The sequence below is a fragment of the Pinus tabuliformis genome, chromosome 9 (genome assembly GCF_031772625.1).
Source record: "Pinus tabuliformis cultivar Carrire ecotype Pingquan chromosome 9, CPIR1, whole genome shotgun sequence".
NCBI lineage: Eukaryota > Viridiplantae > Streptophyta > Pinopsida > Pinales > Pinaceae > Pinus > Pinus tabuliformis.
Window position 1 is genome coordinate 1,972,048,188 of NC_142307.1, and position 72,089 is coordinate 1,972,120,276.

The window sequence follows — 72,089 nt, forward strand, 5'->3', positions numbered from 1 at the left end:
TGAAGATCTCGAAAGGCATTTTTTGGAGACTGCCTCTGCATTCGAAGTGGCATCCCTGTTGAGTGGTGTTGCACCGTAAGCTGCAATGAATATCGGTTGAGGTTGCCAATTCGGTGGCTTTCAGCTTGTATGGGCTTCTGGAAAGTCGATCTGCAAGCTGGAGGATGTTTGCTGCCCAATATTGAGATCTGCGAGCTAGAAGGTGTAGTTTCCGTAGAAATTAACATCCTGTGTCAGCAAAGCCAGGAAGTTATGAAAGACCTATGTGCTTGTGTGGCTAATGCGTGTTAGCAAGGTCACCTGGAGAAAGAGAGTGCTAGCTTTGAAATTTGTTTGATTTCAGGGAGGCGGAATCTACATTTGAGCGTTTCTATGCTCAGCTTCGAGAGTTCGAGGCAGAATTTTTCAAACAAGCATGGTTTGGAGAATACTTCTGCGTTGTAGACACCAAGTCATTAGTTTTTAGCAACAGACTGTCTTGTCTCCATCCCACTAAAGTTGTTGTTCAATACTTCGTGATATCGCCAGGGAACACATCAAGAACTTCCACAACAGCGACCTTCATTGGGGTGAATCCACAGAACCTATCGGAATTCAACGCGCTGGGAATAACGTTGGCCACAATTATGGAAAAAATCATATAACTTATCGGAATTCAACGCGCTGGGAATAACGTTGGCCACAATTATGGAAAAAATCATATTCGATCAATCAACATCAATATTGTTGATTCATTTATAATTCTGGTTGTTTCATCCCTCATGAGTTTGAAAAACGACCCCTTGCTTTGAACCTTCCTCTCAATTGGAAGGCCTATAAATCTACCTGGGCAATCAGAGTTCTCAATCATTTAAAAGGGATGGCAACTTCGCTAAACTAAATCTGGATCGAAGGATGTATTGCATATCAAAGAAAAAGGCAAATATGATTCTGGCCATTGTTTTCCTTTCTATATTTGTGATTGTATATGTAGCGTTGTGAACGCTCTGCCAAGTCCCATGGGAGGTCTTTCGTGGGAATTCTACAACATGAGTTGCTAAGGCCCTAGTTGATGTCACGAAATATTCTTCTTCATGGAGAGAAAATTCATATAGCTCTGCTGAAGAGAGATTATATAGAACAACAGTACTTTTGAGGTCAACATCGTCTGGAAGAGTAGAAGGAACTTCAACGTGCTTGGAAGCGTGATCAATAGCAATGGATTTGAACCTTTGAACTCCCTTTACGAGGTCCTTGGTTCAATATTATGCCCATTTCTTCCTAAAAAGGGGGCTAATGTCGAACTTATGGAGATTAATTTATGGTTTTTGCTAGCAACGCGTAGAGAGACTTGAAGTACTTCCTCTGTAAAGGGAAAAGCTCATCAATTGACTTAGTCGATAGAGGCGTAGCAGAATCATCATGGTAGATGTTGGGAGATTTGTTTAGTGCAAAACCATTGACCATGCCCATCATTTCTGCTATTGCAGAAACCGAAAACATACGCAACTCTGTACTAGGAATTTCTAAAATTCAATTCAAGGACGAGAGAATTTTTTTCTAAATCGGCTTTTGCAACTGAAAGCATGCTTACTTTCTCGCAATATTTTTTCTAAATAGACTTTTTAAACTGAAAGTATGCTTGCTCGCTTTGTAGTAGAAAATGAGTGGAGTACTCAGCAATCGCCAGAAGGAGTGAAAGACCGAAATGCCTTTAGCTGCTAAATGAGCCTGGCATTTGCAGCTCTGCACCTTCTGAAAACTGCATGGAGGAGGACTGGATTAAAGGTGTGCGTTATTTTTTTTTAAAGGGACCGAGCATGAAATTTTAATTTTTGAAATCATTTCACTTGTATAAATGACTTCATACACTTTATTTCACTTTTTAAAGTTACATCGTAAAGTAATTTTTTTATATAAAGTGATATCAAGCCTTTGGAGGAATAAGGACTTGTTGTAATATTTTTGGAGCGATAAGTGTTTTTGAAGTGAGAAGTAAGAAGTGATTTTTGTAATTTTGGAGAGAAAAGGAGTATTTGTAATTTTTTATGTAATGGAGTCATAAGTGCTTTTGTGAAGTCATAAGTGAATTTTTTGTTTTTGGAGTGATAAGGTGAAATTCTTTTTGTAAATTTGGAGCGATAAGTGAATTTGTTTGAGTGAAAGTCATTATTGTAGTCCAAAGTAATATTTTACTTTGAGAGCAATTGAGTCACTATAGGTAGTTTTTGAAGACAATTTGCAGGTGTGACATTCTCATTGAGAAGTTTCCACGGAAAAGTTGTGACATTTCAGAATGATGTACTCCAACAATTAATAAAATCATAATTTTTGTGGTGCTTGTGTCTTAGATCCGCCCGAAATTGAATAAGGGGATCCTAACTACACCGTGTGTGCATGATTTGTGTTCATATTATCAAAAATCTCTCTTTGTATTATGCTTAAACAATTACATGTACATAAGCAAGCTTATGTATAAGAACACTTAATCAAGCTCGTGTTACAATCAAGCTTAAGTACACAAGCACAAAGCATCACAACATCAACTTGATAAGATGACCTTCCAAGCAAGCACATTTCACATCATGTAATCAAAGCAATCAAGTTAAAGATGCTACAATATCAAGCATTTAAAGCCAAGAAGACATCAACATCATCAACATTTTTTGTATCACTTGCAGATAAACATTTTTTAACTAAATTGTACAGGTGCATTCTTGGTTGTAACCGACACCCTAATTTGAATTGTTAAGGTGAATACATTAAGTCAAGTAAGTCTTCAATTGAGTCCTCAAGATTGAACTTGTCATTTGTCTCTTGGGTGCATTTTCGACAGTATTCGACACCCTTTATTTTTTTTTAAATCAGCACATTCAGTGAGTACATTCAAGAAAGCACAAAGTGTCAGTAATCAATCAAGCAAGTTCAAGCAAGCAATCATCATCAAACGAGTGTGAATTCTAGTATTCTATTCTTCAAGTGAACAATAAGCAATAAATCAAGCGAGCGTGTCATTCAAACAACCAACCAACCAGGCGTGTCATTTAAACAATAAAGCAAGTGAGCATGTCAAAATCAAGTGTGAAAGTTCACAGCACGACATCTACAACAAACGAGCCAGTGTGAAGTTGATTCAGGCATTCGCAAGGTGTGAGTGAAGCATTCAAGCAAAGCGATCATCATCAAGCGAGCGTGAAATCAAGAGTTAAAGCAACCAAGATATAAAACTCTAGAAAGTGTTTAAAGCATCAACAATAAACAACAATACAAGCGAGCCTGAATTCAAAGTGAGCAAGATAACATGGAGACACACATTCAACTGTCCCAAATTCTTAACAATTTGATTTTATCATCAGCTGGCGACATAGTGAACATCAGCAAAACAACTCTTGCTGATATTCAAGTGCATCTTCAACATGCACATGAAATGATTGAGTTTCTTAAACTGGGGTCGCAACTTCAAAGAGATGAGTTGCAACAGAAGAGTGATGTTTACAAGTCTTTCATCCATACAGATGCAGATAAATATGTTGATTCCAAGTCACTGTTCCAACCAACTTCAATTGTCGAAGTGGTCCCTAATCTAGTTCAACTTTCTTCCAAACTGATCATCAAGCCATGGGAAGAAATCCAAACTAACAGAAATCGACGAGGTTTAGGATATGTCAAATATGACGCCAAATTGCATATCCTAGATTACTCAAAGCCCATTAAGCTTTTCAGTGCAGGGTTTCTTGCACAAATCACATTGGCTAGTTCTGAGAAAGTTGTAGACAAACAAACATGCACACAAACTGAATTTGCAGTCAAACCAAAATGCCTTCATTGTCAAAGAACTAGTCATTTGGAAGATCAGTGCTTTGATCTCCATCCTTGTCACCATTGTGGCAAGTCAAATCATTCATCATCACATTGCAGCAAACAACAACAATCAGGAAGTTTGAAGATCGATTATTCATGGATTGATCCCTCGGAATGGTCATCCACAGTCAGAAGATTGTATAAGTTTTACAATCAAATTCACTCACACATATTGCAGCCAACAATAAAAATGAATATGGTACTCTCGTGCAGTTGAACGGGGGAGTACACCAGTGAAACACTCCTACACCTAAAGGGGTGGATTTCAGAAATAATTTGGAGAAGATTGTCTCCCCTTTCAGTTGACAAAGGGGGGAAATGTCAATGAAATTGACAGTGGTTGTCAGACTGAAAGTATTGACAACATCAGCGAAGCATCTAGTGGGCATTTTCATCAACGAGTGAGCATCAACAAAATTTTCCAGTGGGCGATCAACAATAAAGTTAACATTGAGCAGTTTTCAAACACAGCAAAAGCAACAATGAGTTGTTTTTCTTTAAATCAACTAGTGGGCATTAAAAGTTGCAGTGAGTAGTTTTCGACATCAACAAATTTGCTAGTGGGCGGTCAACATCAACGTAGCCAGTAGGTGTTCTATATATTTCATCTGTGGACAACAGATGTTGATTGCAAGCAAAGGATAAATGGATCCTTTTGCAGCTTGGCACGTGATGGAGTTGTCAAGCGACATTCAGAGATGAATCAGACATGCATATGACTCATGGTCTCTTCATATTGCAGTTTCTTCATGTCGGAAATAATACTGAGAGGGGGGGTGAATCAGTATTATCTAGTTATTTTAATAAATATTCCTTATTTATACTTTGAATTATTTTTGCATGTCAGTACCATAAAATAATGATCATGAACAAAGAAAACAGAGAGTCACACCAAAGAACACCAGATGTAAGGTGGAAACCCAATGTGGGTGAAAACCACCTGCTGCAATATGTCTCTATCTTCTTTCAAATTAGAAACTCCTTTTACAATGGTTTTGTACTGGTGCAGTCCTTTACCAGTACGTAGGCTGCAACCTGCAGAGAGCTACAACTCTCTCTCGTTTTCCAGTCTCTCCTGGAAGGGAGCTACAACCCCCTACTTCTTTTCAAGGACCACTTTTCATAAATTTTCAAACTGGATCCATAAACATCAAGAGATCAACAAGTACAAGTAAATCACCCAGTCAACTGTAGTAACCAGATCCACAATAACAGTAAACTAAACCCAGAACACCTTATCAACAGAAAAATTCAGTCAACAAAAGATCTTAAGATAGATACGCAGTTTTTCTTTCTCTGGCCTGCGTGGCTACGCACTTCACCTTCTGCTCCCCTGCGTATACCCGCAGAGAGCCTTCTGCTGCACTGCATATCCACACACTGTTTCTTCAATTGCGCTGCGTACTGTTACTGTAGGCACGCACCCACAGATACTATCGCGCCGCGTACTGCTACTGTATCCACGCACCCTCAGATGTTATCGCGCCGCGTAGCTACGCACCTGCGGCTTCTGAAGCGCCGCGTACTTTCCCTATGCCTACGCACTTGAACCTCTGTCGCGCTGCGTACTCATGCACTGGGCCTTCTTCTGCTCTGCGTACCCACGCACTTGCACCGTTAATCACCTACTACCTCTGATTAGGGCTAAATTGGCAGTCCCCCAGTGTGCCACAGATAGTCATATGCTCAGATCTGTTCATGCGCTCGAGAGATCACCCTTCACAGATTCGCTTTCAACTTTACTTTTATATAGATCAAGCTTTTAAAACAATAACCCAATATTTCAGATCTTAAGATATTCAATTTGCAAAAGATGCTTAGCCAAGTGATCTCCTTTGCTTTATATAGGCAAGCTCTTCCTAAAATCATGGATCAATACCATAGATAACCAATACAAGGGGCCCAAAAACATGGGGCTCAATAATAATAATAATATAAAACAATACCACAGGCCAAAACCATAGAATCAAGAACGGCGGGCTAAATACCACGGGCCAAACATCGGAAACCCCACGTGAATGCGCTTCTCTGCCTTGAAGTAAGTGAACTGGGGGTACGCACCTTTTGAACGGGTGACCTGCGTGTGTGGCCGCAGTCCCTTCACGGTGTACCTGCGTGTACGCACCTTTTGAACTATGCTCCTACGTACCTCTTAATTTTCAACATTTTGAGAGCCTGATCAGAGCATTGCCACTTGAGGGTGTTTCCATCAAGTACAACATCTGTAACATAGAGCCATACCAGAATCATAATGCCAACAATCTCCCCCTTTGGACTTGATGGCAACCTCAAAATCTTCAAAGTCATTCTCCCCCTTTGACATCAAGGGTAAAGGGTTATGCTCCCCCTAAGAACATGCTCCCCCTAAATATGAACCAGATCTGCAAAGAAGAACCATAATCCACCAAACACCATAAATGACCATGAAAGAGATAGAGACATATTGCAGCAATAGTCAGACTAGCATCCATGATCTCCTTCTGTACGTCCTCCATAATGCCAATAATACATTATATGCTCCCCCTGAACCTGTGCCATTCGATCTTCAACCAATCCGCAACCCAGCACATGTACGCATATGCCCCAGATGAGCCTTCCAATCAGAAGAGATTCAACAAGATGATGCATCAACAACCCCCAGCTTTTGCCTGAGGTATTCAAAGGTCTCCATGGGCAATGGTTTGGTGAGTATATCAGCAACTTGTTCCTTAGAAGGAACATACTCCAACTTGACCTTTTGTTCAAGTACTTGTTCCCGGAGAAAATGATACTTGATCGGTATGTGCTTGGTCTTTGAATGCATGACTGGGTTCTTTGAAATGTTGATTGCACTTGTGTTATCACATAAGATGGAGATAGGTGGAGTACAAGTGATTTGAAAGTCCTGCAAGGTCTGCATCATCCAAAGGAGTTGAGTGCAGCAAGATGCAGCAGCAACATATTCTGCTTCAGCTGTAGACAAGGAAATCAAACTCTGTTTCTTGCTGAACCAAGATACTAATCTGGAACCCATAAAGAACGCACCACCACTTGTGCTCTTCCTGTCATCCACGCTTCCTGCCCAATCTGCATCTGTATAAGCATGAAGTGTGAGATCTATATCTCTAGGATACCATAAGCCATAATTTTGATTCCCTTGAAGATATTTAAGGATTCTCTTCACTACCTAAAGATGAGTTTCCTTCGGATTTGCTTGAAATCTTCCAACTATTCCCACTGCATGCATGATGTCTGGTCGGGTACCTGTCAAATAAAGTAGACTTCCAATCATAGATCTATAGGTTGGTTGATGCACTGCTGCTGATTCATCATTTGCACTGAGGCTACATCCTGTGACCATGGGTGTACATACTGGTTTTGCATCTTCCATGCCATATTTCTTCAAAATCTGCTTGAGATACTTGGTTTGAGACAAAAAGATCCCTCCTTCTTTTTGTTGGATTTGCAAACCAAGAAAATATGTCAGTTCTCCCAGCAAGGACATTTCGAATTCTTTCTGCATCACCAAGGCAAAGCTTTGACTCATAGCTTCTTCATTGCTGCCAAAGATAATGTCATCTACATACACAACAAGTATTCGTAATTTCTCATTTTCAACTTTTATATAAAGATTGTTGTCTGCTGATCCTTTTGAAAAACCTTGTTGATGAAGATATTTGTCCAAACGATAGTACCACGCCCTTGGAGCTTGTTTGAGACCATAGAGAGCCTTTTTCAATCTGCATACAAGATTTGGATCATTTCCAAGAATGAAACCATCTAGCTGCTCAATGTATACTTCTTCTTCCAAGTCTCCATTCAGAAAGGCTGATTTCACATCCATTTGAAATACTTTGAAGTTTTGAAAGCTTGAGAGAGCAAGGAACATTCGGATGGCCTCAAGTCTTGCAATAAGAGCAAAGGTTTCTTCAAAATCTATTCCTTCTTGCTGCGCATACCCTTTACAAACAAGTCTGGCCTTGTTTCTAATTACTTCTCCATTTTCATTCAATTTATTTTTGAAGACCCATTTTGTCCCTATAACATTCTTATCCTTTGGTCTAGGAACCAGCTCCCAAGTGTTGTTCTTTTCGATCTGCTCAAGTTCTTCATCCATTTCTTTCACCCAACATTCATCTTTGCATGCCTCTTTCACATTTTTTGGTTCAGTGGAAGAGAGTAATGCCAAATAGTTTGAAGCTTCTGCAATTGTTCTTCTTGTTTGTACACCTTCTTCTTTCTGCCCCAAAATTTGAGATTCTGGATGATTCTTCTGAACATATCTGGATGGAGTCTTTTCTTCTATCCTTATCTGCTCCTCTGGTTCTTCTTGAGGTTCTTCTTCTTCATCATTCTGTCTTTGAGGGTAGTTTTCATCTTCTTCGATATCTTCATGATTTACTTGCCTAGGAATGTATCCCTTCTCATCAACCACTACATCAATGCTGTCAACAATTCTTCCAATTCTTTTATTGTAGCACTTGTATGCTTTGCTGTGTGGAGAATAACCAAGAAGAATGCCTTCATCTGCTCTAGGTTCAAGTTTACCAAGTTGCTCATCAGTATTCGTAATATAGCATTTGCTCCCAAAGATTTTGAAGTGCTTTACCGAAGGATTCTCACCATACCAGAGCTCATAAGGAGTTTGAGTGCTGTTCACCCGGACATTTGTTTTGTTGAGAATAACAACCGCAGCATATGCAGCTTCACCACAGAAAGTTGCGGGAGTTCCAGACTCATCAAGCATAGCACGAGCCATTTTTTGGACTGTTATGTTCATTCTTTCCACTACTCCATTTTGCTGAGGAGTTCTAGCTGTAGAGAATTCTCTTCTTATCCCATGTTCTTCACAGAAATCGAAAAATTCATTTGAGGTAAACTCCCCACCTTTGTCGGATCTGAGGTACTTAATTTTGTATCCTAATTCATTTTCAACCAAGGCTTTAAAGGATTTGAATTTTTCGAATGCTTCATCTTTGTGCTTCATAAGTCCTAACCAGACAAACCTGGATAAATTGTCAATAAATAATATCAAGTATTCTTCTCCTCGAGGTGTCCTTTTCCTGAATGGTCCACATACATCTGTATGTACAAGCTCAAGAGGCATGCTAGCTGATCCTTCCTTCTATGGAAAGTTAGTTCTGGTTTGCTTTCCAAACTGACATGATTTGCATATGGTGTTGTCTGGAATTTTGATATCTGGAAGACCACGAACTGCCTGATATTTGCATGCTTTCCTTATTTGTGAAAAGCTTAGATGCCCCAACCTCTAGTGCCATAACCAGTGTTCATCATCCTTTCTTATATAGCATTGTTGTTGTCCTTCTTCAAATATGTATAGATTATTTGGAGTTCTTTTACCTTTGATCACCGTTTTACCTGTATCAAGATCACAAACAAGACATCCATTTGTTCTAAATATCACCTCGGTTCCTTGATCACACATCTGGCTGACACTTAGAAGATTATGTTTCAATCCATCAACATACAAAACATTTCCAGCTTTGACCTTTTCTTTTAACTGAGCAGTGCCTTTTCCTTTTATAGCTGCAGGAGTATCATTTCCAAAAGAAACTTTCTTTCCCTTTTCTAGAGCAGAATATGATTCAAGTTTTTATTTATCACCTGTCATATGCTTCGAACATCCACTGTCAATGTACCATAGATTTTCTCGTCCCTCTGCATAAAATTCTATCCCACATCTTTCGATTTGTGGTTCCTTTATTCTCCATGTTTTGGTGCTTGAGGCTTGCTCCTTTGTCTGTTGAAACCTGCTCCTGCATTCAGAATCTTCATGACCAAAATTATTGCAAATAGAACATTCAACTTCATTTTCAAGAACCGAAAAGTTGTTATAGGTTCTTTTTGTAATCCCGGTCATACTTCTTTGTTTTTGAGCTTCTCTAGTCATGATCGTTTTATGTGCAACACATTGAGCTGCTTTGTGACCAAAGTTATGGCAAGAGAAGCATTGTCCATTGAAGAAACTTCTGCGGTTATCAAATCTTCCGGCCAAACGATTGTAATTTCTATTGTCATTCATTCTTGAAGCAAATTGAGAGGATTTTACCTGTGGCTGGTTGTAGCTTTTGTTCATCCTTAAGACGGATTGCCCCTGGTTTGCCTGATAATCTTTGTTTGTAATTGGTCCCTGCTTTACCTGGTGATCTCCATTGTGCTTTCGCTCATTCCTTCTTGCTGCATCAAGATAACTCTTTGAGGTGGATGCTTGAGAAGTTTCTCCATTATAGCCCAGACCTGTCTTGTTTAGAGGAGAACGTTGTACATTGATGATCTCATCCAGAGTTTCATATCCTTTGACAAACTTAAGATTAATAGCCTTTGTTTTCGAAATCTCTTTTCTAAGACCAACAATTTCACCTTCTAACTTTTCAAGATATTTTTCTTTTTCATCAATTTGAAGTTGTAGAGTATCAATGATCCTATTCTTTTCTTCTATACATGTCTTGAGTCTAGAAATTTCTTCACAAAAGTTATCCACATCTATAGCATCCATGTAATCATCATCTTCAAATGCCATTAAAAGCTTATAGTCATTACCTCGTTCATCTTCATCACTATTTGATAGACCATCACTATCTTCATGAGTGTAGTAGCTTTTCTTATTTGCAATCCGTTTCTTGTTCCATCTAGCAGGTTCCTTTCCTTTATCCTTATGAGGACATTTCGCAGCATAGTGACCGACTCTTCCACAAGCAAAGCATTTAAAAGGTAACTTACCTCTGAACCTTCCAGTACCCCTTTGAAGATTTCTGACAAAATTTGATTCTTCTTCTGGTACGTGACTTGCTTCATAATAGTCTCCTTTGCCTGAAGCGTTGAAAGCAGCTTCTCTTCTGTCTGATGGACCTCCCTTTCTCATTTCATAAGCAGTTAGAATTCCGTGTAGCTGAGACATAGTAAGAATTCGTAGATTTTATTTTTCTTCTATTGCAGACACTTTAGATTCAAACTTGGGGGACAATGATCTTAGAACTTTTTCAACCACAATAGCTTCTTTTATTTCTTCACCCAAGTTTTTCATGCAATTAACAATCTCATCTACCCGAAGGAAATAGTTAGCCACACTTTCATCATTATACATTCTGAGATTCTCATACTGAATTCTGAGGGTTTGAAGTTTAGCACGTTTTACCTGTCCATCTCCTTCGTAGCTCAAGACAATCTTGTCCCATATTTCTTTTGCGGATTTATATTACATAACCTTCACAAATTCTGTTTGAGATAAGCATCCCAGCAGAGTATTGACTGCTTTAGCATTTGTTTCATATTTCTTCTTTTCGGTCGTATCTGTAGGAGTAGCTGAAGGAAAGGTGTAGCCTGTATCTATGATATCCCAAACTTCTGTACCAGGAGATTGAAGATAGACAGTAACTCTTACCTTCCAATAATTGATGTTTGTCCCATCAAAAATTGGTGGCCTAATTGATGCTTCCCTCTCGTAGTTGCTCATGATGAATGATCTTCCTTCAAGCGATCAAGCTTCTCTAAAGGACCTGCTCCGATACCAATTGTTGGAAATAATACTGAGGGGGGGTGAATCAGTATTATCTAGTTCTTTTAATAAATCTTCCTTATTTATACTTTGAACTATTTTTGCATGTCAGTACCATAAAATAATGAGCATGAACAAAGAAAATAAAGAGTCACACCAAAGAACATCAGATGTAAGGTGGAAACCCAATGTGGGTGAAAACCACCTACTGCAATATGTCTCTATCTTCTTTCAAATTAGAAACTCCTTTTACAATGGTTTTGTACTGGTGCAGTCCTTTACCAGTACGCAAACTGCAACCTGCAGAGAGCTACAACTCTCTCTCGTTTTCCAGTCTCTCCTGGAAGGGAGCTACAACCCCCTACTTCTTTTCAAGGACCACTTTTCATAAATTTTCAAGCTGGATCCATAAACATCAAGAGATCAACAAGTACAAGTAAATCACCCAGTCAACTGTAGTAAACAGATCCACAATAATAGTAAACTAAACCCAGAACACCTTATCAACAGAAAAATTCAGTCAACAAAAGATCTTAAGATAGATACGCAGTTTTTCTTTCTCTGGCCTGCATGGCTACGCACTTCACCTTCTGCTCCCCTGCGTATACCCGCAGAGAGCCTTCTGCTGCACTGCGTATCCACACACTGTTTCTTCAATCGCGCTGCGTACTGTTACTGTAGGCATGCACCCACAGATACTATCACGCCGCGTACTGCTGCTGTAGCCAAGCACCCTCAGATGCTATCGCGCCGCGTACCTACGCACCTGCGGCTTCTGAAGCGCCGCGTACTTTCCCTGTGCCTGCGCACCTGAAACTCTGTCGCGCTGCGTACCCATGCACTGGGCCTTCTTCTGCTCTGCGTACCCACGCACTTGCACTGTTAATCACCCGCGTACCTCTGATTAGGGCTGAATTGGCAGTCCCCCAGTGTTCCACAGATAGTCAGATGCTCAGATCTGTTCATGCGCTCGAGAGATCACCCTTCACAGATTCGCTTTCAACTTTACTTTTATATAGATCAAGCTTTTAAAACAATAACCCAATATTTCAGATCTTAAGATATTCGATTTGCAAAAGATGCTTAGCTAAGTGTTCTCCTTTGCTTTATATAGGCAAGCTCTTCCTAAAATCATGGATCAATACCATAGATAACCAATACAAGGGGCCCAAAAACATGGGGCTCAATAATAATAATAATATAAAACAATACCACGGGCCAAAACCATAGAATCAAGAACAGCGGGCTAAATACCATGGGCCAAACATTGGAAACCCCACGTGAACGCGCTTCTCTGCCTTGAAGTAAGTGAATTGGGGGTACGTACCTTCTGAATGGGTGACCTGCGTGTGTGGCCACAGTCCCTTCACGGTGTACCTGCGTGTATGCACCTTTTGAACTATTCTCCTGCGTACCTCTTAATTTTCAACATTTTGAGAGCCTGATCAGAGCATTGCCACTTGAGGGTGTTGCCATCAAGTACAACATCTGTAACATAGATCCATACCAGGATCATAATGCCAACACTTCAGCATCTAGCTTTGGCGGTTTTTCAGGAAAATGTTTTTTGAGGATCAACTTGAGAACTTGGAAGAGGGTTCCTTGTTCTTATTTTGGATTTATCATTGAGGGGGGGAATGTTAGCCTCACTCTCATAATAAAGCAATTATAAATCCAAAAATCATAATTAAATAAATCAAATCTTAATAATTTAGAGTTAGTTCCTCAAACTAGGGAGTTTAGTTAGGATGATAGATTCTCTCCAACTAGTTCTCCTAGATTAGTGTTTTGTTGAGAAAATATCTCAACCAAGTTTGTCTAAGATAGACGTGCTATCTTGAGACCAACTTCCTCATGTATTTATTTGTACTATTACTAGCATTTGCACCTGATGTTGCAAAGGAAACGCCGTAAGGCATAAAGTGTGGAAAAATAGGAACATGTGAATGGGCATTGTTGAAAGCAAGAGTGGATGATAAAGAGTTGCAATTGAGATTGTTAGTTATGTGTACGCTGAATATAAATATTTTATAAATAATAGTGTGTAGAAAAATAGTGAGATGTGAATGGACATTGTTGAACGCAAAGGTGGATGATATTGAGTTACACTTGAAACTATTAGTTATGTGTGTTTTGAATATGGATAAGTAATAGTAGTGTGTGGAAGAATAGAAACATGTGAATGGACATTCTCGAAAGCAAGGGTGGATGATAATGAGTTATAGTTAATGTTATATAGAGGTTATCCATTATTCATGTAACAGTTGTTGTTTATGTGAACATATTTTTGTACATTATTTTAAGTTTCTTTTTGTATTTGGAGATTTTGTTTTTCCATATGTTACATATTTAAGAACGAATTGTCACTTTTAAAGAGGGCACACAAGGTTGCTAGCTGTCACAAACCATCATGAAAGTAAAAATTAAATGTCCTTTTCCTACTACATGGTTCTGTCAACTAGGTGTTTCGAAAAATACAAGTGAAAGCCATCAAACTCCTTGCTGAAATCAAACTCTCTGGTGAAATTTTCGTAAATATAGGGATGCACAAATTCCTTAACTTGCCAAAACTCTATTAAAATGACATTTTTCACTACTAACTTCATATGAGATGTCATGAACTTTCTTTTGGATAAAACCTCGAATGTGTTTTTAATATCCCAATTCAACTCTCGGTGACATTTTCGTAGATATAGGGATGCACAAATTCCTTAACTTGCCATAACTCTATTAAAATGACATTTTTCACTACTAAGTTCATATGAGATGTCAATTAAACTGTTTTATTATTATTATTTTAGTTTAATGTTTCATTATGCATACTAAATCTTTTTTCATATAAAACTAAATTTGAATGTTTACTCATTTACAAATACTACAACACATACTCCTTTTTTGGATTGATGTTTATGAGTAGTAGGTCAAAAGTTGCCAAATGCTTAAATTTCTTTTCCAAAATTTTAGAGATGCCCATTTGAAAACCATGGATATATTAGTGTCTGATATGAACAAGTTTCGAGCTTACTAGTTGTTGGGGTACAGAGTTTTCTGTAAATTGCTACCAAGCAAGGAAGAAGTCAAAAGTGGATTGGTATTAAAACCATGGCCGCAGCTCAAGGACCTGTGTTCTTGTCCCCAAATAAGGATGCATGCCAAGTGTTTGACACAATCCCTGAATGAGATGTTTGTTCATGGACTATGGTTCTTACAGGCTATGAAAAATGTGGGTATGTGGAAAATGCACGATGTCTGTTTGACAAAATGCATGAACGTAGCATAGTTTCCTGGAATGCAATGATTGCGGCATATGCCCGATGTGGTGATCAGGTTGAAGCCATGGATTTATATGGCCAGCTGCAATGGATGGGCACAAAACCTGATGAGTTCACCTTAGCCAGCGTTGTAAGTGCATGTGCAAGCATGGTGGATTTGGGATATGGGAGGAAAATTCATGGATAGGTTGTTAAGCTCGGATTTGAGTCAAATGTATTTGTTGGGACTGCTCTTGTTGATATGTATGCCAAAAGTCGGAGAGTAGATGGTGCACGCCAAATGTTTTATTTAATGCCGGTTCGAAACAATGTTTCTTGGACTACCATGGTTGTAGGATATGCCCAAAATGGGCAAGCGGACGAGGCCACAAGGTTTTTTAATGAAATTAACCAAACCGGTATGAAGCCAAATGAGTTGACATTTGTTAGTGTCGTCAATGTGTGTGCTATTCTCATTGATTTGAGGTTTGGCAGATAGGTCCATGCGTACATTATCAAAAGTGGATTCCAGTCCCTAGTTTCCGTGTGCAATGTTATTGTTACAATGTATGCCAAAACTCAAACCATAGAAGATGCACTATGTGTGTTTGATAAAATGCAGGAGACTTAATCTCATGGAATGCAATTATTGCAAGATATGCACATAATGACCATTATCAAGAGGCCTTAAAGGGTTTCCAAATGAAACAGATAGGTGTGAAACTGAATCAATTCACTTATGCAAGCATTTTCAATGTAAGTTGTAGCTTACCTACTTTTGAAGAAGGTAAACAACTTCACGGCCACATTATCCAGACTGGTTTTGACTCAAATATGTTTGTTGGAAGTGCTCTTGTAGACATGTATGCTAAATCTAGCAGCCTACAATATGCCCGTCAAGTGTTAGACAAAATTCTTGAACAAGATGTGATCTCTTGCAATGCAATGATTGCAAGGTATGTGCAGCATGGGCATAGTGAAGAGGCTCTAAAACTCTTTTGTCAAATGCAACACACTGGTTTGAAGCCAAATGAGGCAACTTTTGCTAGCATTGTTAGTGTGTGTACCAACCTAGCAGTGCTTGAGCATGGAAGACACATACATGCCCACATTGTCTGTATGGGGTTTGAGTTGCCCATGTCTAGATGTCTATGGTCAACGCCCTAGTTACTATGTATGCCAAATGTGGAGGCATAAAATATGCACGGAAAGTTTTCAAGAAGATGATTGAGTGTGATGTTGTCTCATGGAATGAAATGATTGTTGGTCATGCTCAGCATGGGGATGGGGTGGAAACCTTGAAACTTTTTGAGAAAAATGCTACTGATAGGCATTAGTCCAGATGCCATAACCTTCCTTGGTTTCTCTCTACTTGCAGCCATATAGGTCTAGTAGATTGAGGACATTATTACTTTCATTCCATGAGGCATGAACATAACATCACACCAAGAATGGATCATCATGCTTGCATGATTGACCTTCTTAGTCGTGCTGGTCGTCTAGACGAGGCAGAAGATTTCATCAATAAGATGCCATTTGAACCTTATGTCAGTATCTGGGTGGTACTACTCAGTGCTTGCAGAGTTCACGGCAATATGGAAATAGGAAGCGTGTCGCACAATTTCTTTTCGATTTGGAGCCGAAAAATACTTCGAAATATGTGTTGCTTTCAAATATCTATTCTGCAGCTGGCAGGTGGGATGATGCAGCCAAGGTTAGAAAAATGATGAAAGACAGAGACGCTAAAAAGAAGCCAGGGTTCAGCGGGATTGAGGTCAAGAATAGAGTACATGCATTCATGTCAGCAGATAGATCACACCCACAAATAGAGGAAGTTCGTGCAATGTTGAATACATTGGCCGGGCCAATGGACGAGGCGGGTTATGTACCGAACAAAAACTTTGTCCTCCATCACAGTGAGAAGCTAGCCATTGCATTTGGGCTTATGAGCACACCTCCGGGGGCCCCTATTCGAATAATAAAGAACCTTCGTGTATGTGGTGACTGTCATAATGCTGTCAAGTTTATTTCTAAGATTGTTGGACGTGAAATTGTAGCAAGGGACACTATACGTTTTCACCATTTTAGGAATGGAACGTGCTCTTGTCAGGATTATTGGTAATACAAGACGAAGTTTGAGCACTATTTGGGAGTGGGTTGAATGCTTCTCTATACTATCCTCTATTGGTCTAGAAGTTGCTTCTTGTGACACGTGGAAATAAGGAGAAACGTGCTGAGAATATGTCGATTGTCTCGTAGATTCTTCATGTGGAGCAAGCTCACCTCTGGTAAGTTTCATACAAGATTCTGCATTACTTTGATAGCATGAATGGATGCGTTAAAAATTTAGAATGTTAAGCTTGATTATTGACAAGACGATTCTGATCTTGTTGCATGACACATAAGACACTTTCTTTTATAGTACTCATTTCTAACATTTTTGGTTGTCTTTATAGCTGCACCAGTTTGGAAAATTGACAAAATTTCCCTTTGGATAAATGTTAGGAACATCACTTTCTAAAGAGAACAAAAGCATGGGTGAGAAGCAACATTACAAAACATATGTTTTTTCACAATTCTGCTTTTTATATGTTGAATTGTTAATTCAGTCATTTATCATTATTGAGTTGCTAAGAAGGAGGGATGCAATCGATATTTCTTGATCAGGAAACCAAGTTGAACTTTTAAATGGAAGGGAACAAATGGCATTAATGTCAAACATTGATAAATCCCAAATTTGGAACGGCGCGACATTGTTTATGTAAGCCCCCATCATTGTAAGTCAGGTTTATACTAATTTTATATTATTTCAGAATCAAGTTTTGATTTAATTTAATTATAATTTTAAGCTAGTAAAATATCAAGTACCCTAGAAGAATGAGACCTTTAAATTATGGTCCAATTAAATGTTTAAAAATTATTATTATTTTTAATAATATTGAAATATAAATATTTGTTTTTCAAAGTTAAACATTATAAATTACATTGGTCAATAAATCAATAAACAAAAAAAATACTATAATCTTATCTCAGTAAAAACTAATAATAATTATTTGTTTTTCAATATTAAACATTGCATAATTACATTGTTCAATAAGTCAATAAGCTTTTTATATTGTAAAGTCACTTTTTATATTGCAAAGTCTTACCTCAGTAAAAACTAATAATAATCCAATTACTATAAGAAAATAGATCCTTCTATCATAAACAAATTATCTTTATACTAATTCAATATTTAACTTCACCATAATATTATATATAAACTTAACATATGTTCTTTCTCAATAAAGAAAGAAAAAATTACTTGTTTTATATGGAAACTCATTTAGAATTGAAGTCACAGAGGCTTAGAAACAAAAATGGGATATTGCCTAAAACAGCCTGCATATCTTGACAATTGTGAGTTATATTTGCCTAAAACAGCCTGCATATCTTGACAATTGTGAGTTATATAATCCGTGGTATTATCTTGTTCTAAGAAGACAGAAGGCTCGGAAAAAAAAATGGGATATTGCCTTAAACAGCCTGCATATCTCGACTTATTGCGAGTTATATAATCCGTGGTATTATCTTGTTTTAAGAAGACAGAAGGTGCACTGGAGCAACAATATCATATAATGGATTGAAAATAGAATGTGTTGTAATCGGATCGAACAACGGATTGAAAATATCAAAATTAGTAGACTCAAAATAGATTCTGTATCCAGTAACAAATTTGGCATCAAAATAGTAAGGATGCCAGATTAAGCGACATAAAAAAATTGACAGAAAACAGATAGAAAATATCAAAAAATTGAAAATAAATACTGTGCACAGGAGCTCCACAATATTTCAGAACTGTGAATAATGGATAACTTTGTGTGATCATGCCTCGCATGCATAAAAGGCAAAGAAATAAGTTATTTAACCTGAATTTTAAAACCCTTCAACTCAGTATACTCTCATAATATAGAGGATCCTTTATTTTTTAAAAGCAAAGGAATATCAATGCATGTATGGTATCTGCAACTTTGAATAAAAGGCATGGTTTGATCACTGAAAAAACCTTGTGTTCTTCAAAATATTATTCATACAGTTTTTGTCTCCATGGACAAAAATAGTGCTTTCAACAAGTCAGCCAACCAGCTACCCTTGCAAAGGACAGAGGAGGTCAGCCAACCAGCTACCCTTGCAAAGGACAGAGGAGGTTCAAACATATCTAGAAAGAGCAGATCTAATTTTCTCAACCAATCTCTCATGCAATCCAAATTGACATGATTTGCCAAGAAGACAAGGCTCCCAAGGAATCAATCATGCAGCTTGTTGGACTTATTTATATACTAGATCTTTATTACACAACACCTTACATGTACTATTTTCCACAATAATAATTTGAAAATTTTAAGTAGGGAGTCCAGATGGCTTTACAAATATGGCACTGTTTAGGCCTGACACCTGGTTAAATTAAAATATATACCCTTTAACGAGGAATATGAACGGCACACAGATAAGGCACGCAGCAGCAATGGTGGGGACAACAACTCCCTGATCAAAAGCCTTTTTAATACCCCCTGTCCTGGTGACATGTTGATAGATCAAGTATGCAGAAGCCGCTATGGAAATGACCATTCCAGCTTGAGTTCCTCTGCAAACCAACAACATCCCATAAACTACCATCCACATTTCCAAACACCAATCCAATCATTTGTTAAGGAAAACAACAACTTGCCTCAGGTTCATGGCTTGATAAGGAACAATAATCACCAGTAACACAAATAAAAATGGTAGTTCCAATTCCCCTGTTCCCAACAAATTAATTTTGTCAAAAACTATAGTTATGTCATGCAATTCAACTCAATATACTGTGCAGGAAAGAACGACCAAGTAAGTAAAATAGGATGGCATTTGAGTTCTTGTGACTCACCAAGAATGTAGTAAAATAGTCTAACAAGGAAGACCAAAAAGGCAGTCCACAAACCATAATCACCTCTGTAATAATGTAGACAAACAAATCCAAATGTGGGGTGAAGTTTAAACTCTCAGTTCACTTCAATGGAATTTGTCTAATTTTACAACTGGGAAATACCTGGTCACCTGATCCAAGAAATGACATCTCCAGGTGCCTCTAGGGCCAACAGTGGAGCAAGGAAAGATTTGTCGATGGCTGTGTGCTTTGATAACATCAAAACCCTGCAACACCATAATTGAATCAATTTTTTGCCTCAACAACTACTTGAGTCCCAAAAATAAAAGTTGAATTATGACTCAAAAAAGCCTAATGCCTTTTTTAGAGTACTGACCTTTGGATACATTCTTGGATATGTGGGCACATTGTAATATTTTCCTACTGCTATTTGGATTTGAATCCATGAATACATTCTAGGATATGTTGGAATTTTTGTACACCCTACAACTGTTAAGAATGTTTTTTCTTGTCCCATTTAATGACAACAAGGAACCCACCTGTTTTTGAGGAATTAAGTAAGCTAATGTGGGTGTCCTAGCAAATAAAAATGTATAGCTTGTTATAGTTAAGTGTTTCTTGTAATGGATTTTGTTAATCTCAAGGTAATGGACTGAATGTTTATATGATGTGCATAGTTGACTATTTCCAAATAAAGGTATGCAAAGAGTGAACAATGCAGAAATATTTTTAAATGAAAACTATCAACTGATTTCTGATGGACATGAGCAAAGTCAACTGTTTGACTTTAATCATATCAATCATATCGGGTATTCCACTATAATAAGATAGCTTGCCATCACATATATGACAACTACAAGTTAAATTGTCTAAGAGGATTTGAAATCTTTTGCATCCCTGTTGATGAAAATTGTTTCACCATTGATTGCCTTTAGGTTCAAGGATTATATTAGAGGACACGCCGATAACATTTGTGGATTATATCTTCTACTTGCTGCATGTTGTAATCTATGTACTGAAGGAATTTTTCATAAGCTAATGGTTCATCTGAGGATCTAAATGTGTAGATTACAGAGGACTTGTTTAGGCTTGCCTCTGAGGGAAGTCTGAGGATCTCTGATGATACTTGGAGAAAAGACCTACAATTGACACAAAGTCAAACGCTTGTTCAGTATCTATGCAACAAATTCCATGTGATCAATGAGAGGTTTGAAATGATATGATGGCATCCAATATTGACTACAGCAGGATAAATTTGCACATGTCAAGTTTGATGAAATTTTGGGCTTCGGGTTTGTAAGCCCTAGAAGATCTGAAGCAAATCTTGAGTTAATTCTAAATTCTGTGGCATTATTGAAGTCGTGGCATAAAATCGGATACTTTGAAACAAAACCTGAGCCCCATTATAAGTTGATCTTTAGAATTTTGTTGTAGCGAGTTTGTGCTTGTTGCTATTCAAGGGTTCATTAATAAACTGATGTTTAACTTTCCATGGCTATGTTGAGCTCATAATGATGCCATTGACTATAGTAAGATTGTTGGTTGTGTCATGATTAATGTATTTAAGTATGCTGAGTGAAAGGCTGTCTGAGCTAAGATGGAAATTGTTGCCATGATGACCAGGAAGAGGTTTTATACTGCGATGTGTATTGCTCTATCCAAGAATCTTTTTTACTAAAGCCTGCTACTGCCAGTTTTGTTGAAACAGGAAGGGTCTATGGAAGAATCATTTATAGCAGGAGTGCTAACAGGAGAGTGGTGATACAAGTTAAATTTTCTAAGAGGATTTGAAATCTTTTGCATCCCTGTTGATGAAAATTGTTTCACCATTGATTGCCTTTAGCTTCAAGGATTATATCAGAGGACACGCAGATAACATTTGTGGATTATATCTTCTACTTGCTGCATGTTGTAATCTATGTACTGAAGGAATTTTTCATAAGCTAATGGTTCATCTGAGGATCTAAATGTGTAGATTATAGAGGGCTTGTTTAGGCCTGCCTCTGAGGGAAGTCTGAGGATCTCTTATGATACTTGGAGAAAAGGCCTACAATTGACACAAAGTCAAACTCTTGTTCACTATCTATGCAACAAATTCCAGGTGATTAATGAGAGGTTTGAAATGATATGATGGCATCCAATATTGACTACAGTAGGATAAATTTGCACATGTCAAGTCTGATGAAATTTTGGGCTTCGGGTTTGTAAGCCCTAGAAGACCTGTAGCAAATCCTGAGTTAATTCTAAATTCCGTGGCATTATTGAAGCTGTGGCATAAAATCGAATATTTTGAAACAAAACCTGAACCCCATTCTAAATTGATCTTTAGACTTTTGTTTTAGCGAGTTTGTGCTCGTTGCTGTTCAAGGGTTCATTAATAAACTCATGTTTAACTTGCCATGGCTATGTTGAGCTCATAATGATGCCATTGACTATAGTGAGACTGTTGGTTGTGTCATGATTAATGTACTTAAGTATGCTGAGTGAAAAAAACCTTGTGTTCTTTAAAATATTATTCATACAGTTTTTGTCTCCATGGACAAAAATAGTGCTTTCAACAAGTCAGCCAACTAGCTACCCTTGCAAAGGACAGAGGAGGTTGAAACATATCCATAAAGAGTAGATCTAATTTTCTCAACCAATCTCTCATGCAATCCAAATTGACATGATTTGCCAAGAAGACAAGGCTCCCAAGGAGTCAATCATGCAGCTTGTTGGACTTATTTATATACTCGATCTTTATTACACACCACCTTACATGTACTAGTTTCCACAATAATAATTTGAAAATTTTAAGTAGGGAGTCCAGATGGCTTTACAAATATGGCACTTTTTAGGCCTGACACCTGGTTAAATTAAAATATATACCCTTTAATGAGGAATATGAACGGCACACAGATAAGGGACGCAACAACAATGGTGGGTACAACAACTCCCTGATAAAAAGCCTTTTTAATACCCCCTGTCCTGGTAACGTGTTGATAGATCAAGTATGCAGAAGCCGCTATGGAAAAGACCATTCCAGCTTGGGTTCCTTTGCAAACCAAAAACATCCCATAAACTACCATCCACATTTCCAAACACCAATTTAATCATTTGTTAAGGAAAACAACAACTTGCCTTAGGTTCATGGATTGATAAGGAGCAATATTCACTAGTAACACAAATAAAAATGGCAGTTCCAATTCCCCTGTTACCAACAAATTGAGTTTGTCAAACACTACAGTTATGTCATGCAATTCAACTCAATATACTGTGCAAGAAAGAATGAGCAAGTAAGTAAAATAGGATGGCATTTGAGTTCTTGTGACTCACCAAGAATGTAGTAAAATAGTCTAACAAGGAAGACCAAAAAGGCAGTCCACAAACCATAATCACCCCTGTAATAATGTAGACAAACAAGTCCAAATGTGGGGTGAAGTTTAAACTCTCAGTTCAATTCACTGAATTTGTCCAATTTTGCAACTGGGAAGAACCTGGTCACCTGATCCAAGAAATGACATCTCCAGGTGCCTTTAGGGCCAACAATGGAGCAAGGAAAGATTTGTCGATGGCTGTGTGCTTTGATAACATCAAAACCCTGCAACACCATAATTGAATAATCTTTTGCCTCAACAACTACTTGAGTCCCAAAAATGAAAGTTGAATTATGACTCAAAAAAGCCTAATGCCTTTTTTAGAGTACTGACCTTTGGATACATTCTTGGATATGTGGGTACATTGTAATATTTTCCTAATGCTATTTGGATTCAAATCCATGAATACATTCTAGGATATGTTGGAATTTCTGTACACCCTACAATTGTTAAGAATGTTTTTTCTTGTCCCATTTAATGACAACAAGAAACCCACCTGTTTTTGAGGAATAAAGTAAGCTAATGTGGGTGTCCTAGCAAATAAAAATGTATAGCTTGTTATAGTTAAGTGTTTCTTGTAATGGATTTTGTTAATCTCAAGGTAATGGACTGAATGTTTATATGATGTGCATAGTTGACTATTTCCAAATAAAGGCATGCAAAGAGTGAACAATGCAGAAATATTTTTAAATGAAAACTATCAACTGATTTTTGATGGACATGAGCAAAGTCAACTGTTTGACTTTGATCATATCAATCATATCATGTATTCCACTATAATAAGATAGCTTGCCATCACATATATAACAACTACAAGTTAAATTGTCTAAGAGGATTTGAAATCTTTTGCATCTCTGTTGATGAAAATTGTTTCACCATTGATTGCCTTTAGCTTCAAGGATTATATCAGAGGACACGCAGATAACATTTGTGGATTATATCTTCTACTTGCTGCATGTTGTAATCTATGTACTGCAGGAATTTTTCATAAGCTAATGGTTCATCTGAGGATCTAAATGTGTCGATTACAGAGGGCTTGTTTAGGCCCGCCTCTAAGGGAGGTTTGAGGATCTCTTATGATACGTGGAGAAAAGACCTACAATTGACACAAAGTCAAACTCTTGTTCACTATCTATGCAACAAATTCCAGGTGATCAATGAGAGGTTTGAAATGATATGATGGCATCCAATATTGACTACAGCAGGATAAATTTGCACATGTCAAGTCTAATGAAATTTTGGGCTTCGGGTTTGTAAGCCCTAGAAGACCTGAAGCAAATCCTGAGTTAATTCTAAATTCTATGGCATTATTGAAGCCGTGGCATAAAATCAAATATTTTAAAACAAAACCCGAGCCCCATTCTAAATTGATCTTTAGACTTGTGTTGTAGCGAGTTTGTGCTTGTTGCTGTTCAAGGGTTCATTAATAAACTTATGTTTAACTTGCCATGGCTATGTTGAGCTCATAATGATGCCATTGACTATAGTAAGATTGTTGGTTGTGTCATGATTAATGTATTTAAGTATGCTGAGTGAAAGGCTACCTTAGCTAAGATGGCAATTGTTGCCTTGATGACCAGGAAGAGGTTTTATACTGCGATGTGTATTGCTCTATCCAAGAATCTTTTTCACTAAAGCCTGCTACTGCCAGTTTTGTTCAAGGGTTCATTAATAAACTTATGTTTAACTTGCCATGGCTATGTTGAGCTCATAATGATGCCATTGACTATAGTAAGATTGTTGGTTGTGTCATGATTAATGTATTTAAGTATGCTGAGTGAAAGGCTACCTTAGCTAAGATGGCAATTGTTGCCTTGATGACCAGGAAGAGGTTTTATACTGCGATGTGTATTGCTCTATCCAAGAATCTTTTTCACTAAAGCCTGCTACTGCCAGTTTTGTTAAAACAGGAAGGGTATATGGAAGAATCATTTATAGCAAGAGTGCTAACAGGAATGTGGTGATACAAGTTAAATTTTCTAAGAGGATTTGAAATCTTTTGCATCCCTATTGATGAAAATTGTTTCACCATTGATTGCCTTTAGCTTCAAGGATTATATCAGAGGACACGCAGATAACATTTGTGGATTATATCTTCTACTTGCTGCATGTTGTAATCTATGTACTGAAGGAATTTTTCATAAGCTAATGGTTCATCTGAGGATCTAAATGTGTAGATTACAGAGGGCTTGTTTAGGCCTGCCTCTGAGGGAAGTCTGAGGATCTCTTATGATACTTGGAGAAAAGACCTACAATTGACACAAAGTCAAACTCTTGTTCACTATCTATGCAACAAATTCCACGTGATCAATGAGAGGTTTGAAATGATATGATGGCATCCAATATTGACTACAGCAGGATAAATTTTCACATGTCAAGTCTGATGAAATTTTGGGCTTTGAGTTAATTCTAAATTCTGTGGCATTATTGAAGCCGTGGCATAAAATCGAATATTTTGAACCAAAACCTGAGCCCCATTCTAAATTGATCTTTAGACTTTTGTTGTAGCGAGTTTGTGCTCATTGTTGTTCAAGGGTTCATTAACAAACTCATGTTTAACTTGCCATGGCTATGTTGAGCTCATAATGATGCCATTGACTATAGTAAGATTTTTGGTTGTGTCATGATTAATGCACTTAAGTATGCTGAGTGAAAAAAACCTTGTGTTCTTTAAAATATTATTCATACAGTTTTTGTCTCCATGGACAAAAATAGTGCTTTCAACAAGTCAGCCAACCAGCTACCCTTGCAAAGGACAGAGGAGGTTCAAACATATCCAGAAAGAGCAGATCTAATTTTCTCAACCAATCTCTCATGCAGTCCAAATTGACATGATTGTCCAAGAATACAAGGCTCCCAAGAGAGCCTTTGAGGTATTCCAAGAGAGCCTTTGAGGTATTCCATTTTCTGAGAGGAATATATTGACAATTGGAAATAGCCAGAAAGCAAAAGCTAAAAATCTCAACAGATTGCGGTAGTAGAAAAATCTAGTAAATTGAGGTTGCCTATCCCAAATTAGTTAGCATTCTGAAGGAGCCCCTTGTCTCAACAGTCGGCTTGAGAGAGATTGTCCTTAACAAAGTTATCCTTAGGAGAGTTTTGAACTTGAGAGAGATTGTCCTTAACAAAGTTATCCTTAGCAGAGTTTTGAGCTGATCTTTAGAGGGGGGGATTGTATAGCTGGAAAACCAATCCGAGATGCTCTAAGAGAGATTGTCATTAACAAATTTATCCTTAGCAGAGTTTTGAGCTGATCTTTAGAGAGGGGATTGTATAGCTGTAAAACCAATCCAGGATGCTCTAAGAAAGGCTTATCTAATCATTGTTTTACACAAATTCTGCACAAAACGAAAGATGACCGAGAAAGCAATCATACTCACTTAATTGATCAACCACTAAGTTAGTAGGAGACACCACTTCATTGAAAACACCACTCTGTTATCCATATCATTGGGTTAGTAAGAAACACCACTTCATTATAACTAAACTTTAAACTGTATCCGACCAATCCTCACAACCATTGTGTGACCAACCCTCACAACCAATGTGGATCAAAAAGATTTATGCAACTACAATACAACACAACATGAATGGAATCATACTCACACGGCCGCAACGCCAAACAGCCAACGGAAAGCTTTGGTTGAGAGCGCAACTGAGCATTCAGTGGAGAGCGCACCGCCACAGCTGCTTCTTGGTATACTGTGAATGAACTTATCCACTTCCGATCTCAACAAACCCGAGTTCATGAAGGACGAGGAAGTGGATCTGTCGATAAAACCCCCCATTGCTTCTTAATTCCACATTGCCCACACATCATTTCAATTCAAGCAGCTCAAAATGAATTAAATTTGTTCAAGCAGACCAGCATGGAAGAATCTTAAGGAAAAAACAAGAAAGCATGAATAAGTGAGTTTTATATGATAGAAAATTAAAAAAGGTAGGAGGGGTTGTAAAACGGGCATTATTGATCATCTTCTGCTGCTGCTTTGGAGTCCTAATGGGATTAAGGGCAGAATTAACCTTGCAGAGCGAAGGCCCCAGTCACATACAAAAAGTGAAAGTTCAACACATTATAAATTAATATTATCAATGTAAAAAATAAAGGTATGAAAAACCCACGTATGTGTTCCTATAAAGACAAAATGGATTAAGTTAATGAGAAAACAAGCTTTTACAAAATTGTTTCATGTTTCTGATGCATGCCTGAAAGGAAGAGAGAAAAAATGCAAAACAGTTCAACACTCAAATTACAAAAGAATTATACCACTTACTTATCCTAGATCACCCATAAGTTTCAAATGCCTGGGTGAATCCTCCTAACCTCTAAAGGGAAGCAGAACTTGAGAACCCGTTTTAGCTGCACATTGATAAAAACAGTGAGCAACAGTGCCTAAAGCCAAAGTATTTGTCTAATGCAAAAAAAAACAAAAAACACAAACTGTGTACAAACAGAGACATTATTGACACTACAACAAATGATGCGATATACCAAGTTGCTGCACAACATATCGACCGAGGAAGCCCGTGGCTCCAAAGACGGTTGCAATGATACCACTGACACAATGAATCACAGATGATCATTAGTTAGGGTATCTACTTCAAGATCTCCCCAATCATTGAAATTGTTTTTATTACAAAGGAAATCCAACTGCCATTTCCATGCCTGGTTTTCACTGTTTGACCATCAACATATATTGAATTGATGTCTCCATATCATAGACGCTCTATGGTTACAACCTAGTGGGGTTAGACGAAAACCTGACAGATGATCTCCCTCCGGTTCCCTTGCGAATAAGGTGCCCAATGCCCAGATTCATATCGCCATTTTCGTCTCTCCGACTTCCGGTGATATGAAGCCATTTTCGTCTCTCCGACTTCCGGTGATATGAACCCCGGCTATGGCAGAAATCGACCGCGCTAATCAACGGCTCAACCTCTCTCCATCGTATAACATATAATCTGACAGTATTTGAGGGTGACAGATAGACAATAAGGGGAGTTCATTTCAAAGGGGAACGCCTTACGACGTAATCATTCTTTGTACATTGGATTGATTAATAATGAAAATGTGAGGAATGTTGTAAGGCTGAGGCCTTTTCGGCCATGTCTAGTTTCTATATTTCTGAGTGTTTATTTAATTTAGTTTATGTTATGTGTGTTAGTTTTCTTCATAAATATATTTTCTCCTATTCCAAGCTAAAGAATACAAGGTGAAAAGTCCTTTTCTTGAGATATGAGGGTGTTTATATAACAAATGAGGTGAATCTCCACATCCCTTGTGCCTCTTGACCTTCCCTCGTGACTCTTGAGATCCCATGTGACTTTTTGAATTAATATGCGACCTTTGAGCTTCTACTTGACTCTATAACTTTCTAGTGACTTTTTACATTCCATGTGGGACCCTTGGGCTTCCACAAATTTTACATTTTCTCATTTTTTGGAAATTACATAATTACATTCCACCAAAATGTGGCAAAATACATGGGACCAAACAATGCTCTTGTGTTGACTTTTTGAATAATCGTAGTTCAGGGTGACTGTGACATCAGACTTGATAGCAATATATTGATGTAAGGTTCATTTCTCTACTTTTATGTCTTCAACCCTTGATGATTTATCCGGGATTTTCTTTATCTTCATCCTCCAAAGGACCTAATTATATTACTAGAGACTTTTATGTCATCTCAACCTCCATCCTCTGTCATGGTATAAGGTTTCTCTATACTTGTATGCTAGTATCTTTGTGATTTGTTTCCACATTTTTCCTTCTTGTAACCTCTCTTTCTAATCTCCTTTATCATCATCATGCCATGATAGGGTGTTGTACCCACAAATGAAATTCACTCATGATAAGACAACATCAATCCCAAAATCACCTATTCTGTTTGTGTTTTCTAATGTAACATGATGACTATGATGGGGAAATATTCAAGGGATTATAGTGAAATAGGCTAAGAATGGAACAATTAAGCATTGTAGGGATTGAGGGATGACCACACTATCTTCTAAAACTACACAATGCACAATTAGAAAATCCTTATCAAGGTCCTGCGCAGTGGGAAAGTCTAGGAGACAAGGGTGATGACCTTGTTGACTAAGGATGTGCAGACCTTAGTGAAGAGGAAGCAGGGATTGTGAAATTGATATATGTATGGATTAAGGCATGACTCCATTGTCTACTAGGACTGCACAATGAGTAGTTGAGGCATGTCAAGACAAGGAAACTGCGCAGTGAGGGGTTTCAGCCAGCAGGCATGAAAAGATTAGGCATTGTAACTACGCAATGCGCAGTGATTGAGGAAAAAAATCCAAAAATTGCACAGATTATCTCAACAATGACTTATATATGGACCTACTATCCACTAGAACTATGTAATTCACAATAGGAGGCACACTTGGTGAAATAATTACGCAAAGGACTGAGGTATGAAGCAGAAGGCTAAGTCACTTTTCTTAGGAGATGCTCACTGCACCATGAAGGAAGGGAAACTTTATATTATGCAGTTTTTCATTGCAAGGATATGAAGAAGTGCTCAATTCACAATACAAGGTAGGAGCGATCAAGGATTTGTGCAGTGAGGCAGTACAAGAAGTAAGGTTTTAGTGACTATGCTCTAAAGGTGCTCATTGTGCAATAAAGGTAGTTGTTAAAAAGAAAGGATCAATGCACATATCCAGGAGGTAAGGGTTTCATCACTAAGGCTTTTGAATGTGTAGTGCTCATCACCTGGTGGAGGATTAGTGCTTTTATAACTTGCACGTGATGGAAGGATCAAGAGGAGCTCCAAAATGGCTAAGTGTGGGATCAGTGGAACAAGAGAGATAAGGACATCCAAACAAGTCCCAAAAAAATATCACACACATGTATACCATCAAATACAAGGTAAGCAAATATGAAATAGAAAATACTAACATGTATACCTTGAAATGATAACAAAGTGACACTTGTTTCTGAGTGCAAAAGTTAAAACATAAGATTGTGACACTTGAAATACAAGTGACAACACAAGTGTTGATTGCAACCAAAAGGTGAATTATGCCATAGGAAAGTGTCCAACACATATTATAATGATGAATACCATTAACTTATTGTGAGAGAATGTGTTGGGGATGCCTCTAGGAGATGTTCCATGGTTCTCTTAATATGTGTGAAAATAAGTGAAAGCAACACATGCAAGGGTGAAAATGACACTTGCAAACATAAAGAAAATGCTAATGACAAATCCAAGAATAAAAATGGGCAAAAAAGACACAAGTAATAGATAGAACAAGAAAAAATGATGCATGTAAGAGAAAAATAAAGTGAAAGTGAAACTTGTGAAATCAAAAGCGACAGTTGAGTAACTCACCCAAATGATGAGGCATTTACAACCATGAGTGAGTGAATGCTCCTTATATTCCAAAGTGCATAGAGCTCAAAAGTAAAATATGAATGTGAATATGAGCTCTAGACTGGATTATTTTCATAGGGAAAATAGACATGCGATTAGAATTAAGATTCGTGAGCGCGCTTAATGCATGCCAAGAAATTAGGAGCCAAAAGTGAATTGATTGACTTGAAGAAATAAAATCTCATGTCGACAGAGAGTGTGCAATCACAGTCTGTAAAGAATTCCCTCACACTGTCATTGTATGTAAGGATTGCACATTCTTTATCTCTAGAGACTATGCAAGCATTGTCATGAAAAGTTGCATGGGAACTGTCCACAAAGATTGTGCATTCTCTGTCACTAGGATTTGCATAGTCATTGTCATCAATAAATGCACAGTCATTGTGATTAGAGATTGTGCAATTACTATCATTAGGCACTTACTGTCATTAAGGACTATGCAATGCTTAACCTTCAGGGATACACATTAACCATTATTCTTGCATGTAAAAGCAGGCTGCTTCGACACTTAGAATTCTTGAATAAAGACTTTAACACTTGAGCAACATGACTAAGCATGACATTAATGGAATGAAATTAGGATGGAATGATCATAAGGAGCGTCCAAAATTTAGATGTAGGAAAAATTTTGGAGGGTGTTTGTCGCAGCGACAACACTTGGCGACACACTGGAAGAACTCTATGTTCTCTATTGAGGTCTAACATTAAGTATGATTTCTAGCCTTCTGGAAGTATTTCCTCATCCTATTTATAATCACCCTAGTTTCCTTAGCTCAGTTATAAACGTAGTCTCTTCTATTATTCTTGTCGGCTTAACACATTACATGAGACTAGGCAAACCTCAGTGGTTTTGATTAGGGAGTAGGAGTGTCTAAGTTATGTGAGTTTAAGATGTTCAAAGTTTTATTATTGTCTCTCATATTCCTCCACTGCCAACAGGCTTATTCAGTACCCCGGAAAAGTCACTTCAAGGAATCAAAAGCATTGCTTCACTGCAAGCGAGCTTGCTCAATACCCCGGTGAAGTTGCTTGCCTCACCTCTCTACACAGGAAACCTCTCTCTTCTTTCACCCTTTGTTTATTTTATTATTTTATGCTCACTGGAATTTTATAGGTGTTTATTTCGCCAAGGAAGGAAGAGGGATCTGGACTTATTTAACAGACAAGATATTTTGTTCCTTGTTTTATAGAGACTCTTATATATACACCTTTGAAATTAGTATGTTCGCTTAATTTTTTCCTCCTTTCCCTTCTCTACTCGACTAATATAACATGTTAAAACCAAACAATATAAAAGGTTTATTCAAGGAACTAGGATCCTATAATAAACATGGGTGCCGTAGATATTCTTGAGCTTTCATTTAAGAAGGAATTTATTTTGCATCATTGACCTTAAAATAAGTAGACCAAAGGTAAGCCAACTGTTGCTAGTTGTCACAGTTACCCTTTTGACTTTTTCCACATTGCTGAGCTAAACAAATCGGAATTCATACATGGTTTTAAAAAAACATAGGTAAAGACATGAAATAAAGCATGATGTGTAAAAAGGTTGAACAAATAAAAGCAAGGTAAATCTGGTGAAGTGGATGTAGTGTATAAAAAAAAAACGAGAAAGGGAATGTCGTAAAATTGTTATAATGGAACGGAAACATAACTAGCTTGAAATAAGCAAAAGAAGAGAAATAAACCTAAATCCTAATCTATCTAAAACTAGAGGGTCAGGATCATGTGAAATTAAATTTCCAATGCAGCCTTTCAAGTTGTTCCTGACCTGCAAGAAAAAGATATAAGTGATAAGCAATTGTATAAAATAATGTGCAAAAATAAATATTTATACTTAAATACCTTGCACACAAAATTGAAGGTCTCGCATATTGGCATAAATATGTGCCATAACTGATAGCTTTAACCAGTCTATAAATTTACCTTGTTGATAAGAACATTGATCATACAAACCTTGAAATTTTCACACGAATGAACATTCATCTATGTTTTCAGTCTTAGCGTACATCAAGAAGGATTGAAACTTATTAGTAGCAACAAGTCTTCTTAAGCATTATTATTCTAGTAAATATACAATTTGACCTTGGAATTCAAAGCAACCCATTTTAAAACCTTAACATTCTTGGCAAGATGAACTTTCAATCAGTTCCATTGAATCATGTGGAGGATCTTGCAAAGAAGAGATAACCTAGTCTTGTTCAGAAACCTTGACAAGATCATATGGACCTGACATAACCATCAACAAAGGTTGAAGTTCCTCAACTATCTGACAAGCATCTAGACCGTGAAATGATGAATCATAAAGATCAATCGATGTAAAACAATTATCATCATATGTACTAGTGGGAAATTAATTAATTAAACTACATTTTTTAAAATCAGTGTTATGATCAAATTGGTGGATCAACATATAATATTCTCAACTCTCTATTGGTTCCCTTTGTACCTAATTATATACTACACCATAAACATTAAATCTGGGGAATTAGGAACAATTTTTGGTATCATAAATCTGGGAAACCAATTAGGATACTAGGTTGAAAAAAAATTAGAAGCATGTGTCAAATCAAACACAATATTTATATCAGCATGAGGGGTTTTATTTGTTAAATTATTCAAGCATTGAATGATACTCAAAAGGATTGGTTGTGCCAAAGAAATGATCAACTACATTACATACACTAGAGAAATAAGAAGTTGATTATTCGCAGAAGAATTTGACAGGAAGTAATCTTTTATCCGATTATAATCTCTATCTTGACAATAAAAATGATAGGGTTCAAATTTATGCGCATATGAGAAAGAAATGCATTCCAAATCTAGATTTAGTACAAGATATTTGCACGAAGAAGAATTATTGAAATAGGGACCTTTCACCCGATCAAAAACTCTATTTCGAGGATTAAGAGAATTAACTTGAAAAAGTTGAAAATCCTTCAAGAATGTAACAGCCCTCGTGAAAATTCTAGGTAATAAAAGAAAAATAATAAACATGGATGATGGGACACTTATACCAAGTTGAATGTTGGGAAAAATCCTAGTGATGGCAATCACTTGTGATTGTTATAGCTAAGGAAGTTGGAAAAGGCAATAGCTAAGGCTTTGGAAAGGCAAAATGGCATTTTTGGCACATTTTCTTATGAAAATAATGGAAATTAGGATAAAAGGGAGGTGAAAGGTCACAGGTTGCATGTGAGGAGGAAAATGAAGGAAAATAATGGAAAATGAAGAAAATAGAGGCCTCATTCATAAAAAGGCTTCTCGGGATCAGTTGGTAACCTTTTGTAAGTTCAGTTTTGGAGCCCTCTCATTATTCTCTCTCTCTCTTACTCATAATTTTGGAGACTTATATTTTTCTTGGAGCACTCTTGGAGGGTGTGGCATACTTTAATTTTGGAGAAAGAAGGCAAAGGAAGATCAGGAAAGTGCAAGAGGGCATCGAGATCAATAGCTACATCAGATTTTCTTGCAGGTACCGAGTTGCATGTATGTTTCCTTCACTAGTTTTGCCATGCGTGGAATATGCATGTGGTTTATTGGTCGTGATCTGTCATTGGAATGGAGGATGGCCGGGATTGACAGTGGATTTCCTAGCCTTTCCATACCCTGGATAGCCATGGTGATTGTGGGTTTATTTTCATTTTTTGTGTTTTTGGTTGGAAAAACGCTCTGGAGCCTGGTAAAAGTTGTGGGTTGAGTTACTAGTCCTGGAGACTTGGTTGGTTCTCATGTTTCCTTAGCTTGGATAGATGTGGGAGGAGGCTGTTATAGAGTGGTATCAGATCATGGTTCACCCCTCGGACTAGATGGGCTATGTGTTGGTCATGCATGCATATCAGTTTCATGTGTCTCTCTCACACTTGCATTCCATTTGTTTGTTTTATTTGCATGATGTGGATCAATGTTGTAGTGGTGTCGTCATGTAGAATTGATGTGTTTTATTATGGGGTGCATCATTGTGAGTGTATGGCTGGTTACATGTCGACTTATGTCGCTTACATGTATCATTGTAGTTAGTTTTGTTGCAATCTTTCTTGTTGGTTATATTCTTGTATGCTTGGTTGCATGTATCATTCTTGCATATTTGATTTCAAGTATTGTTCATTAATGCTTGATCATATGTGCTTATGCATATTGTGGATGGTTATGCATTGCTTATGCATGTTCATGGTTACATGTGGTCAATTGTATACTGATGTAATGATGGTTGTTTTCATGCATGAGGTCGTGGTATGTGTTGTTGTTCAGGTCATGCATTGATGACTGGACCCTAGCTAGAATGAAGGTTGCATGGTTATATGCTTATGTTTTATGTTTCTATATGTTTTCATGATTATGTTATACATGTATCACGCCGATTTGTTGATCTTGCAAACAAGGTATCCTCTCTGAGATATACTAAGGTATGTTGGTTTATTGTGATTTGATTTAGCTGACATGATATACCTTACAGGAAGAAATATCAAATGGATAGCAATATGGTTGACTATAAAGACTCTCCCTATGAATCAAAAGTGCAGTATGGTGTTGGGAACTCTTTTGATTTGGCAGTGATACTAAGAAGTTTAAAGGAAGAAATAAGGAGTTGTAAGGCAGATAATGACAGAATCATACAAGCACAGGAAAAGTTAGTAGAGGTACATGCAGTCATACTTCAGATCTTGTGAGATTTGCAACGACATGGTCCGCTTCAGACCATCCATGAGGAGGAGGATATAACTAATGGGGCATATGGTAGTAGATTGCATGGTGGTCACAGATCATATAAAGATAACACAATCAGAGATGACAGATTGTTGGACACTCCAGATAGGAGAGGGGATAGACAAAGGTATGATTCTAGTTCTGATTTAGATAAGCACTATCATCATCATCGGTATCATCTTTACATGAGGAGTGATAAGGGGAATTTTCTAGATGATGTTAAGAAAGCAAAGCCACCTACTTTTGATGGGGACTTAAAGAAATCACAATATGTAGAGGCATGGTTTCAAGGCATGAAGAAGTTCTTTCGATTGCATGACTATTCAGAGAACATCAAAGCTAGAGTGGCTACATTCAATCTCAAAGGAAAAGCAGACATATGTGGGAAGACGTGAAGAACGTCATAGGTACAAATGACGAATAATTGACATGGAGTGGTTTCGAGAGGCTATTCAAGAAGAAGTATTTGTCGGAAAGATACTTTGGTGATAGGAAGAAAGAATTTTATGAGCTAAAGATGGGATCCATGACAAATAAGGATTACACTAGCAAATTCTTGGATTTGTTGAGGTATGTGCCTTACCTCAAGGAGGAGAAGTCTAAGATTTAGAGATTTGTTAGTGGATTACCGTTTGCATTCAAAGATAGGATCACGTTCGATGAGCCTAGATAATTGGAGGAGGCTATCTAGAAGTTGAAGCATTTCTATGAACAATCAAAGCGCAGAAATTGTTAGGTTCCTATACCAGTAGGAGTCATAATTTTTGAATGGTTGAGATTAAACCTATGTACATACCTTTTCTTTTTTTCAAATGTTTTCCATATTCAAAAAATAAAAAAATGTAAAGAGGGTATGTCCTAAAATAAAAATCAAAGGACAAAAAGAATAAAAAGGTCAAAAAAAAAAATATGAACCCCAAGAAAAGAAAAGACCATGAAAGTGGGCAAGTCTAAATGCCACTCCTAGTTACTTTTTATACATAATAAATGATTGTGTGCATCTTGTTACCTTTGCCACAATCCATGATAGTAAAAATGTTTAAACTTGACTACTTCATGTTTTCAATTTCATGCTTATAGATAGAGAATAAAATCTAACCAAACTGTTTAATCTTGGCAGACAAGTAGATAGGTAGAGTATGTTAGTGTCAGCCTTTCTAGCCTTCCTCCAGTGATCAAATGTGCTCTTACAAAGTGATTTTGAAGTGTCAAAGTCAAATTTTGTCATTTCAAAGAGTTTTCAAGCAAAATTTGGTCACTAGGCATTAGGTCTAGGGTTTGCCCAAATGTCAGTCTATGTCATCATTCAGCTGAGCGTATCATCATTCAGAGGGTTTTCATCATCATGTCAGTGTCTAATGAGTCATTTTATACTTTGTTCATGCTTCTGTTGCGCCCAGGCAAGGTCATTTCCCTCTCCTAGGGTTTTGAAGGCAATTTCTCTTGGATGGCCAAATCACCGGCAAAAATTGTTTCCTGATGTTCATACACCTTCCCCTATCCTTAAAATACCTTATCCAATGCTTCCCATCCCTTAGATCCGCCAAATTCCTCATTTTTGCGCAAACCCTAGTTTCTAGCTACAACTTGGCAATTTTCTAGGTTTGGCCTGTGTTTTGTCCTTTTCGACCCCTTCCCCTCACTCAATCTCTGAGATTCCACTTTCCCCTGCTTCCTAACATCCCTCCCCACTCCCAAAAATTTCCCCAAGAATTTAGAAGCCCTCTATCCCCTTCATTTCGCTCCATTTCGACAAAATCCCTTGTTTCACACATCGGGACAAGTTTCACTCAAAAGCTATTTCTGAGCAATCAAAGATGAATTTTACAAAACTGAGAGAGGTTTTTGTCCAAAACATGCCAAGGAAGAAAAACCTCTTTCACTTTTTACACAGGTGTCATGATTTGAGAGAAATGTCAAAAATACCGGCGAGAACGAAGGTGCTCCAAGGACGGTTGGCCAAAGCACAAAAACGAAGGAAAACGCCCGATCCACTTCAAACTTTGGCCAAAGCCTCTTTTAATGAGCATGGTACTTTATTGGGAACTCCCAGCCCAAATTTCAAGAAATTTGGAGAAAATTTTGTCATTTGTGAATTTTTTGTGCAAATTACAGGTTTTTCCCAAGAACTGGTCTCACCCCGGGTGAGACCAGTTTGAAGGGCTGCTCGGAATTTTGAAAACTTGGCATTTTGGGAAAGGGCATTCAAAAAGAAAAATTACCAATACTTGGGAGAAGCTTGATTTTGAGTTTTGAGCCTCCAAAAGCTCAAAATACACCTAAAAAATGACTTTCTGCCCACTTTTTGAGTTGCAGAAAGTGACCTTGGGAGAAATGGTTTTTGAGGGGTCAAATCAACACCAAATTCAGAAATTCCACTTGGGATGGAAAGTAGACAGGCCAAGCTTTCCAATGAGCCATTTTGTACCTGATTTGGATCAGTGGAACCCACTCAAAAACAGCTGTAAAGGGGCGCGACCAGAACTTCCAGGGGCGCGACCAGAACTTCCAGATTTGCCAGAATTGCCATTTTCGGTCAAAAAACACTGTTTTGACTATGGTTGACCATTTTTACTTGTAGATGATGGATGAATGTAATATTTTCATGGCACTTTGATAGGCTTTATCTTTCTTTACTCTTCTAGAAGCTTCTTTGATGTAAATAGTTAATATTTAATGCATGGATAGGCTTCCTAACTTTTAGAGGCAAGTTGTTGTGCTGGCCTATTATCTAGTGACTGATTTAGAATTAGTTGTAAGAGCTCCTTGGAAGCTGAGCTCGACCCCTAGAGGTGGGGAAGAGGTTTGACCTTCTATATTATGCCTTCTCTTTCTCATTTTGATGGTTGGACTCTTGTGTAAGGAAGCTTTATTGTATATTGTGCATCTATTTCTGCAATTGAAGGCAAGGAAAGCCAGGGTTTTACAGACATCTTTGAGGATTCTTGTGGATCTGATTGTTGATGGTGTGTTCTCTACATGTTCTTGTAAGTTTTTTTATGTGTTTCACATCTCTCTTATGCTTCTAAATTGGACAGATGAAGTGGTAAAGTTTGAACTCATGTTTTGACATGTTCAGCTTTTTAGTTTGTTCAATTTTAATGTTTTCTACTGTCTAGAGAGGATTCGAATTGTGTGTTTGCCCTCTTTAGCTTCTCCTCTATCATCTCTGATCATCCATCTCAAATTAAGGCATCAGCACTCATTCCTACCTTGCCCCTTAGATCCCCCTGTGAAAACTGTGCTCAATCCCCGCACCTTGAATTGCACTTCCACCAATTGCCACCAAAAACCCCAAAAAATCATTAAATCAACCCCCTTATCAATTTAATAGCCTAAAATCTTTATTATTAATTGGTCATCCTAATCATATTGAAAGATCTATCGAATCTGACCCGAGAGAGCCTTCTCATACCTCGTAGGGCTAGCTACGAGGTGAAATGGTTTGATGTAGCCTTGAGAGTTTGTCTATCTCAGCCTAGGTGAATTCCAAGCGCTAACAGAGTAAATAAAAAGGAGCTCAATTGTTTAATATGAGTCCTTGGATGTAATAAGGTTAGACTTAGTTAGATTACTATTGTAAAAGAAAATAAAATGTTTTGATAAGGGTTTGTCGGCTTAAGTGCACCCTAAATAAAAAAAAGTAAAAATGGTAGGATGAGTAGGTGGGTAAGTAGAAGAAATGTTGCAGAATTGTGATGATTGTTAGATAAAAGCATATTGATCACCTTCATCATGAAAGTTCTAACTATGGATGAAAATTGGGCATGCATCAATTCCATAAAGTCAAATTGATTAACTTCCATCACTCATTACACCTTTCACTTAACTAATTTCCAATAAAAAGTCTTAAGTACCCAAAATCTTAAGTTAAAGGGGCTCAGAGCCTTTCTTTAACTTCTGGAGGGACTGGACCCTCAGCCCAATGATTTACAAGTCCTAAGTACTAAAAACCCCCTCATAAACATTCACCCCCTTCAATTCACTCATATTCCCAAACAAATCCCTTTTCCTAAGAAAAAACATCATTTTCCTAAGGAAAATTCATTTTCCCCTAATAAACCCCTTTTTCTAAGGATAAAACCTTGTTATCCTAGGAAAAGTGATCATCCCCCATGACAGAGACCCCTTTTCTCAAAAAAAACCAAAAACATTTTAAGCCTAAGTATAATGTGTTTATGACAAACAACAAATGAATGTAATACATTACACTTTAGTGCTTTTTCATTATCATATTAACTTCTAACCTTTATATGTATTAAATCTAAAAAAAAAAATAAACCCTTTCCCCGTATAGTTATAAGATAAATCCCTATGTATTAATACCCCGCCCCCAAAAGGGTTGAAACATAAACTTTATAAAACCCCTACCCCAATAAAAGAATTAATCAACCGATCTACGGTTAATTAATAATCTAACCCTCTGCCAATGAAAAACGCCCCTTACACTCTAACCCCACCATAATCTACTCATTTAATCTAACCTACCGCGCTTAATCATGGGCCAAGCCCATCCGCTACCCTTCGTACAAACTCCCCACCCCGATCACCATGCAATCGGCTCCTAGTTAATTTGACGGTTATTACCCATATCAGGCGGCCTCCAGCACCTGAACTTTACCCGCCCGATATGGGTTGTTTCCTTTTGAGTCCCGATGCTACTTGGCGCCCTATGAGTGGCATCGGGCGGCCTCCCCCCGAAACCACTCCAGCCACAAAATCGGTGAGATCAAAACCCATTTACCGCCTCCCACTAGACGACAAAAAGTCACATCTCCCGCTAAAAGCCAAACGTACCTTTTCCCCATGTGCCTGCCAATGGTTGACTTTGCGAATAAAACTAAAAAACTCATTATTTTTTTGTTTTATGTAAAAGAATGCTCCAGACCTCCATGCACGTGATAGACTATGTTCAACTGCCAACGCACGTCTAACCGCCAACCTACAGAAGCCATTGAACTTCCAATCGACCCTCCAGTTCAAATAGACCTCCTGCAACCATGCACAGTCGCCCATCGACCCGTCAAAGCCAAAAATTCTAGGTATTTATCCAAATACACCGAGAAACCTGTCTCATTCCTAAACCTGTTACACGATTGCTTGAAATTATTAAGTAATTAAGTAAAAGAACTCCACAGTCACCCCAAACTACTCTGTAATTGAACCAAATTGCCCCAATTTGACTCAAAATCCTTTTCCCCATTCTTAAATCCACAAGAACTAAGAATGTTTGCCCCTATCTCCATGGATATCAGGCCAATTACCACTCCTCACCCAGACCTTGACTACCTTCCCCTAGTAGATAAAGATTTCCAAATCAAGGACACTGTTGTCCGTGAATCCCCTATTAAACTATACTGTCGAGACAGGGACCAACACCTAAACCAAGCTGACCAAATTGGGCTTTGGGAATCCAATTTTCCCAAGTACTAGTTCCCAGAGGTGCATATCTTCCCTGAAATTGTTCATTATTGCCATACCAATTACAACCCCAGTCAAAGAGCAGTGATGTCTCCAAACTAGGATGTACTCTTTACCATCACTGCTAAATCCATCAATGAAATGCTTCAATTACAACCAGGACAAAATCTGACCCTAATTTCCATTGGAGACCTGTTAGACCAATTTCCTAAGCTTACCACCGCCAAACTTGTTGCAATATTCCAAACCTTTATTGTGGAAGAGAAACATATTCCAAAGGATCCTCCCCCATACATGTGGACCATATTTTCTAAACTTGGCCAGGACATTGTGTCAATGATATCTAGTGTCTTAGACCATACTACTAGTGAGTATATTGATGAAATCATTCTAGCCTTCATGTCCATCTTCACTCCAGGACAGCCCCCTACTGTCATGTATGATTATGCCAAGTACATAGCAGATAAAATGCATGATAAATTCTTAAGAATGAACAATGAAAGAGTATTCAAGTATTCCTCAGTTCTGTACCACCTTTTCTTATATTATCAAGCTGATAAATTCCCATTTACTCTTCAAAAACTTGATACCAGAGGCAACCCTAGGTCAGTAGTCTTCTGGACTCCTTTGATCCACAAATATGAATCACCATATCCATACACAGACTTCATAGACCTTTTTGTTCATCCTGTAGTGACCATGCTGTTAGGAAGTCCTCCTCCAAGGATCAGTTCAGATATCAGGAGGATCCTACAACTTTCAAAACAATACAAAGTAGGAGATTGGTACTTGTACCAAAATCACACTGAAATCAGGATCTATGGCTGTGAGTTAGCACCATACAAGTTACCCAGATACCTCCCAATGAGGTTATTTGCTCTGGAGTACTACAGATAGATAATCAACTCAGATGAGGTACATTTTGTGAAAGCCAAAAAGAAGGCTCAACTCAGAATCAAAGATCAACTAGGCCCCTTTGTGTGCAATAGTCGAGAAGTTGGAAGAGAAGCAGAAGAAATCCTTCAAATTATCAAACTGAAACAAAGCTTCATATGGAGATATGACCCCTTTGATTTCATCTGCAATAGAAGACAAAAAAAACCAGTTGTCTTCCTATATCCACCACAGAATCCCTAAAATAGAAAAATATGCAAATTAGTTGGAATGGGTGGAAAATACTCTAGTGGATAGAGATAGCACTAAAGTTGCTGTTGAAAATGCATTAATTGATTTAGAGAGGAGAATTGATGAAGGTTCTTTCATACAGGTGCCAAGAGAATCTCAAGCCCAAAGGGAATCATAGGCACACAGTGAACAACAAGCGAAGAAAGACCCCAGGTACAAGAAGATTCAGAACAACCAGACTTATCAGAAGAATTGACTCAAACAAGATTTCGAGAGCCCATCATGAGAACTTCGCCTATCATGCAAACTCCTCTCAATGAGGAGGGAAACCTCAAAAGAGACAGGGAGGAGGCCACTACTTCAGGCAGGCCATTTCACAAACATATGTCAAAAGGCAAAGGTTAAATCCTTTCTCCGAGCAAGAATTCATAGAAGAAACAGTTGGAGCCACAAGCACAGAAAGAGAAGGGAGCAGACATGCTACTCCCTCTGGAGGAACAAAAGAACCTTCCACATCACATGCTCAGATGTTGGAAAAACAGCAAAGTGTGGAAGTGTCCTCATTAAGGATTCCAGCTAACCAAGACCAGGATATCAGAGAAAAGTACAAGGAAATAAAGGCCAGGAATGAAAGGTTAAAAGCCCAAAGCTATGCACAGTACCTCAAAATGGCTCCCACCAACCAAAGAAGGATTATGTCAGCTTTTGATGTGAAAGAAGGAAAAATGCAGATGACTTTCTTGAAGCCCGCCACTCAGCAACCCAGATCAGCAGCTGACTACCAGAAGACAGATTTTGAAATGCTGGAAAAGAACATACATCCTATTGACCAGATTGAATTACATAAACAGACAAGAGAAATGGTATATTCCATTTGACAAGCAAAGCCATTGCAGCCCATCAGTTACAGAATTCGCTGAATAATATATCAGCATAGTTACAATTGGAAAAGGCTTCATCATAGGCCAAGGATACCAGATTCAAGTCTTTGGAGGACTTAATCATAGAGTTGGGACATGATCCCAAATATGTGAAAGCTACAGAAAAGTTAATTAAGAAGAAGAATGATGACATACCTGCTTTGAAAAACAGCTCAAAATTTCACATCTTCATCATCCACAAACAACAGAAGTCTTAGAAACTCAGAAGGAACAAGAAAAGCTTATGGACTTGGTCCTTAAGCTAAATGATCAGCTGAAAGAAACTGAGAAAGAGTTGGACACATTGATTCAGTCTAGATAGAGTGAGTTGGCCACCACTCCACAAAATGTTATTCCCACAGTCTCTACTGCAGTTCCCTCAACATTGGCAACCTCTTTAGCACCAACAGCTCCGCCTGCTATAGCACTTCCAGTCACACAGAGTTTACAACTACATGTGCTTCAACAGAGAAAACAACAAAGTTAGTAAAAGCCATGGAGGAAATGTCCATCTAGGCTACATAACTAAAAAAGCTTAAGGAGAAAGTGGCAAGCTTAGAAATTGACTGACAGCTTGCCCAAATACAGAAAAAGGAAGAAACATAGAAAACCCTGAGGATGGGTGAGAGGATAAAGTTCCTTGAAAAATATTTAACATTGCAAAAGCCACTAGGAAAAACTAAGGAGATGCTCTGGGCCAATATAATTGACTCTGTTAATGATGTTTGGCCCTTAGTTCAAGTAATATTCGAGCAAATAGAACTGATGAAAGTGGCCACCGAAGCAATACAAAAGGTAATGGAAGACCTAGGAGACCAACTTGAGGAAGCTAATCGAATCATCCATTTCTTGAACAACAAGAACAGGCATGAACTAGATGAGTTGGGTGTGGATGACAGAACAGAAACCATCATTAAAATTAAAAAGGTTCTCTCTAAAAGAAACCTTATGCTTAACTTAGAGAAAAAATGCCATGACTTGCAGGTTGGTATTGATAGATTCATGGCAAAACTTCAAATTTTGATAAGTAAAGGCCTTCCTAATCCCGGGGTAATCAATGACAAACTTATGACCCAATCGGACTATGTTGACAGATTAGAGAAATTGTCCAAGGAACAGGTAAGCACTTCAGAAGTCAAAGCATTGCCAACAGGGAAGGTATTGCACAATACTTTAGAAAATATATTCTTCCTAGAGCATGAGGTGAAGCCTCTTTGTCACCAAGCCAAATTTTTCCAAATACACTAAGGCAGACGAGATATATAGAAGGATTCTCAAGATAAAGTTTCCTAAAAATGAATGGTGGGTAACAATGGCATATTTACTATAAGTTACCATAGTAAAATCTGAAGGCAGGTGAAAGAACAAATAAACAAGGTCAAAGAGTAACACGTTAAAGAGTGTCAGTAAAAGATTAAAGACAAAGGTGATTCCAGCATACAAATATTAGCGAGCTTAAAGAGCTCAAAATTTGAACTGCAACAGCCAGCAAAACCCCAATAAAAGGGACAACCTGATGTAGTTTTCCATCTGTCTTTATCTTCATGCTCGAAGATATCATGATTTCCTAGATTAATTCTCATATTGTTTTAAGATATTTTGTAAATATTTTTTGTATAAATACTTCACATTTTGAAGATTTACGGTGGATTCAAATACATTTCTCTAGACATTTTCTTCTCAAGTTAAGGAGCTATTGTAATCAAGACTGTATCAAAGAACAAATAAACAAGGTCAAAGAGTAACACGTTAAAGAGTATCAGTAAAAGATTAAAGACAAAGGTGATTCCAGCATACAAATATCAGCGAGCTTAAAGAGCTCAAAATTTGAACTGCAACAGCCAGCACAACCCCAATAAAAGGGACAGCCTGATGTAGTTTTCCATCTATCTTTATCTTCATGCTCGAAGATATCATGATTTCCTAGATTAATTCTCATATTGTTTTAAGATATTTTGTAAATATTTTTTGTATAAATACTTCACATTTCGAAGATTTACGGTGGATTCAAAGACATTTCTCTAGACATTTTCTTCTCAAGTTAAGGAGCTATTGTAATCAAGACTGTATTGGCTTGCTGGATCAAGGAATAAAGTAAAGATATTTCACAAGATTCTTGTGTAAAGAGGAAATCAAATAAGTATTCTCTATCTCATGTTTATTATTGTTTCTCTTCATGTTTATAAATAATCATATGTGTCTCTATGAACTCTGAATGTTAAACTAGGAATCATATTTTAGAACTGGCTTAAATGCTCTCTATCTTGGCAGTTTACATTCTTAATGTTTTCTACTAAACTATCTTAGTATGGGAATTCTTAATTGCTCCCTTACTTCCGTAGTTTCCCTCCTAGGTCTATAGTAAAGGATTCTTAGTTGCCCTTTGCTCACGATCACTTCCTACTCTTCATCTTGATCCCAATCTAAGGATTCTTCATTGCCCTTTCACCCTGGTTAGGACTACCTCATCCATTGGAACCTGAAGATTTGCCTTTTGATTTGCTAGCCTGCCCTGTGAACTCTTCCTTTAGTGATTGATCTGATCTAGTTAAGCCATCCTTTGATTGACTCCATAGCCCAATGGCTTGAAAGTCTTGCTTTGTTCATCTGTTCCCAGAATTCCACCACCCAACAAATTCAAAACCTTATGAGCACTAAGAACTAGCCTAAAATCCCACCAAAACAAATTGAAATTATAAAGAGAGATCCCTCTCTAGACTTATGTTGGCTAGAACCCGAGTCTAAAAGATTAGGTTTGTGGTTACCTCGGATTATTCCTTCTTTTTATAACTTCTAGGGAAGACTTCTGAGTGATAACATAGTGGCGACCATACTAGGGAATCAAACCATCAGTCTTAATAAACCTTTGAGAAATTTCAAATTTTTATTTCAAGCCTCTTGAAGGGTTTATTAGAAGTTATTTATAAAATCTCATAAAAAGAAATAATTAGAAAAAGCTTGAAATCTGGCTTCAAGGATAACTCACTATCCTAGGGCCAATCTTGATCCAAACCCTCCCTGAGTATTTGATAATCCTAATCTAATTTCAAGAATATCCAGAAGACAAGAAAGTTCAGTCAGTCCCACGCCTTCAATTAAAGCAGATTCCTGCCTGGATGAGTGGTTGTTTTTAGAAGACCTCCCCTTTGACGAGTATTTTGACCTTTCCCTATTTAGAACCAGGTTTGAGAGTGCACTTGATGACATAGTTCTAGATCCAAAATTTACAGCAAAACTTGAAGTCCAAAGGGAAAACTTGTCAATTGATCAATACATTCTAAATTCCCCTCAGTCATCCCTTACTACTGTTAGAATCCTTGAGCTTTCTGAAACAGATTCAACTTCCTTTAGTTCACCATTGTTTCCTTCCATCTCTGAAGTTCATTCCTCACCTCCATTTATACCTTCACTTCCCCACCAACCTATCATTACCCATCAAACACCTATCACTCCCAATTCTCCATTACCCACTGTATCATCTTCTAGCACCCAAACTCCACTTTTTAGTCCTACCCAACTTAGAGCCATGGCAAACAGATATGCTCCTCTTGTGTTGCCTACTCCACTAGGTGCCATGCCACAAGACTACCAGAACAAAATCGTCCAATTTGATGGCATAGGACCCTACACAGCACAGCAGCACACAAAAAAGATGACAGATCATTTTGAATTACATGAAATTGATATTGAATATGTCCAAATGAGACTGTTTGCCCAGACTTTAGCTGGTGATGTAAGAACATGGTTTAGATCTTTACCTGCTAATAGCATAAACACTTTAGAAGTATTTTACCAACAATTTTTAAATAGATGGGAAAAGAAGAAGAACCCTCTGCTGATCCTTTCAGAATATGAAAACTTCAAGAGAGAACCAAACGAAACAGTTTAGGATTACTGTACTAGATTCAACAACATATACAATGCAATACCAGTCGACCCTAGACCCCCACCTAGCTTAGCTCTGATAAAGTTTCCTGACGGGTTTGACACTGATATGGAATTCCAACTTAGAGAGAGAAACCCTCTAACTCTAGAAGACACGCAGAGTGTAACAATTAGTGTAGAAGCTAATTTGCTAGCAAAAAGAGCTAGGGTTAGGAATGAAAGAAGAACACCCTTGAAAGAATAAACCTCACCTTTAGACCTTAAAATGGATTCCCTAGCCAAAGGAATGGAAAAATTGATGGATAGGATGGAGAACATTGAAAGAAAGCCTCACTAGGATAATCAACAGGCACCTCCAGTGAGAAATCCAAACTTCAGAAAAAATCAAAATCAAAACACTGGAAAAAATGGACCTGATAAGAACATTAGGCCACCTTTTCAAGAAAACTACGCTGAAACTTCCCATTCAGAAGACCTTGAGCAAGACACACAAATTAACTTAATGGGATTAGATGAAGAGGAAACTGTCTTTTTGACTCAAGATGATCAGGAATTGCACATGCTTCAGCAGTTGCAGATCCAATCAAGAGAATCATTTGATTACAAGCAAGGGTATGATTCTACTATCTTCGAAGTGCACAAACAATACCATTTGAGGAGTAAAAATAACATTGATATTCCTGACCAAAACAAGAAAGCAGTACCAAATCAAACTAAGAAAGTTAAAGCAGTTCCAGCTACAAAAACTCTCCAAATCCTTTCTAGACCAAATCAGAACCCTCCTAGTCCCACTATTGTAGATGTGACAAATGACCAACCCAATAATAATCAACCATCCACCTCAATCCCCTCCAAGGAGACAGTGGAAGAAACTCCAGAAATTGTATTAGAAAATCCACCAAAAAAAACTTCAAATACCGAAAAATAAGAACAAACTACTCCAAACCCTATTGTTAAAATTCCAAACATTCAAACAAAGAAATCCCCTTTGCCTTTCAATTTGGGGGCAGAGGTAGCCAAATTGAAAATCTCAGTTCCTTTAACAAAACTGATTGAACATGAAACTTACAAATCTCAAATAAGCAAATCTTTAAACTTCGTTGAGAATGAAGACTTTGTTAACTTATTTGATGATCAGCCTGAGCTAATTTTTGGTCCTGATGCTAATGGAAAACCAGTAGAAGGAGGGATACCACTTTTTTACATTAGCCTTAACATTCATGATAAAATCCTACACAATGTTATGCTAGACTCTGGGGCTTCACACAATCTAATGCCTAAATCTGTTATGGAGAAACTAAACTTGGATATCACTAGGCCTTACAAGGACTTGTTTTCATTTGATTCAAAACAAGTTAAGTGCCTAGGACTTATAAAAGACCTGTGTGTTTCCCTAGTGCAATACCCTACTACGACCATTCTTAGGGACATAGTTGTTGCTGATATACCACCTAAATATGGCATGTTTTTGTCTAGATCATGGGGGGCCAAACTCCAAGGATCTTTGCAACTTAAAATTTCATATGCCACAATTTCAGTCTTTGGACATCCTAAAAAACTGTACAGAGAGACCCTGATGAAGTATGTAGTGAATAGCCAGGAGAAGCCTCAAACTATCCTATATATTTCGTGCATTCTGACATCGATTCTTTCATTCTGTACAATGTTGAAACAAACCAAGAAAATACTTCAAACAACATTACTTCAGAAACAAAAGAAATTGCAGTTGCAGCAGAAAATCAAACTGTCCAAGTTCAAGAGCTTTCAGATAAAAAATATGATCAAGATACCTTAGTCAAAGAAGATTTTGTTCCCCTAAATAGTAATAATTATGAACATGAAATACTTTGGCATCTTGAATTTGATGGGTTAGTGAAAAAACTAGGTGCAGGAGCAGGAGTTTGGATTTACAATTTAGAGAATTATCACTCAGAAGGTCATGCTTACAGGCTAAACTTCAAATGCACGAACAACATGGCTGAGTATGAAGCACTTCTTTTAGGTCTCAAATTGGTTAAAAGGTTAGGAGCTATAAGAGTTTCTATTATGGGAGATTCTGAGTTGGTTATTAAACAAATTGATGCTGTATATATGACTAGAGATCCTAGGTTAGGTTTTTATAGAGGAACAGTTGTAGAAATATTAAATACTTTTTTAGAAACTAAGCTTTCAGTTATCCCAAGAAAACACAATGTGCAAGCTCATAGTTTAGCTATGTTTGCCAGCACTTGTAAGTTACCATTTCAACCTAACCATCAGTACATTGTTGAGGTTAGGCACAAACCTGCTATCCCTGACAACTTGAAAAATTGGTAATTATTCACTAATGACCAACAAAAAAACAATTTTCTCATTTTAGATGAAGAATTTGTAAATAGCAACATATATACTGACATAACATTAGATCTTGATTTTACAGATAAAATAGAAATTAACAAATTAGAAGATGAAGAGATAGATAGCTTCCATCCCACAAAGTTTACAAAATCAGATATTCAAAACCTAAAGCAAATTGAAATTGATGAGATAATTGACGAAGACTCTGAAATCATCAATCTCAAAGATAATTTTTTACCCAAAGGATTAACTCCTTTGGAAGACTTGTTTGATTCAAACGATGTCCCTAGAAAACTAAAAATGGAACCCTTAAAATCTGACATAAAGGAGTGTAACATAGGCTCTGAGGAAAATCCTAAATTGATAAAACTTTCAAAGTCTTTACCTCCTAATGAAAAGGTGAAATACATAGAACTGCTAAAAGAATTCCAAGATGTTTTTGCTTGGAGTTATGAGGACCTCAAGTCCTATGACACCAGCATAATACAACACACTATCCACCTAAAAGAAAACCAAAAATCTTTTAGTCAGAAGATTAGAAGGATTAATCCTATTCTATTGCCTTCAATTGAAAATGAAATCAAAAGAATGTACGAAGCTAAGATCATAGCACCAATTAGATTCTCTGATTGGGTTTCTAATTTGGTACCCACAAGAAAGAAAACTGGTGAAATTAGACTGTGTGTTGACCTTAGGAATCTCAATAAAGTTTCACTCAAGGATAACTACCCCCTTCCCAAGATGGATCACATATTACAGAGGGTAGTAGGTTCAACCAGAATCTCACTGTTAGATGGGTTTTCTGGTTATAACCAGATTTTAGTCCACCCAGATGATCAGGCAAAAACTGCATTCACCACTCCTTGGGGCACTTTCATGTATGTGAAGATGCCTTTTGGGTTAAAGAATGCAGGGGCCACCTTTCAAAGAGCTATGGATATAGCTTTTTCTAAGGAAATCCATGACTTCCTTGTAATATACTTAGATGATATCACAGTATTCTCTAAATCTGATGAACAACACCTAGATCATCTAAGGCAGGTTTTCACCAAGTGTAGGAAGTATGGAATTTCTTTGAATCCTAAAAAATCTTTATTTGGGTTGGAAGAGGGAAAACTGTTAGGCCACATAATCTCTAAAGATGGTATCTGGATAGATCCAGCAAGAATTGAAGCCATCTTACAGATACCACATCCTAGGAGCATCAGAGAACTACAAGCATTTTTAGGTAAAATAAAATTTCTTAGAAGATTTATTTCTAACTCAGCAGAACTAGTTAGATTATTAAACAACATGTTGAAGAAAGATTCGACTATTAAATGGACACTTGAGGCTAAAAGGTATTTTGAAAATATTAAGCTAGCCTTGACACAAACACCAGTTCTAATCAGTCCAATGTTTGATAGGGATTTCATTATATTTTCTTTCGCCTCAGAACACACAATTACCCATTACCTTCTTTAGCAAAGCCCTGAGGGATGCACCTTTAAAGTACAATATAATGGAAAAGCAAGCTTTTTCTCTAGTCAAAGCCATCAAAGATTTCAAAGTTTACATCCTATATTCTCATGTAATAGCTTATGTTGCCAACGTTGTAGTCAAAGACATCCTAACACAGGATGGTCCAGATGGGAAGAGAGGAAAATGGATAGCTACTATATTAGAATATGACTTAGAAATTAAACCTATAAAATTGATCAAAGGCCAAGGTTTAGCCAAGCTCATGGCTAAATCGAATTGTCAGGCCCTAGACATAAATTTTATTGCAGAATTGGATAATGAAGAGGAGATGGTGACTCCACCGATCAACTAGGCCTTTACTGACTCACCATGGTATGCTGACATTATATACGTTCTACAAAATTTACAAGCTCCTCCTGAATTATCCAGGACTAAAAGTAGGTTCTTAAAAATGAAATCTTTGAAGTTTTGCATATTTGACAATGCTTTATTTTGGAAAAATCATGAAGGCATCCTTCTTAATTGTTTATTAAAAGAAGAATCTGACAAAATATTACAGGAGTTTCATGCAGGTGACTGTGGGGGACATATTTACTGGAAAACCACAGCTAAAAAGATCCTAAGAGTCGGTTTTTATTGGCCCTCTCTGTTTTCTGATGTAAAGAAATTTGTAACCTCATGTCATAAATGTCAGATTTTTGAAGGAAAGAAAAAACTTTTACCATTACCCTTGAAGCCAATATCTGTTGAAGCACCATTTCAACAGTGGGGTCTTGACTTCATTGGTGAAATCCATCCACCTTCCTCTGCCCAACATAAATGGATTCTCACTGCTACAAATTACTTTACCAAATGGATAGAAGCCATACCCTCAAGACAAGCCACTGATATTGTCATAATAAACCTCCTTGAGGCCAACATTCTGTCCAGATTCAGATGCCCCACCAAAATCATCACTGAAAATGCAACAACTTTCAAATCTAAGAGAATGATTGATTTCTGTAACAAGTATCATATAACCCTGGGTCACTCTATAACTTATTACCCTCAAGGGAATGGACTAACAGAGTCCTCCAATAAGAGTTTAGTGAATATCATCAAGAAATTGATGGAGGATAACAAAAAAACCTGGAACAAGAAGCTAGTAAATGCCTTGTGGGCAGATAGGCTGACCACAAAGAAATCCATTGGCGCCAGTCCTTATACGGAATGGAGGTTGTTTTCCCATCTTCCTTGGGAACACCAATGATGAAATCACTCCAAGAGGTGCAAGTTGAACCAAATGATATTCAAAGGAGAATCAACCAGACAATTCACTTACAGCAAACCAGGGAAGAAGTGTATATCATATCCCAAGTTGTGCAAGAAAGGATCAAGAAAGCTTTTGCCAAAAGGACTAAGGCAGAACATTTTTACCTGGGAAATAAAGTTTTGAAATGGGACTCGAGAAGGGAGGATAAAGGTAAACATGGGAAGTTTGACTTCCTATGGAAAGGCCCTTATATCATTTATGCTTTTAGGGGCAATAATGTTTTTTTCCTCACAGAATTGGATGGCACAGAAATAGAAGGAGGACCAGTTAATGGTCGAATGCTTAAGCACTACATAGATCCTAGTTACTGATTTAACTAATCACTTGTACATATTCTATTTTTCAAAAGTTTAGAGTTGATTGGATAGTGAATTTTGGGAGTTGAAGCCTGAAGAGAAGGCCCTAAGCTTCAGAGGTTTTACTGTCATAAATAGCAATAAGTCAGAAAAGTGAAAGGGAAAAAGTTGCAGAAGAACATCACAGCAATTCAGAAGGCCATTGATCTACAAGTTCTTGACATTTCACCAAGAAATTCCATCCCGAAGTGGAGACACTGTTAGGTTCCTATACTAATAGGAGTCATAACTTTTGAATGGTTGAGATTAAACCTGTAATATGTACATACCTTTGCTTTTTTGCAAATGTTTTCCATATTCAAAAAATTAAAAAATGTAAAGAGGGTATGTCCTAAAAGAAAAATCAAAGGACAAAAAGAATAAAAAGGTCAAAAAAGATCAGAAAAAAATATGAACCCCAAGAAAAGAAAAGACCATGAAAGTGGGCAAGTCTAAATGCCACTCCTAGTTACTTTTGATACAGAATAAATGATTGTGTGCATCTTGTTACCTTTGCCACAATCCATGATAGTCAAAATGTTTAAACTTGACTACTTCATGTTTTCAATTTCATGCTTATAGATAGAGAATAAAATCTGACCAAACTGTTTAATCTTGGAAAATAAGTAGATAGGTAGAGTAAATAAAAAGGAGCTCAATTGTTTACTCTGAGCTCTTGGATGTAATAAGGTTAGACTTAGGTAGATCACTATTGTAAAAGAAAAGAAAATGTTTGATAAGGGTTTTCCAGCTTAAGTGCACCCTAAATAAAGAGAAATAAAAATGGTAGGATGAGTAGGTGGGTAAGTAGAAGAAAGGTTATAGAATTGTGATGATTGTTAGATAAAAGCATATTGATCACCTTCATCATGAAAGTTCTAAGTATGGATGAAAATTGGGCATGCATCAAGTCCACAAAGTCAAATTGATTAACTTCCCTCACTCATTACACCTTTCACTTAACTAATTTCCAATAAAAAGTCTTAAGTACCCAAAATCTTAAGTCAAAGGGGCTCAGAGCATTTCTCTGACTTCTAGAGGGACCAGAACCTTGGCCCGATGATTTACAGGTCCTAAGTACTAAAAACCCCCCTATAAACATTCACCCCCTTCAATTCACTCATATTCCCAAACAAATCGCTTTTCCTAAGAAAAAACATCGTTTTACTAAGGAAAAGTCATTTTCCCCTAATAAACCCCTTTTCTAAGGATAAAACCTTCTTATCCTAGGAAAGGTGATCATCCCCCATGAAAGAGACCCCTTTTCTCAAAAAACCCAAAAATACTTTAAGCCTAAGTATAATGTGTTTATGCAAATAGAAATGAATATAATACATTACACTTTAGCACTTTTTCATTATCATATTAACTTCTAACCTTTATATGTATTAAATCTCGAAAAAAGCAATAAACACTTTCCCCGTATAGTTATAAAATAAATCCCTATGTATTAATACCCCGCCCCCAAAAGGTTTGAAACATAAACTTTATAAAACCCCTACCCCGATAAAAGAATTAATCAATTGATCTGCGCTTAATTAATAATCTAACCCTCTGCCAATGAAAAGCGCCCCCAACACCCTAACCCCACCATAATATACTCATTTAATCTAACCTGCTGTGCTTAATCATGGGTCAGGCCCATTCGTTACCCTCCATACAAAATTCCGACCCCGATCACCATGCGATCGGCTCCCCGTTAATCCGATGGTTATTACCCATATTGGGCGGCCTCCAGCACCCAAACATTACCCGGCCGATATGGGCTATTTCCTTTTGGTCCCTGATGCTATGTGGTGCTCGATGAGTAGCATCGGGCAACCTCCCCCCAAAACCACTCCAACCACTAAAGCGGTGCGATCAAAACCCGTTTACTGCCTCCTGCTAGACGACAAAAAATCACATCTCCCACTAAAAGCCAAATGTACCTTTTCCCCATATGCCCGCCAACGGTTGACTTTGCAAATAAAACTAAAAAACTCATTATTTTTTTGTTTTATTATGAAAGAGCGCTCCAAACCTCCATGCACACGACAAACTACGTTCAACTACCAACCCATGTCTAACCGCCAACCTGCAGAAGCCATTGAACTTCCAGTTGACCCTCCAGTTCAAATAGACCTCCTGCAACCATGCACAGTCACCCATCGACCCGTCAGAGCCAAAAATTCCAGGTATTTATCCAAATACACCGAGAAACCCTGTCTCATTCCTAAACCTGTTACTCAATTGCTTGAAATTATTAAGTAATTAAGTAAAAGAACTCCACAGTAACCCCAAACCACTCTGTAATTGAACCAAATTGCCCCAATTTGATTGAAAATCCTTTTCCCCATTCTTAAATCCACAAGAACTAAGAATGTCTGCCCCTATCGCCATGGATATTAGGCCAATTACCACTCCTCACCTGGACCTTGACCACCTTCCCCTCGTAGATAAAGATTTTCAAATCAGGGACACTGTTGTCCATGAATCCCTTATTAAACTATAATCCCGTGATCCGAATTGGATCCTAGAACACACTCTAACTTTTCATGAATTCTTAAGAATTATTCCAACGTTTCAAAGTCTTATAAAAGGCAAGCTTATCAGAAATATCCTCGTAACAGTTGCAATTTGTGATCAGCGCGAAGCAACGAGGACCCTCGGTCAAGCACGCAGATTGTCAGCCCATGGTAACGCGTGCTATCATGAATTAGCAAAACAGGAGGTCTTTTTGAGAAACGAGGGTGGTTTCTGATATTTCTGAGCAAACCCCTCAAAGAAGGAAAAGCCCTGAGTGTCGGGACCCGAAAAGTTATAAAATGCAACGGATACCGCGCCCATTCCATCAGAAGTGGGATTCCACAAAACCAGCAGAATATCGGAAGGGCTTTGAGTGGTAAGCGGTTTCAAACGAGTTTCGCCCGATGCCGTACAGGGAGTGCCACACGTCCGGCAGAAGAGAGAAAACCTCTCACATCGAACGGGTAAACGTCGTGTTACTTATCCGCCCGACATGAACGATGACCATTGGATATGAAGGCCCTAGATCAACGGTGGAGATGCGTTCCAATGGATGACCAGATTCGATGGGGTCAACAAGCAGAATTGTAAAGGATTTGAAGTTCGATATGGACGATGCGTTGGCGGAGATTCGTATTTCGCAGGCATTCTTGGAGTTAACGAACAAAACGGTTGTTCAAACATTTCCAGTGAACCTGACACACTCATCCGTTACAGAATAGGTGGCCACCTCCTATGAAGCATTATACAGTGATGATTACACCGAACAGAAGGATTCAAACGGACAAAGGCAGGGAAACCAGAAAGTCGAGAAGCAGAAACGAACAGTCAGGAAGTCGATGGCTTTAAAGCCACGAACTGATAGAGATAGAGTATGCAGTAAAGAGAGTTAGTTAGATGCAGAAAGTTAAGAGCAGAAAGAAGGAGCCGAGCTGACCTACAGAAGCAAAGGCAGCATCGATCCAGACAGAGCCAGAGAGAGTCAGAGAGTTTGTGTACTCCAGAGAAGGCTTGAGAGGTTCAAGCGAACTCCTCTGTATATGCCTGTCATGTATGAGTCTCAGATTGGGCTCATACTACTATGACCAATAGAGGTCGAGTTTCAGTAAGTAGAGTTTGTATACTCCAGAGACTTGGGGGATCCAAGTACAGTCTTGCTGATTCATATCTGTTGTGTGAGACTCAAATTGAGCTCACTGTTGTAAAGACTTGGATTTTGAAAACATAATATAGAGGCCACTACTAAAGGCTGGACCGGGAGACGTAGCCCAGGAGTATTGGTTGAACTCCTTATTAAACTTTTTGTGTTCACATGTTTGCCTATTATGTTTTCTCTAACTGCTTGAGTGTCTGTGTATTTCTAAATCTTATCGATCCGTTGCATAAAATACATAGGCACATCCATTCACATGAGTCTGTAATACCTTAATTGTTTGTCTTAGGTCAATTTCAGATCAAGTGGTATCAGAGCTCTAGGTTGCTAAGGTTAGACAATCTTGTGCTGTATTTTTTTTGTTGAATGCTAACTAGATCAAAGCTTAAATTAGGAGAAGGAGAATTGGTTGAAACTAACCCAGAAATTGGCAGAGTCTATCCTAAGAGGAAAATGGCTGAAGAAAGTCCCTTGGAATCAGACCCTCAGTTCATGGATAGTTTAATGACCATGAGAGCCATGGTAGAGGAGATGTATAGAGAATTTAATAAAGGTAGAGATGAAGATTCATCAAACTCCAAATAATACAAAGGGGCAGAAGAATCTCTCCTCAATGGCCATTCTAAAGGCAAAGGGAAAGAAGAAAAGCTTCCCACACCTCCTGATAGCCCTGAAAATAAAAAGAAGACACCTTTGATTAAATTAGATGTTAAATTTGATTTGTCGATATATGATGGATAGTTGAATGCAGAGAAGCTGGATAATTGGATTAGACATATTTATGTGTATTGCAGGGTACAGAGCATTGATTCGGACAGTAGTAAGATTTAGCTGGCCAGCCTACGCCTTGGAGGCACTGCCTTGGTATGGTGGGAAGGAAGGACAAAAGCTGACATGAAGAAGCATGGTAAAATTCTTTCTGTTTGGAGTGAATTTGTTTCTGCAATCAAAAAACAATTCTACCCACTAGCTTTTATGTAGCAACCCATAATGAGTTGGCAAACTCTTCGACAATTGAAAGGGAAAAGTGTACAAAGTTACACCCAAGAATTTAGGAAAAGAGCTTTGATTCTAGGAATTTCTTTAGACTCACCTGAAACTTTGCTAAAGTATATAGGTGGTCTACATAGCTATTTAAAGCATACCATTCTCATGTTTAATCCCACTATCATAGATGAGGTATTTGTTCAGGCTACACATGTAGAGGTTAGAGGTAAGAATGTGAACCTAGAAGTTGGGGGATCATCAAAACCCACTGCAAGCAAGAATAAGGAAAAGAGAAAGTAGAAATGGAAAGAGATGAAGGCAAATGTTGTACTAAAGACCAAACCTTCGTGCACTCACTGTAAGAAGGATGGACATGATGATGAACACTGCTAGATTCTGCATCCAGACCTGAAACCCAAGAAGTACGATGGCAAAAAGAAGAAGACTGTTGCAGCTATTCAAAAAAATTTGGGGTCAGACTCAGGGGATGAAGCAACAATCACAACCACAGGTATAAAAGGTAAAAATTCTGAAGCGTCTACTATTAATTTTGCACAATCTACTGATAATGAAGAAAATGAGAGGAAAATGCATGAGCTTTTTCATATTAGAGTTATTTCCAAGCATCAAAAGATTGATACTTTGTTTGATAGTGGCTCACGAGTAAATTTAATTTCTGAAGAAATTGTAAAGAAGTTGGGATTACTAACCACACCTCAGAAGAAACCAAATCCATTAGGTTGGTTATCTGATAAAGCGAAGCTAAAAGTGACTAGACAATATAAACTTAGGTTTTCTTTTGGGTCAACATTTATGAATGAGGTTGAGTTAGATATTGTTCCCATATATGTGGAATTGTTTTAGGAAGTCCTTACTTGTATGTTAGAAAAGCTATTTTCTATAGGGCAGAAAACAAGTATCAACTCGTTAAAGATGAATTGAATATATTGTAAGAGCTCATAAACTCAAGGATAATTATACTCTCATAAACTCATAGCAGATGAAAAGAATTGTAAATTCATGCAAACAATTTTTACTGATGGTTGTAAAGGAAAAGAAACCTGATAAAACCAATGTGTTTGAGGGCTGTAATGCTAAACAGCAAGCTGATTTAGAAAAAGTTGTTTCAGAATATGATATACAATTTCAAGAACCTAAAGGTCTGCCACCCAAAAAGGAAATAGTACATGATATTAATTTGCAGCAAGATGCCCCATTGCCTAACATCGGAATGTACAGGTTGTCTGCTTTAGAGAATGCAGAAATCAAGAAGCAGGTACAGGAACTGCTCAAGAAAGGGTTCATAAGACCTAGCACATCACCATGTGGATCTCCAATTTTCTTGGTGAGAAAGAAATATGGCTCATGGAGAATGTGCATTGATTACCGAGCATTGAATAAAATAACGATCAATTGTTATCCCCTTCCTCGCATAGACAATCTACTAGATCAGTTGAAAGAAGTTGTTTAGTTTTCCAAGTTGGACTTGCATAGTGGCTACCATCAGGTCAAAGTTGCAGAGCAAGATGCATGGAAGACTGCTTTGAAAACAAAGCAGGGATTGTATGAGTGGTTGGTTATGCCTTTTGACTTAACTAATGCTCCTGCTACTTTCATGAGTGTAATGAATGATGTACTCAGGCCTTTTATTGATGATTTTGTCATTGTATATTTATATGGCATTCTTATATTTAGTAAAACATGGGAAGAACACTTGAAGCATGTAAAGCAGACTCTAGATGTTTTGAAAAGAGAAAATCTTTATGTTAAGCTCTCAAAATGTGAATTTGGCAAAACATTTTTAAATTATTTGGGTCAATTGTATGGGGTGGTGAATTGAAGATAGATCCCTCTAAGGTTACAGTCATTGTAAACTAGCCCAAACCCAAATTTGCTACTGAAGTTAGAAGCTTCCTAGGAGCAGCGCAGTGTTGGAGAAAGTTTATTTCTAACTTTTCCTTGATTGCAGCTCCCTTGCATGCTTTAACAGGATTGAACAAGGTGTTTTAGTGGGGAGGCAAACAATAGAAAGCCTTCGACACCTTAAAAGAAAATATTAGTACAGCACCAGTACTAGCATTGCCCGATCTTGAAAGACCATTTGAGATTGAAACCGATGCCCTGACTATGCCATGGGAGCAGTGTTGATGCAACATGGTAAACCCATATGTTATCATTTTGAGACATTTAATTCTACAGTAGTTAATTATCCCACATATGATAAGGAATTATATGCATTAGTACAGAGTGTGAAAAAGTGGAAACATTATCTAATGGGCAAAGAGACAGTTATACATACTGATCATCAACCACTTCAATATTTACACTCACAAACTAAGTTTCGGCAATCGAGACACTATAGGTGGATGGGTTTTCTACAATAGTTTCATCTTGTCATCAGATATAAAAAGGGCATACACAATAAAGTTGCAGATATGTTGTTCAGATCAATCATAAATGCATCCACTATACTTAAGCATAACATAGTATTGCATGAAAGCTACACTGAACAGTATGCTCAAGCTATAGATTTTAAAGATGTATATGCAACTTTAAGTCATGTTAAACAAGTAGAAGAATTGGATTACCATGTTAAGGACCAACTCTTGTGTCATTTTGGAAAGTTATGCATTCCACAAACTGAAAGAGTAAAGATAATTTGAGAAGCACACACTTCTCTAATATCAAGTCACTTTGGTGTAAGTAAAACAGTTGCACAGCTGCAAAGATTTTGTTATTGGCCAAAAATGCATGAAATTGTTTCTAGATATGTAAGAGGGTGTACCATGTGTGCTAAAAGCAAGCCCAGCAATAGAAAACTAGGCTTGTACACTCCACTACCAGTTCCTTCTCATCCTTGGGAAAGTGTTTCCATGGACTTTGTTGGGGGACTGCCTAAATCTAGAAAAGGTCATGACTATTTATATGTTATTGTGGATAGGTTCAGCAAAATGTGTATTTTAATACCTTGTAACAAACATATTACAGCTGAACAAATAGCAAAGTTGTTCTTTCAGCATGTATGGGTTCATTTTGGATTACCCACTTCCATTGTATCTTATCGAGATTCCCGATTTGTTGGGAAATTTTGGTCGAGTCTGTGGGAATTGATGGACACCAGACTAAAGAAGAGCATAGCCTTTCATCCACAAATAGATGGCCAAACAAAAGTGGTCAACAGGACAGTGATCCAGTTGCTCAGAGGCTATTGCAGCAAGCATCCCAAGCTTTGGGATGAACACCTATGCTATGTGCAGCATGCTTACAACCGAGCTAAACATTCTTCTACATAGAGATCTCCTTTTGAGACCTGTTTTGGTTTCACATCAAGGTCTCCATTGGATTTTGTCTTTGGTAAATACATAGCCGTTGATGGACACAATGATGTGGACAAGGCAACCAAGTTCATTGAAAAAATCCAAGAGATTCACCAGGCAGTACAGGAACAGAAGGAAAAGAGCCAAGCTAAGTACAAGGCAAGGCATGATAAGCATCGGATTGAGCATAGTTTCGAAGTTGGTGATCAAGTCTGGTTGTATATCAGCAAAGACAGAATGCAGGGTGAAGGTAAGAAGTTGAAGCCAATAAGGTATGGACCTTTCAGGATACTTGAGAAAATTGGTGAAAATGCTTTTCGCCTTGATTTGCCATCTTACATGCACATCTATTTCGTAGTTAATGCAAAAACCTTGAGACTGTTTGAACCTTCATTGATTGAAGATCCCGAAGAGTAGAGCCAACTGCCTTCTATTTATGATCTATTGCCTGAATATCTCAATGAATTGCAGGAAGATACAGTTTTGGGCAGGAAGGTAAGGACAACACGCATAGGGGATGTTGAGTACCTTAGGATTGGGCTCAAAGGTTCAAAACCAAGCAGTGCAAGATGGATAGCAATTGGACAAGCGAGGAATTTATACCCTCACTTGGTTGATGCTTAAAAACCAACTTTTGGTGGTCCAAAAGCTTTTTCAGTGAGAAGGTCGTGATCCGAATTGGATCCTAGAACACACTCTAAGTTTTCATGAATTCTTAAAAATTATGCCAAAGTTTCAAAGTCTTATAAAAGGCAAGCTTATCAGAAATATCCTCATAACAGTTGCAATTTGTGATCAGCGCGGAGCAACGAGGACCCTCGGGCAAGCGCGCAGACCGTCGGCCCATGGTAACACACGTTGTCGTGAATTAGCAAAATGGGAGGTCTTTTCGAGAAACGGGGGTGGTTTCTAATATGCGATTAGTGACAAGTCGCTAATCGCATATCGTCGGTCAAACCCCTCAAAGAAGGAAAAGCCCCGAGCGCCTGGACCCGAAAAGTTATAAAATGCAACAGATATCGCGTTGATTCCGTCAGAAGCGGAATTCCATAAAACCGGTAGAATATCGGAAGGGCTTTGAGTGGTAAGCGGTTTCAACTGAGTTCTACCCGATGCCATACAGCGAGTGCCACACGTCCGGTAGAAGAGAGAGAAAACCGCTCACATTGGACGGGTAAACGTCGTGTTACTTATCCACCCAATATGAATGATGACCATTGGATCTGGAGGCCCTAGATCAACGTCAAAGACCCATTCTGATAGATGACTGGATTCAATGGGGTCAATAGGAAGAATTTTAAAGGATTTGAAATCCTTTATGGACGATGCGTTGGCAGAGATTCGTATTTCGCGGGCATTCTTGGAGTTAAAGGACAAAATGGTCTTTCAAACATTTCCAGTGAACCTGACACACTCATCCATTACAGAATAGGTGGCCACCTCCATATGAGACGTTATATAGTGATGATTACGCTGAATCGAGGGATTCAGATGGACAGAGGTAAGGAAACCAGAAAGCCGATAAGCAGAAACGAATAGTCAGGAAGCCAATAGCTTTAAAGCCACGAACTGACAAAGACATAGCAAGCAGTAAAGAGAGTTAGTTAGACACAGAAAGCTAAGAGAAGAAAGAAGGAGCCGAGATGACCTGCAAAAGCAAAGGTAGCATTGAGCCAGACAGAGCCAGAGAGTCAGAGAGTCTTTGTACTCCAGAGAAGGCTTGAGATGTTCAAGCAAACTCCTCTGTATATGCCTGTCATGTATGAGTCTCAGATTGGGCTCATACTACTGTGACCAATAGAGGTCGAGTTTCAGTAAGTAGAGTCTGTGTACTCCAGACACTTGGGGGATCCAAGTACAGTCTCGCTGATTCATATCTGTTGTGTGAGACTCAAATTGAGCTCACTGTTGTAAAACATCTGCTTTTGAAAACATAATAGAGAGGCCACCACTGAAGGCTGGACTGGGAGATGTAGCCCAGGAGTATTGGGTGAACTCCTTATTAAAATTGTTGTGTTTACATGTTTGCCTGTTATGTTTTCTCTAACTGCTTGAGTGTCTGTGTATTTCGCAATATTATCGATCTGTTGCATAAAATAACATAGGCACATCCATGCACATGAGTCTGTAATACCTTAATTATTTTTCTTAGGTAAATTTCAGATCACTCAACATTGGCAACCTCTTTAGCACCAACAACTCCACCTGCTACAGCACTTCCAGTCACAATAGAGTTTACAACTACATGTGCTTCAATAGAGAAAACAACAGAGTTATTAAAAGCCATGGAGGAAATGTCCACCCAGGCTACAGAACTAAAAAAGCTTAAGGAGAAAGTGGCAAGCTTAGAAACTGACTGTCAGCTTGCCCAAATACAGAAAAAAGAAGAAACACAGAAAACCCTAAGGATGGGTGAGAGGATAAAGTTCCTTGAAAAAGATTTAACATTGCAAAAGCCACTAGGACAAACTAAGGAGATGCTCTGGGCCAACATCATTGACTCTGTTAATGATGTTTGGCCCTTAGTTCAAGTAATATTCGAGCAAATAGAACTGGTGAAAGTGGCCACCGAAGCAATACAAAAGGTAAAGGAAGACCTAGGAGACCAGCGTGAGGAAGCTAATCGACTCATCCATTTCTTGAACAGCAAGAATAGTCATGAACTAGATGAGCTGGGTGTGGAGGACAAAACAGAAACCATCTTTAAAATAAAAAAGGTTCTCTCTAAAAGAAACCTTATGCTTAACTTAGAGAAAAAATTCCATGACTTGCAAGTTGGTATTGACAGATTCATGGCAAAACTTCAAATTTTGATAAGTAAAGGCCTTCCTAATCCCAGGGTAAGGAATGAAAAACTTATGACCCAGTCAGACTATGTTGACAGATTAGAGAAATTGTCCAAGGAACAGGCAAGCACTTCAGGAGTCAAAGCATTGCCAACAAGGAAAGTATTATATGATACTTTAGAAAATCTATTCTTCTTAGAGCATGAGGTGAAGCATCTCTTTGTCACCAAGCCAAATTTTGCCAAATACACTGAGGCAGACGAGATATATAGAAGGATGCTCAAGGTAAAGTTTCCTGAAAATGAATGGTGGGTAACAATGACATATTTACTATAAGTTACCACAGTAAATCTGAAGGCAGGTGAAAGAACAGATAAACAGGGTCAAAGAGTAATAGGTTAAAGAGTATCAATAAAAGATTAAAGACAAAGGTGATTCCAACATACAAATATCAGCCAGCTTAAAGATCTCAAAATTCGAACTGCAATAGCCATCACAACCCCAATAAAAGGGACAGCATGATGCAGTTTTCCATCTGTCTCTATCTTCATGCTCGAAGATATTTTGATTTCCTAGATTAATTCTCATATTGTTTTAAGATATTTTGTAAATATTTTTTGTATAAACACTTCACATTTCAAAGTATTTAGGGTGGATTCAAATACATTTCTATAGACAGTTTCTTCTCAAGTTAAGGAGCTATTGTAATCAAGACTGGATTGGCTTTTTGGATCAAGGAATAAAGTAAAGACATTTCACAGGATTCTTGTGTAAAGCGGAAATCAAATAAGTATTCTCTATCTTATGTTTATTACTGTTTCTCTTCATGTTTATAAATAATCATATGTGTCTCCATGAAATTTGAATGTTAAACTAGGAATGCTATTTCAGAACTGGCTTGAATGCTCTCTGTCTTGACTGTTTACATTCTTAATATTTTCTACTAAACTATCTTAGTCTGGTAATTCTTAATTGCTCCCTTACTTCCATAGTTCCTCCCCTAGGTCTATAGTAAAGGATTCTTAGTTACCCTTTGCTCACGATCACTTCCTGCTCTTCATCTTGATCCCGGTCTAAGGATTCTTCATTTCCCTTTCACCCTGGTTAGGACTACCTCATCTATTGGAACTTGAAGATTTGCCTTTTGCTTTTCTAGCCTGCCTTGTGAACTCTTCCTTTAGTGATTGATCTGATTCAGTTAAGCCATCCTTTGATTGACTTCATAGCTCAATGGCTTGAAAGCCTTGCTCTGTCCATCTGTTCCTAGAATTATACCACCCAACAAATTCAAAACCTTATGAGCACTAAGAACTAGCCTAAAATCCCACCAAAACAAAGTTAAATTATAAAGAGAGAGCCCTCTCTAGACTTAGGTTGGATAGAACCCGAGTCTAAAAGATTAGGTTTGTGGTTACCTCAGATTATTCCTTCTTTTTATAACTTCTAGGGAAGACTTCTAAATGATAATAGAATTGAGACAAAACCAGATTGGAAAGGTAATGCAAAGAATAAAGGAAAATGGGACAAGAAGCAAGTAAGACCATAGGATTCGAGTAACAAGGAGAATGTTTCACCACCTAAGAGGTTCAATGCATCAGATAGAGGACAGGGACACAGATCTGAGGAGCAGAATAAGGAGCCTGTGCGATGTTGGATTTGTGGAGGAGATCATCACAGGAGGGATTGTCCATAGTACCAGAGTGGTAGGCCTAAGATATACAGTGTGCAAGAGGCACATACTGTTGGGGATGTTGGTCAAATTATTCCATGTATCTATGCATCATTATATAACAAACAAGAAGAGCATTATGCATCTATCATTGATATGGTCGCTAAGATTTTTTATTAAGTTATTTCTATTTTGATTGACCCTAGATCTGATTATACCTATGTTAGTATTGACTTGGTGTAAGTGTGGTTTGAGTAAGGAATTGCATGCAGAGCCTTATTTAGTGCAGTTGGCTACAGGTATGAAGAAGCGAGTTCATCATTGGGTAAGAGCTTGTGCATTTGATTTGAGTGGTATGCCTACAACAACATATTTGAATGTATTACTATTGGGTGAATACAGTATGTTGTTGGGCATGGATTGGTTGTATATTCATAGAACCAAGGTAGACTATTATGAAAAATCCATTGAGTCTCTTGATGGCAATGGAAAAACAAGAGTCTTACGGGGTAAGAAGAAAGCCACATAAGTTAGGATGGTGACATTTATGTAAGCGGAGTGTAGCCACAGGAAAGGGTGCAAGCTATTCACAATGCACATTTCTAGTGATAAGGGTAAGGAAGTTGAGGATATAGATGTGTTGAGAAGGTACCCAGTTTTACAGCATTTCAAGGATGTATTTCTTGAGGACATTTCAAATTTGCCACCTCACAGGGAGGTATACTTTTCTATTGAGTTAGTGTCAAGGGAAACTCCAGCATCAAAAGCACCTTATAGGATGAGCACACATGAGTTGGTTGAGTTAAAGTTGCAGCTGAAGGAAATTTTGAATAAGGGATACATTAGGCCGAGTCTATCACCATGGGGCACACTAGTATTGTTTGTGAAGAAGAAATATGAAACTCTCAGATTATGCATTAACTACAACTAGTTGAACAAAGTGGCCATCAAGAACAAGTATCTGTTGCCAAGGATTGATGACTTGTTCGATCAGCTGAAGGGAGAAGCAGTGTTCTCGAAGATAGACTTGAGATCCGGATATCATCAAGTCTGCATCAAAGAGGAAAACATTTACAAGACCGCATTTAGGACCAGGTATGGGAATTATGAGTTTGTTGTAGTTCCATTTGTCTTAACTAATGCTCCAGCTACATTTATGTGTTTGAAGAATAGTGTGTTGCATTTGTACTTGGATAAGTTTGTTATTGTGTCCATTGATGATATACTGGTATATTCTAAAAATGATGAAGAGCATGCTGAGCATTTTGCAGCAGTGTTGAGGTCATTGAGAGAGCATCAGTTGTATTAAGCTCAACAAGTGTAGTTTCTTTCATACTAAGGTACACTACTTGGGGCATGTTGTCTTCAGGGAGGGCATTGCAGTAGATCCAGAAAATATAAGAGCCATCATAGAGTGGGTAGCTCCTAAGAATGTGGATGAGATGAGATATTTCATGGGTTTGGTAGGCTACTATTGGAGGTTCATCAAGAACTTCTCATAGATTGCTTATCCTATCACATCATTGCGGAGGAAAGGTAAGAAGTTTGAATGGATAGAGGAGTGTGAGGCTAGTTTTGAGAAGCTCAAGAAGTTGTTGACACATGCATTAGTGTTAAAGATTGCATACCCAAAGAAAGAATTTGTAGTGTGCACAGATGCTTGCACAAGAGGACTTGATGGAGTCTTTATGCAGGATGGACATGTCATATCCTATGAGTCGTGGAAACTGAATGAGCACGAGCAGAACTATCCCACACATGATCTTGAGTTAGTAGCAATTATACATGTGATGAAGATGTGGAGACACTATCTTCTAGGATGGAGAGTTACATTGATGAGTGATCATAGTGGTTTGCTATATTTATTTGACCAATCGAATCTAAATGGTAGGGTAGCTCAGTGGTTGGATACAATCATTGAGTTTGATTTTGAGATCAGATATATCAAAGGTAAGGAGAACAGAGTGGCATATGCTCTTAGAAGGTGGGTACAAGTAAATCACTTAGCATCTATGAGCTCCTATGGGACATATCTACAAGATAGGATTGTTGGGCAATTTATTGGGCTTAAATTGCTGCATTAAATTATCAACCAGGGAAACTCGTAAGCTTGTGATGATGCCAGCAAAATATATGCAGGAGTAGGCAACTAACTCTATGTCTAACTAAATTATTTAAGATTCAATACAATATGCAAGGGAAGAGGCTCCTAACTAAGGAGGTCCTGGTTGTCCTTCCCTACAGTATCATAGAGAAATCATTGATTACATGAAACTAAAAACTTAAAATGAAAACAAGAGAATGAACTTAGTTATTATTTAGATTCAAGTAGAGAGAGAGACTAACTTAGTCTCTTGATTGTCCTCTCATGTACTAATCCAAACTAAACTAAGAGTCATTCATGAGCATAAGAAATGAAATGACGTGAAACATAAAAACAAAAGAATGAATTTCAATTACCATATAAATCATTGGAGAGAGAGCCTAACTTAGACTCTTGGTATCTCCTCATATGATACTTGAAACATAAAAGCAAAAGAATGAATTTTAATTATCATGCAAATCAAATGGAGAGAGAGTCTAACTTAGACCCTTGGTTGTTCTCTCACATGCTGATAAGATTTTAATTCAAAACTCATTCACCAATCAAATCCTTAAACATCTAAACAATGAAATGAAACAAGATCTAATATGAAATAACATGTTTCTCTCATCCTTTTAGAGTGAGCTCAATTCTCTTAAGAACAAGACAAATTATTCCATATACTACATTAAGAAAACTTATATCTAAAACTACATAAATTCATATCCTACATTCACACAATTTATATCTAAAACTACATAATGGAAATATATGTAAAACTTATATCTAAAACTACATAATGAAAATATATGTAAAATGAAGCTTTATTCCATTCCATCATCACTTGGATACAATGCTCTAAGAGTCCTCCTCTTTGGAATGGAGGAGGTGCTCCTATTTATACAAAAACTAAGATAACAACCTCATAAATGTAGACCCACTAATCTCTCTTTAGTTCCATACATTTCTCAACCATCTTAGACACATAACCCTATCCTCCATGATCTCCTCCATGAGGCCCATGATCTTCTCCATGATCTTTTCCATGAGGCTTATCTTATCAAATTCGAATTTGGTCATTCAAGGCCACATAAAGATGCCCCGGAAGCTTCCTTTGTGCCTACACATGTCAACAAACTCATGCTAATTGTTAGGTATAAGTTTAAGCATATTATTTTCTAAGTTTTAGCCATAAATCCACTTTAAAATGTTAAGAATTAATAAACTTTGGAAAAGCATAGATATAACCTAATGATGAGGTGAATGTAATGATATGGAGGTGGAATGGAGGTGACATGAAGGTAAAATGTGAAAATATTGATGAATAATGGAGTGAAAATAGGGACTACTTTGAGGCCCAACAAGGATCTTACGGGAAAGTCAACAGGATGTCAGATATATGGATATTGTGCATAGATTGCAACAGAGCACAGGTGATGGTATAGGTATAGGTATAGGTACAGGTACAGGTACAGTTGTAGGTGCATAGCCTATGGATTGTTGTCTTACAACAAATGAATTGGTTAGATTCAGAGATAGGATATATGTGCTAGATAGCAGTGAGCTCAAGAAGATGATCTTGAGAGAGTTTCATGGGAAACCTTACTCAGGTCAACCAGGCTACCAGAAGACACTGACAGTAGTGAAGATATTTTACTATTGGCCGAATTTGAAGAGGGATGTAGAGAGTTCATGGCTGGATGTTTTGATTCTCAGTGAGTGAAAGCATAATTTAAGCATCCAGGTGGACTACTACAGTCGATCACGATTCCAGAGTGGAAATGGGAGGTCATTTCCATGGACTTCATCACAGGGTTTTCGAAGACAATGCGACAGCATGATTCCATCATGGTTGTTGTGGACAGGTTGACGAAGTTTGCACATTTCATTCCGATGAAATCTACATTCTCAGTTAGCGATGTAGCACAAGTGAGTAATCAGGGATGTGGTCAGATTGCATGGTGTTCCAAATAAGATTGTGTCAGACATGGATGCAAATTTCACTTCCAAGTTTTGGAAGGAGTTATTTGCAGGTTTTGGCATAGAGTTGGCCCTCAGTACAACTTATCATCCGTAGACAGATCAACAGATAGAGAGGGTCAACAAGATATTGGAGGACATGTTGAGGATGTATGTGATACATCGACGACAGAAATGAGAAGAGTATCTCCCCTCGGTAGAGTTCGTGTACGATAATGGTTATTAGGAATCGTTGATGATGAGTCATTTTGAGGCATTGTATGGGCAGATTTGCAACACTCCTATCTGTTGGAGTGATCCAATTAACAGGGTGTTGATTGCACCATATATGTTGGCATACATGGAACAGGAAATGCAAGTTATAAAGAAGAATCTAAAGGCAACACAGGATAGGTAGAAGAGTTATGCAGATGAGAACAGGTTGTTCAAGGAGTTCCAGGTTGGGGAACATGTGTATTTTCACATCAAACCGAAGAAGATCTCCTTACGTATTTGAACATGTGCCAAGATGGCACCACAATTTTTTGGACCCTTTAGTATCATTGGGAGGATTGGTCTAGTAGCCTATCAACTTGCACTGCCTCCGAGAGTGAAATTCAATGATGTTTTCAGTAAGGTCCCACCTTATCAACCATCAGTATTATACTAAGACTGACTTAAAATGAGGTTTAAGTTTAAGTTTTTAAGACATAAAGTTTATGCAAGGCAGGGAAAATTTTAGGGGCTAATATTCATCGATGTGCTAATTTTCCATGTTTTTTCCAAAAAAAAATTCGCTAATTCCCATTATTTCCTAAAAATGATTTGCCCAAATTTTATAAGAAAAAATATTTTACCTTAAAACGCCAAAATTTTATAAAAACTATATAAAATCATTAGAAGTTTGAATATTTTTACTCAAATATCACCAAGCATTTTATAATTTGCATATTATAGAGTAGTAAGATTCGCCAAGGTTTCTAATCTTTCAGATAAATTTCCATCATTAAAATTTTCCCTGATGCAAGGTCATATATCTATATTTTTGTTTTTATTTGTATTGGTATTCTTTACACTACAAACTAATTTCTACTAACTAACTAACCCATGATAATATTAAACTTCTCATTAAAACTATAGGGTCATGGTTCCTCAAGATCCAAAACTTACAACTGTAAGTCTTAAAATCACATTTAAATGATAGAGTCTTTAGTGGGATAAACAATATCAATCTTTACAAACCACAATTTCCAATAAGCTAATTGTTCATTCTTTTGCAATTAAAAGTGTTTAAGAGTGACTAATTTGATTTTGTTCTAGATAATATGCCTATGAATTCTTTGGAAAAACAAAGGGAAGAAAAACAAGATAATTCAACTTCTAAAGGAGTGGTTTCCAATTATTATGAATTCATATGTGAGCTAACAATTACAACAATTCACCTACCCAATTTTCCTTCCTTGGATTTTTAATTCAATGGAATCATCATGCTTATTCTTTGAGATATTTCCAGAAACACCTTGGTTGCAAATCCTAAATTCACTTAGTCATATTTATAGACAATTCATAGATGTAATTAGCTACAACCATTGAAGCATTATGTCAAACAGTTTGCAAGCATGAAATGTACAACCATTGAGGCATTTTGTCAAACACTTACAACCATAACCCTTAAGGCGATTTCACCAAAATTAACTAACATGAATCTAAGAATACATAACTTCTTTTTCATTATCAGTAATGCCAATAAGTGAACCTAATACATAAGTAGAACTGTCATCCATCTTGATTGTTGCATATACAAAAATTTACGCACATAATGACTATAAATATTTAAGAATTTTTACAAATAGCTCGCAGCAATCTAGCTACAGCCATTGGAGAATTTTGAACAACGGTTAGCAGTCACAAAACAAGCTACTAGCTATTAAACTATCAAACAAGCAGTCACAAGTTATTTAAACTATCAATGTATTAACCATTGAGACTTTAAAATAACTATTCCAAGTTTATATAACAGACTGGCTTCATAAAAAGATATTACCAGGTAAATTATAGCTAAAAAAACAGCAAGACAAACCACCAGGTAGCGGCGGCAAATCTGTAACTCTGTTTTTTTAAATCAAATTTGGGGCGACATGGTAAAAAGGTACAGATACCCCTTGAAGTTAAAATGAATCGAAACATAAACACCCAGAAATGTGATTATTTAAAACCACAACCAAAAACAAATTCCTACTATCTCATTTATCCCTTTTGTCAAACATACACTCTGCAAACGTATCTACATCTGTAAAAAGAGAAGGAAAAACCAAATTTATGCTATTAACATGTTTTCATAAAACTCATGGCAGTCTGAATGCTTTAGCCATTAAGACATGATGTCAATCAACTTGCAATGAAATTGTATAAAAAAAAACTTACATAAAATAAACTACAGTTATTGCAAAATTCCTTCAACATTTAGTGTGCATCATTTGATATACATCTAAGTTTCAGTCAACAACCAAATAAGCAAAACCATGTAATGAACTACAAAAAGAAACTAAATATAATGATGTCAACATACCTGGTAGTGAATTTATACAACTCAAAAAAATGGGAGTATGCTCTAGCTCCAATGAGAGTATGCTCCAGCTCCAATATCCTTACCAACTCATTGTGAACCACCTGGTTTTCCTCCCAACCATATCCAGGAAGAACTTCTCCCCCCGGAACCCCCGAGTTGCAAAAGCTCACAAGAGGTACCAAAAGACAACAGTAGAGAGATTTGCAAGGCAAACTAAGGAAGCAAATTTTCACTTCCTCTCAATACCACTCATGGCCAACCTCAATAGCTAGAGATCTTAGGATTTTAATAATAATTTCATATTTATTATGGAAGCAATTGGCTACTCTCCATATCTCTCCCTCTCACTATTTTCCTCAAGTCTCTTCCACTCTTGGCCTCATAATCCTGTTGGGTTGTGTTATATTCTTTCCACGACTAGCCCACGTAGTTAACCGGGGGGTTAGAAGGGGGGCGAAGCCCCCCCTTCGTTGTGCCAATTGCGTAGCGAGGGGAGTCATAGGGGGTTTGAGGGGTGCAGGTAACCCCACTCTATGGGGTCTGGGGCAGCGCCCCAGAAAATTTTGTTTTTGGATGCTATGTTAGGTTGGGCAGACCTACCTATGGTTTTGTGCATGATTTTCGCACATGGTTTTGGATGCGATGGTTTTTGGTCCATGGTTTTCGACGCGTTGGTTTTCGGTCCATGGTATTGGATGCTTCGGTATGTATAAATATGTATTGTAACATTGAAAGGAATATAATGAAAAATCAAGCTCGTAGTCCTGGTTTTGGTATCCAGGGGAAATCTCTGTGTATATGTGTTTTATGTGTTATGCTCTCGCATTTCTTATTTTATGTGTTTTAGAATTCGTATGCAGGTAATTTCTGTACGGGGTTAAAACCTACATTTGGTATCAGAGTTGTTTTGGCTTCAATGGGACACCTTTTTTGCTGAGGGGTTTCGTTCAGGCCTGTGGTAGACCCCATTCAGTGGGAGATCTGCGGGATCAATTCTGGTGGTGAAAGAAGATGGCGAGCAGTGGAAAGATAGAGATCAAGAAATTTAATGGTCAGAGTTTTGAGTTGTGGAAACTCAAGATGGAGGATCTATTGGTGGATAAAGATTAGTGGATCGCGGTAGATCCGAGTACTAAACCAACGGGAGTGTCTGATGAAGAATGGAAGATGTTGGATCGGAAGGCAAAGAACACAAGATGATTGTGTGTCTAAGATTCAGTATTGCTGAATGTATCATGGGAAGCTATGGCTAAGTCTTTGTGGGACAAGTTAGGGACTTTGTACCAATCTAAGTCTCTGGTGAATAAATTGTTCCTACG

The 72,089-nt window shown here is 37.7% G+C and overlaps 2 protein-coding genes across 4 annotated transcripts; one reads left to right on the plus strand and one right to left on the minus strand.

Moving 5' to 3' along the window:
• The first annotated feature begins 14,848 nt into the window (after positions 1 to 14,848).
• Positions 14,849 to 16,708, plus strand: LOC149156907 (putative pentatricopeptide repeat-containing protein At3g23330). The gene is made up of 4 exons (XM_089444910.1): positions 14,849 to 15,005; positions 15,209 to 15,639; positions 15,732 to 15,875; positions 16,139 to 16,708. Exons 1-4 carry the CDS (start codon positions 14,849 to 14,851, stop codon positions 16,706 to 16,708), a joined length of 1,302 nt encoding a protein of 433 aa, XP_089301036.1.
• A 2,473-nt stretch (positions 16,709 to 19,181) lies between these two features.
• Positions 19,182 to 27,742, minus strand: LOC149156908 (cold-regulated 413 inner membrane protein 1, chloroplastic-like). 3 transcript variants are annotated; one of them, XM_089438772.1, is made up of 7 exons: positions 27,607 to 27,742; positions 27,338 to 27,402; positions 27,120 to 27,205; positions 26,452 to 26,613; positions 19,652 to 19,755; positions 19,490 to 19,554; positions 19,182 to 19,364 (listed from the first exon to the last, which is right to left on the minus strand). In XM_089438772.1, the coding sequence occupies exons 4-7, from the start codon at positions 26,506 to 26,508 to the stop codon at positions 19,267 to 19,269; spliced, it is 324 nt and encodes a 107-aa protein (XP_089294898.1). In that variant the 5' UTR covers positions 26,509 to 26,613; positions 27,120 to 27,205; positions 27,338 to 27,402; positions 27,607 to 27,742; the 3' UTR covers positions 19,182 to 19,266. The 3 variants fall into 3 exon arrangements, with proteins under 3 accessions (XP_089294898.1, XP_089294897.1, XP_089294896.1); XM_089438771.1 differs by having other exon boundaries at positions 19,660 to 19,755; positions 27,607 to 27,697; XM_089438770.1 differs by lacking the exons at positions 26,452 to 26,613; positions 27,120 to 27,205; positions 27,338 to 27,402; positions 27,607 to 27,742 and adding an exon at positions 22,358 to 22,869 and having other exon boundaries at positions 19,660 to 19,755.
• Positions 27,743 to 72,089: the final 44,347 nt, after the last annotated feature.

What these genes read in the sequence shown, in the direction of transcription:
- LOC149156907 (XM_089444910.1), top strand. Translation starts at nt 14,849, where the DNA reads ATGTATGCCAAAAGTCGGAGAGTAGATGGTGCACGCCAAATGTTTTAT. An exon ending in TAATGAAATTAACCAAACCG is followed by an intron (nt 15,006 to 15,208) that starts GTATGAAGCCAA and finishes GATAAAATGCAG; the next exon opens with GAGACTTAATCTCATGGAAT. An exon ending in AGGCAACTTTTGCTAGCATT is followed by an intron (nt 15,640 to 15,731) that starts GTTAGTGTGTGT and finishes GCCCATGTCTAG; the next exon opens with ATGTCTATGGTCAACGCCCT.
- LOC149156908 (XM_089438770.1), bottom strand. Translation starts at nt 22,563, where the DNA reads ATGTGGATGGTAGTTTATGGGATGTTTTTGGTTTGCAAAGGAACCCAA. An exon ending in TTCATATTCCTCATTAAAGG is followed by an intron (nt 19,756 to 22,357) that starts GTATATATTTTA and finishes ATGGTGTTGCAG; the next exon opens with GGTTTTGATGTTATCAAAGC. An exon ending in GATGTCATTTCTTGGATCAG is followed by an intron (nt 19,555 to 19,659) that starts GTGACCAGGTAT and finishes ACATTATTACAG; the next exon opens with AGGTGATTATGGTTTGTGGA.